Raw genomic sequence first — 72089 nt, forward strand, 5'->3', positions numbered from 1 at the left:
AGTTATTCTGAATGCAAATAGATTTGTTTTGATTCATTCTCATCAATGACAACATTCCAGAATGGAGTTATCACTCATCTGAGTCTGGTATCCGGGGCAATCTGGTTAGTGATTACATAATTGTCTCTTTCCTTGTAGAATATTGATTGCTGTATAGAACACATTGTATTGCTAAAATGCTTAAACTTAACTTAATAGCTACACTCACCGACACAGGATACATTTTTATCCCTCATACTGGCGCTGACCAAACCGGTCAGTTTCCCCTCACTATAGCTGCACTTCTGGCCAGATTTATAGTGACCTTCTCCCCTTTTAATGCTCATCCTTGAAAATTGCAAAAAGGTCTGTACTGGGCACCAAAGTCAACATACTTTATAACCAATTATCTAGGCTATGTAAAACAAAAAGATTGATCTAATGCTCTGCTTACTAGCTAACAAAAGTTTAGTCAGTGTCTTGCTTAGACAGAGAAAGGGGATGCAAGAAGTTCAGTGCTGGTGGACAGTAGCTGACAGTGTCGGCTAGGGGTGACGTGCAGGAGCTTCTTGCAGGAATTTGTAGTCTTGCTGAGGTCACGACAAGGTAAGCCTACACCAAACACATACTTCATTTGAAGCGTTTGTAAAAATCCTTGTACCAGAATGAAATAATAGCTAGTTTGAAAGCTATCTTCTCCTCCTAGCTACTAGCAAGATTTACTTGTTGTAACTAGTGTTAGGGTTGCGTCAATCGAATCTGGTATCAGGATAAGTATGACACTGAGTCATTGAATTGTAGACTATGTATTTTTTATTAGCTAAGCAATAAGTGGTAAATGCAATTTTCGTATATATGGGCTCTTTGTCACACCCTGCAGGGCAAACAGAGAACTGACTTGTTCCTGACAAAGATATAATAATATACTCTGACAGAAGTAGTTCCTGCTTCCGAGCCGGCCTGTCACAGAGTAGAGACTGGGCGTGGTTTAAACTCACCCAGCCTATCGTTGATTGTTGGCGCACAGGCTGGTCCCAGCCTCCTAGGCGCTTCAGCAGTCAGTCATTGTAGTTGTGTAGAATATCTCTGCGCTCACACACTCAATATAGTTCTCTCACACCTGGCTCCTGTTATCTAACAAAAGACCGTTTGTTCTCGCAACACTATGTTCTGAATGTGCCCCCACAACCCATTGCACAGTACCTGTCTTCATGTTATTCTGTATTTTTCCATCACGAGAAAGGCCCATGGTCCTGAAACTGTTAACAATGTCTCAAGTCAGCTATGTTGCATAACACATATACCCACACAAGCCAACAGCAAATAATATTCCATCACATATGATATGGTAACGGGCTATAGTGTATAACACAGAACCTCACACTAGCTAACTAGTTAGCTAGATACATTACGAAGGTTGCTGTGTTCTAAATTGGGAGTCATTTTACAGCTTGCACTGATGGTATTACATTTCTATAACTCAATAGTTCGATTACACACACAAACATGATTTTACCTGATACTAGTTTGTCGGGCGGAGATCTTGCTCAGCTGTGTATAGACAACCCCTATATACGTAAAAGGTGATTGGCAGACGTGATCAACAGAGATAGTACCATGGATAGTACACACATTTTTATGGATTTACAGTTTAGTAATCTGCGGCGTTTGCCCGCCCAGCTAGCGAACATAAACGTAAGTACAAACAATATGTAAAAACCAGCTCCTCCCTCGAAAGAGATCAATCATCTCGAAAAGTAGATAGCTTGCTGTAGCCCACCACCAACAAGAACAAGAAGAAAAGCAGATCAACTGTCACTATAACTGACTGAGCTGTCAATCACATTGTAATCTCTCTCCTCTCCCTCACTTTACCCCTCCCCCACACACACACCAAAAAATCCTATTGGTTTTCAAGTTTCATGCATAGGCCTTAACATGGCCGATACAATACCAGCAACTGGAAAAAGTGCACCTTTTCAAATGGTTCACCTATTTTGAATGCAGCTGTTCAATGAGTGAAACACACAGGTTTCACTCTTAGAAATGACCTAGAACCTAAAAGGGTTATTCGGATGTCCCAATAGGAGAACCCTTTGAAAAAACCTTTTTGGTTCCACGTAGAGCATTTTTGAATTCCATGTAGAACCCTTTACACAGAGGGTTCTACATGGAACCAAAAAGAGTTCTACCAGGAACCAAAAAGGGTTATCTTATGGGGACAGCAGAAGAACCCTTTTGGAACCCTTTTTTTCCAAGAGTGTATTATAGTTTTGAGACAGGCTAATATTATGGCCTCCAGTGCTAATAGACTGGAGCCTATTCTTCAGTGTTGTGCCAAGATTTGACAGAGTACAAATTGTATTGGTCACATACACATATTTAGCAGATGTTAGCTCCAACAGTACAGTAGTATCTAACAATTCACCACAATACACAAATCTAAAAGTAAAAGAATGGAATTAAGAAATATATAAATATTAGGACGAGCAATGTCAGAGTGCCATTGACTAAAATACAGTAGAATAGAATACAGTATATGGTTGATTTTGTAAATATGGGAACTTTGGGATGTTAAATGTTTTGGAAAATTAAACCTCTTGAAACTCCTTTTTTATCTATCTGAATATTTTCTTCACTCTGTCTGGAAACAAGATCTAATAGTGGCTGAGACCATACTATTTAAGTTTTATTTTATCGGTATCCCCAAATAACCGAGGAGAAATGTCATTACCACCAGTGCCACATCATAAAATTTGCTATTTTAATTGAAAAGGAAATTACAGAAATAGTGCCTATGGTACTTTATATAACATTTCACATGAACTGTATTTTTTCATGTTACTTATTTACTATTTGGAAGTTTTCTTAATTATATGCATTCATCATTGTCATGTCTAAATGTTCATATATGCCTTGATGATACTCAAACATGTATTTACATCAAAATCTTAATATTTTACATTACTTTAGAAATTATCTTATAAACAAGCATATAAGGTTCACATATGGGAAAATCATCAATATCAATTGTAATTTAATGCACCATTGCCTCAAAAATATGTACCGTGATGGTAATGACTTGTGGTAATGGAAGTGTGGTGGTTATTACATTTCATATAAAACATCTGACGAAAAATACCATTAAATACCTTCTTTAAAAAAAAATACCATTAAACATTTTCACAGTTGTACATGTTTAATTTGATTGAAGATATAGAACAGACCATTCGTTCGAATTCATCCCAAAGGAGTTCGATGGGGTTGAGGTCAGGGCTCTGTGCAGGCCAGTCGTTCTTCCACAGCTGCTCAACAAACCATTTCTGTATGGACCTCGCTTTGTGCACGGGGCATTGCCATGCTGAAACATTGAAGGGCCTTCCCTAAAACTGTTGCCACAAAGTTGGAAGCACAGAATCGTCTAGAATGTCATTGTCTGCAGTAGTGTTAAGATTTCCCTTCACTGGAACTGAAGGCCTAGCACAAACCATTAAAAACAGCCCCAGACCATTATTCCTCCTCCACCAAACTTTACAGTTGGCACTCTGCATTGGGGAAGGTAGCATTCTCCTGGCATCCACCAAACCCAGAGTCATCTGTCGGACTGCCAGATGTTGAAGCGTGATTCATCACTCCAGAGAAAGCGTTTCCACTGCTCCAGAGTCCAATGGTGGCTAGCTTTACACCACTCCAGCTTGGCATTGTGCATGGTGATCTTGTGCTTGTGTGCGGCTGCTCGGCCATGGACACCCATTTCATGAAGCTCCCGACGAAGTAACTTTGCTGACGTTGCTTCCAGAGGCTGTTTGGAACTCGGTAGTGAGTGTTCCAATGTAGGACAGACGATTTGTATGCGCTACACGCTTCAGCACTTGGTGGTTCCGTTCTGGGAGCTTGTGTGGCCTACCACTTCGAGGATGAGCCGTTGTTGCTCCTAGACGTTTCCACTTCACAATAACAGCACTTACAGTTGACCGGGGCAGCTCTAGCAGGGCAGAAATTTGACGAACTTACTTGTTGGAAAGGTGGCATCCTATGACGGTACATACGGTGTCCATATACTTTTGTATATAGTGTATGTCCTTGTCCTCTCCTTGGTTGATTTAGGGGGCATCTTATAGAAACATTTAATATAAATAACCGAAGTCAGTAATAACCATAGTAAGTCACATAAATAGACATCAAAATCACTCAATCAACCTAACATAATACAATATGTAATGGTCTTATTTAACAAATATGTGTTCAATTTCAACTTAACCATGATCATATATGTCATGTGTTTGTCTTTTCAGGGAAGTAAAAATGTATGACCTAATACATTTTGTCATTACCACTACATTCTGTCCTTACCATCACAGTTCATTATGTGGTGGTAATGAGGTGTGGTTGGAATGACATTTTTACAGTATTTGGTCATAAATAGCAGGGATTCTAGCATGCTAACCCCAGCTAGCATACAATGTATCCCAAATACACATAATTAGCCTATTTGGTAATGATGTACAATACAAATATCTTCTCAAGTCATATTTACCTTTATTTTTCTATCATTTCCTGGCATCAAAATTGGAATTCCCCTCCACTATTCATGTACATGGTAATCAAGTAAACAAACTTTAAAACGTCATATAAAGTCATATAATCATATAATGGTCGTGGTGGTAATGACACAATACTTAGAGACGACTGTATTTTGTGTAAAAAAAAGTATGAAATGGTTAATTCACATCTAATATGTATATAGTTTCCATTTATTTGGCTCTTTTTAAAGAGGTGTATTAAATATTTTTTTAATTATCAAGACTTTTGTAAGTGTAATACATAGAAGAATGTCAAAAGTCGGTGTGAGGCAGGACAAAAACAGTGAAGGTTTGTTATTTTAGTCTCTACTTAATGGATGTGGGGGAAAAAATCTAAATTAACATTTTATCTTACAAATCTAACCCTGAGACACAAAAAGGCCCGTATTTGCAAAATCACCCATATACATATATGACTTCCAAGGAAGATTTTATTATCATGAAGGAGTGTGCAGTTCAGTGTTAGCACTTTCTATAGCGGTTCCTTCTGTATTATATAAACAGAACTTCCATTTAAAACCCTTTCTTGCAGTCAAATGAGCAAATCGCCCTCTAGTGGCCTCATGGTTAGGATGTTATATTTAAGTCTTCTGTGATATAAAGTGTAATATTGGGATGAGAATTCCAAATTGAATATATTTCTACTCTATATCTGACATGGTACAGGTTTCTTGTTTTTAAACCCATAACCATGTGTAGGAGGTGTTTACTTTGGTTTCAAAGTAGATTTGTTTAAGACTATCAAGAGGCACTCTGTGACCCTGTGTAGCCAATGCAGTAAAAGGTTCAAGCCAAAGATTGTCGTGAACGGAAGATATTATTATCACTCCCTAACCTGACTGCCAAATAACTTCCTCTACCTGACTGGATGTAAATGGTTGCTTATTAGTCATATCCCTTTCAAATCCAATCAACATTAATTTATGAATGAGTGTGTGTACTGTAATGGACAGCACAGTGGAGTACCAGACACCCACTCACTACAGCACAAATCTGACAAATAACCTGCCCACATGGCAGTGGATGAATGGCCTTAAGTACTGTAATCACGAGGGTAGAGATGCTGTTAAGGCCTGGCTGCATAGGGCAGTCATGTGGAATAGATTTGGCTACTTAGGCCTTGCATAGGTATGGCTCAGGTGTAGCCAGCAAACAAACATTGCTTCATGACCATGATGATGAGAAACACTGCATCACATCTCTGCTGAACTTTCACTTTCTAAATGGTCCCTGCGGTGGAACAAACGCTTACGCAATGTCCTCGGGCACAGTATCACACAATGAACACCCGGTCTTTGACTGACAGACAGACCTGGGCCCTGGATTTTTTTTTAAATCAGCACTGATGACTGGGTATTTGATGTGAGGCTGTGCAGTTTTTTCATATGAAATACTTTATTTGATCCAAAGCATAGTAAATATTCAGAACATTCACTATAACAGGGAAAGCACTGGGTTAAAATAATACAGTGCAAGATCAGACTTCCTTAGATAATAAAAGAGTCCTCTTATATCATGCCATTTAGCTAAAGCGACTTACGTGCATATATGTTTTTAGTATGGGTGGTCCTGGGAATCAAACCCACTATCCTGGCTTTGCAAGAAAAATGCTCTACCAACTGACCTACAGAGGACCACAATATAATTACATAGACAACATATTTACATACAATGATATTCCACCATCTTATTATTACATTTAATCACTTTGTAACTTCCTGGTTGATCAATACGTTTTACAACTAAAATATTGTAGAAAATATACGGTATGCATTTCTTTCTTGGGATTCCCTGTCCCCTAACATTCTGATAACATACAATAACGATACCAGTATACACATACACTGAGTGTATAAAACATTAGGAACACCTGCTCTTTCCATGACATAGACTGACAAGGTGAACCCAGGTGAAAGCTATAATCCCGTTTTGATGTCACTTGTTAAATCCACTTCAATCAGTGTAGCTGAAGGGGAGAAGACAGGTTAAATAATGATTTTTAAGCCTTGAGACAATTGAGACATTGATTGCGTATGTGTGCCATTCAGAGGGTGAACTGCAACGCTGCTGGGTTTTTTTTCCAACATTTTCTTGTGTGTATCAAGAATGGTCCACCATCCAAATGACATCCAGCCAACTTGACACATCCCTGTGGAATGCTTTCAACACCTTGTAGAATTAAATGCCCCAATGAATTGAGGCTGTTCTGAAGGCAAAAGGGGGTGCAACTCAATATTAGGAAGGTGTTCCTAATGTTTTGTACAATCAATGTATAATTATTGTACACAAGTGAACACGTATGCATGTAATGTACCAGTATTTACTGTCCGATTCTTTTAAGCAAACGTTACGATTTTAAGTTGCGTGTAGAAATGTATCAGCTCCATTGTTTATGTTTTGTTAACTCTAACGGTATCTTACAGAGTGTGGCATAACACTTCTAGACTGTACTGTTTCAGTCCGGTCACTGCTCGACGAGCTCGTAGACTGTACTGTTTCAGTCCGGTCACTGCTCGACGAGCTCGTAGACTGAGAAAGTGCTCTCTTTCAGTTTGGGTTTGCCCGTGTTGAAGACGAGATAAACCCGACCACCTTTCAACAACTTGACCTCCGTAGCGAAGGTGATCTCAGGGCAGGTTCCGTTGTTGGTTTTGATCTTACGGCTGCTTTTGAGTTTCCAAAACAGGTAGACTTTCCCCTTCCCTTCTGCCATCGTCACCTGGCCATGGATGAAATAGATGGCGTCCTTTGGGGCGATGAAGATGTCATAGTCGTATTCGTCTGTTTCATCTTCTGACGGTTTGCCCTCTGAAGACAGAGGGAAGACAGTTACAGTTACCATCTGTGTATTGGATACGCAGTTGTTCTTGCCATAACCAGAGCCGTGAGTCTATTGCTGGGTCTACTCATTTCATTACACTGAGAGACAGTTAACATACACTTACAGTACATAAAGGACGTACAATGTACTACCGGAGATAGAGATTACTGTGTGATATGAAGACCATAGGAGAATAAACACAGAAGCATTAACCTTGAAGTATGAAGGTCTTGTTTAATTTCTCTGTGCAATTTGCTTGTCCAGTTCCCTAGAGAGAGAGAGATGAGAAATACAACTTTGCACACACACACACACTTACACACACACACACACGTACCTGTGTGGTTCTCTGGGTGTAGAACCCAATGCAGAACCCCACGAATAGAGCCATGATCACGAGCCCCATCACTGATACCAAGGCAACCACACACCTGAACCAGGGGTAGAGGGCTACTGGTGAGAGGGGCCCAGGAAGGAACACCTTGGTGTCTATATGTCTGTCTGCCTGTTTGTCCATCTGTAGGTTTACCTGACAGTCTACCAGTCTTTCCATTCTGATGTGTGCGAGTAGTGTGTCTACTTGTCTGACTGGCAGTCCTGACTGTGTTCCTTATCAATAGGAGGGAGCTCCTTTCTTCCCACCCACTGTTATAAGGCAGAGATCCTGAGTCCGGCCCCCAGTCAGCCAGCCAGCATGACACATTTCATACACTTCTCTTTGGCCCGCCTACAAACACTGCTCTACACACACTCTTGCCCTGCTCCTTTTTAATGGCACATGCACAAAGAGGAAGGAAACACTTTGTTACGGACAGCCAGGCCGCTGTGTGCGTGTGCATGTGTGAGCGTACTTGAGTTTGTTGCATGCAAGTGCACGTTGGTGTGTGTCTCAGACTGTTCCCAGTACCAAGGCCATTCCCATGCAGACATCAGTATGAGTCAGACTGCCAGGAACAGACCTCTATATCACTCATGTATTCTTCTAGTTACTGTTGTTAATATTGCAGCTCATCTTTACAACCCGTACAACACATACACACTATTTATTTTATTGATATCATAATAGGAGAGATGTCCCATTATCAGATCCAGCTGAGGTCTAGACCTTAGGGAATGATTGGTACCAAATACTATGCTCTTAGTCTTAGATATATTCAGGACTCATTTATTACAGACCACCTATTCTGAAACTAACTGCAACTCTCCGCTGACGTGTAAAGGGTTGAATCAAAAGCATACATAGACACACAGGCTGTGTTAAAGGTGCTACATACTAAAGCTAGCTACAGCTGGCCCAAAACAGAGCAGCACATCTTGCACTTTATTGTTCACATAGAGCTAATGTCAACTAAATGCATGTTGACCTTCCTGGCTCAAAGTAGAGGAGAGATTGTCTGCATCACTTCTTGTTTTTGTAAGAAATATGAATGTGTTTAAAACTAAAAACAGTCTATTCAATCAACTAACATACAGCTCTGAAACACATTCATATTCCACAAGACATGAAACCAGAAGTCTCTTCACAGTCCATATAGCCAAAATGAATTCAAAGCAACACACAGTAATATCTAGAGCCATGATAGCATGGAGCTCCCTGGAATCACAAATCACTCAAGCAAGCAACAAAAGCAGCAACATTTGCTTTAAAAAAATAAGTTAAACAGCACATCACAACATCTCTGACCTAAACAGCTTGTAGCATTTTCCTCCCAAGCACATCTGGTGTTTGGGTTCAAGTTAAAGATATGATGTGCCCTTGGCATGAGTATATCAGGGCCTACTTCAGAAAACAAGGCCTCAGTAGAGTAAGGACTCCATTTGATATGATACTCTGTTCAGCACACTGAATAACCAATGTAACAACCTCTCAGGATGTTTAAAGAACATTTGAGCAATGACATTAGGATATCAGGGCCTTTCCTCAGTTGGGCAAAGTATTATTGATGTATGGAATGTAAGGCTTCAGTGTATAAAGTGTGTATTCTTATTTTAAATGTACATATTTTTCTCATTGAGTTGATACCTAAGTATATACTGATATGTGTGAATGTGTGAATGTGGTGTAGGGGAATGAAGGTGGAAATGTAAGACAAGTTGCTGATGTGGAAACCATAAAGTAGAAACTTTAGAGGAAGGAAACTACACACCATTCAAGTGTGCTTCATTCATGTCTGTTGTCTTGCCTAGTTAAGTAAAGGTAAAAAATGTACGCTCATCACGGTGACAGAGGTGAAGGCCTCAGTGGGAACCAAGGACCTTGGGTAAACTCCCATCTGATTCTGGTTCATATTATAACCACTATCTGATTCATGGGGATGTTGTTCATTTTATGAGTAGGTCCATACCTCAGCTAGCCTGTCATGGGCGGTAGACTATTACACATTACACTATATCTCAACTAACCCGTTAAGGGCGATAGACTGTAACAAGGCTCAAGATTCAAGGCCTGGATGTTTCATGTTGCTGTTTACCTAATGAAACCCATGGCAAGTGGTAACTATATAACAAAAGGCCTACAAATGTAAGAGGTTACATCTTAGGAAACCCATTGCGAATCCCAGGAAACCCATTGCGGGTGGAAACTGTAAAAAGTAGAAACAAGGTTGCTTTATTCACTCAGTGGACTTCAGAGAAGTGTTAAGGACAACAATGGAACTACGTTTTCAAGATTTGTGTTAACCTTGATGATTTTCTTAAATAGTAGGTGGAGGCGTCACTGTCTGAAGTGCCCTTTTTTGTATCAAATAAATTCAATCAATATTGCATTTTCGTTTTTGTGTGTTGCACTTGCTTTCAGTAAGTCTATGAATCACATGATTATAAAGACATACATGTATGAAAGCGTGCATATGTGACACACACATATGTATGGTTATATTTTAATGTTATTTTAATTATTTTATGGAGCCATCCCTTGTATCATTTTTCTAGGCCTCCCAGGTATCTGCATTGAAAGTAATGTACATTGTCTTCAGAAAGTATTCACACCCCTTAACTTTTTCCACATGTTGTTGTGTTAGAGCCTGAATGGATTACATTTTGAGTTTGTGTCACTGGCCTACACACAATACCCCATAATGTCAAAGTGGAATTATGTTTTTAGAAATTTCCAAATTTCCAAATTAATTCATTTAATTAAAAGCTGAAATGTCTTTAGTCAATGTGGATAGAATAAGTAGTATATCTGAAGGATAGAATAGTATATGTACAGCAATAGTTGGCTAGGATGGCCTTGACTAGAATACAGTATATACATATTAAATGGGTAAAACAGTATGTAAACATTATTAAAGTGACCAGTGTTCCATTATTAAAGTGGAACTGACAGCATTTTAGCAAAATTAAATCTTATTAAAATCTGCTCATATACATCCCAGGAAGAACATGACACCTTAAAAAAAGAAAAAATTGACAAGAGAGATATGGTCATTCTCACGTTTTCATAAAATCATAGAATGTTTGGGAATGACGATATATTCCCACTCTATAACAACAGAGTGGGAAAGCAGCCATAAACCTGGACAATTGATAGGCACTGCCAGGGGCATAACTTTCACCAGGGACATGTCCCCCCCAGTTTTATCATTGCACTGTGATACAAAACGCAGCTCCGCTGTGCTTTAGGACCATGCAAACACTACAAAGCATGGCGTATAGGCTGGCGTATAGGACCAAAATGGGAGATATGAACAGAGGCAGCTGCTGTCTGTGTTATAATTTTCTATGTGTTGTAAAAGCAAGCAGAGCAGAAACTGGCCACTCTTTAGTTGACTGATCTAGCTGGCAAGGTAACTGTTTGACAGAAATCATTTTGTTTTATTTCCAGTGCTGAGCTAGTATTGTAACTGACATGTTACGGTAGCTAATGTTTCATCCCCTCTCAACTGAATTGAATGAACTATTAGCAGATAGTTAGCTAGCTAGTAGCTACCACAGCTAGTTTAGCTATATCTGTCAGGTAGCAGTTTCTAACAGCTGTTGTGTGTATGGAAATGTATTCTGGGCGTTGTTTTGTCCCATTTCAACAGAAGTAAATTTGATGATGTACCATTGTAGCATTAGCTAGCAGAGCTAGCCAAAAGTTGACTAACGTTAGCTAACTAGCTTTAGCTATTATGTTTGCCTCAATCACACTAGATCTGAATCAAACGATGAAACCAGCGGGCAAAAAATGTAAGACTGATATTCAGACTTTTTATTTATTATCAGTATAGCAATGTAACATTATTAATTTGTCAGTTTCCCTAGCTAATTCCCTACTTTTCACACGGCATACATAGTTCTACAGGCTTCACTGTCATGGTGCACAGTCAGTACACAACACTATGCTCATCATGTCTTAGGAGGATCAGATGGTGATGCAGGGTCAGACAGCCAGGGAAGACCAGTCTACAGAGCTCAGGTGATTTTGCAGTATATTATAACAATCAGGGAATGGATACAAAGTTCCATATTGAGTTGATGGGTACAGTAGGCTACAGTCTGGGATCTGGGAATAATGGTCATTTCAATTGTTGAACCATTATATTATCCATTAATAGAATCCATGTATAAATGTACACCAATGTAATTCTTTGTCATGCCTCATCTGAGCAGGATCAGATGGTGACAGGGGAGGGGTCTCATCAGGGTCAGGCAGCCAGGGAAGACCAGTCTGTGACAGAGCTGACCTGAATTTTTGCAGATACAACAATGTATTTTCCCTGTGCAGCAAACACTGGACAATCGAAAAGCTTCAAAGATTGAAACTATTTTAAGGCATTCTGAGAAATCTCTAAAGTTGATTTCCAAACAGTACCAAAGGTTGATAAAAGGCTTTTCCAGATGACACAAAACTAAAAAGTGAGGAAGACCTGGGAGATGCTATTGATGATGATGATGAATGGATACAGATATATTAGAGTGCCCAGTCATGTTCATATCATCTCAAACATAAATTACTGCAGTTTAAGACCGTTCTTTTAATGTACTATATGCCAGTGAAACTGAATATCATGCAATCAGAAATGTAACTATTCTGCTAGATGTGTTAAACACAAAAGGGGACGTATTTGCCTTTGTTATGGTCTTGTGAAGGCTGGCTGAATTCTGGAAAAGAGTATGTTCTTTTATCTCAGCATGTCTACAGATTCTCCTTTCCTGTCACGAATCCCACCGAAGATGGTGCCTCTTCCTGTTCAGGCGGCGCTCGGCGGTCGTCGTCGCCGGCCTACTAGCTGCCACGATCCCCTTTTCTGTTTCATTTAGTTTTGTCTGATTAGTTTCACCTGTTTCTTGTTTGGGTTTTGTTTTGGGCTATTTAAACCCGGTAGGCCCGCCGGCTTTTGTGCGGGCTTGTTTTTCTGTTCATGGTGTGTGGATTATTTGTGGATTACGTTTTTCCAAACAGTTTCGTCCTGTTTGTTGGACTGGGTCTTTATGCGCCCGTGTGTGTGGTGTGATCATCACTCTGTTCTTGGAAATAAAAATACAAATTTTGAACTACCCTGCTCTCTACGCCTGTCTCCTCCACCCACTACTCCTAGAAGCTGTTACACTTTCATGTTTTTGTTTGCATGGAAATGTTGATACTGGAGTCTTTTTTCAGAAGAAACTGTGTAACCTAGCATTTATAGCAGCTAAGAAATGCATTGCCAATAACTGAAAGGTTGGTTAGTAATGTCAAGTTGTGTGTCACTAGATTTGATTTATTACAAGATTAAGGGTATACTTTGAAACTTTCACAAGGTCTGGATGCCTATGGAATACAGTAAACAAAAGGAGTCTGTATTGAAAACATGCCCACGTCAGGGGAGATACTCATTTAGGCTAGCTGCTGGGCTGCTCAGTCCTGGCCTTGTGGATCTGCTGTACTGGTAGTTGATACTCTGGCCTTGGCGTAACACACCTGAAACCAATAATGAATGTTTCACTAAGAACCTAAAGCTCACTGGGGTGTGTTGGGTTGGGGCGCTGCAGGGCTGTGGACCCCTATGGACAGGACGGGGTAACCAAGCTATATTGTGTGCAAGTAAAAAGAGCTAAAATCAAATGTTATTTGTCACACACAAAAGCCCTTAAACAACAAAGTTAATAAAAAATAATTGTTAAGTAAAAAATAGATAAGCAGAAAATAGAAAATAAAAGTAACAAATAATTAAACAGCAGCAGTAAAATAACAACAGCGAGGCTATATACAGGAGATACTGGTACAGAGTCAATGTGGAGGCTATATACAGGAGGTACTGGTACAGAGTCAATGTGGAGGCTGTATACAGGAGGTACTGGTACAGAGTCAATGTGGAGGCTATATACAGGAGGTACTGGTACAGAGTCAATGTGGAGGCTATATACAGGAGATACTGGTACAGAGTCAATGTGGAGGCTATATACAGGAGGTACCGGTACAGAGTCAATGTGGAGGCTATATACAGGAGGTACTGGTACAGAGTCAATGTGGAGGCTATATACAGGAGGTACTGGTACAGAGTCAATGTGGAGGCTATATACAGGAGGTACTGGTACAGAGTCAATGTGGAGGCTATATACAGGAGGTACTGGTACAGAGTCAATGTGGAGGCTATATACAGGAGATACTGGTACAGAGTCAATGTGGAGGCTATATACAGGAGGTACTGGTACAGAGTCAATGTGGAGGCTATATACAGGAGGTACTGGTACAGAGTCAATGTGGAGGCTATATACAGGAGGTACTGGTACAGAGTCAATGTGGAGGCTATATACAGGTGGTACTGGTACAGAGTCAATGTGGAGGCTATATACAGGAGGTACTGGTACAGAGTCAATGTGGAGGCTATATACAGGAGGTACTGGTACAGAGTCAATGTGGAGGCTATATACAGGAGGTACTGGTACAGAGTCAATGTGGAGGCTATATACAGGAGGTACTGGTACAGAGTCAATGTGGAGGCTATATACAGGAGGTACTGGTACAGAGTCAATGTGGAGGCTATATACAGGAGGTACTGGTACAGAGTCAATGTGGAGGCTATATACAGGAGGTACTGGTACAGAGTCAATGTGGAGGCTATATACAGGAGGTACTGGTACAGAGTCAATGTGGAGGCTATATACAGGAGGTACTGGTACAGAGTCAATGTGGAGGCTATATACAGGAGGTACTGGTACAGAGTCAATGTGGAGGCTATATACAGGGGGTACTGGTACAGAGTCAATGTGGAGGCTATATACAGGAGGTACTGGTACAGAGTCAATTTGCGGGGGCACCAGGTTGGTCGAGGTACTTGAGGTTATAAACTCAGCAAAAAATGAAACGTCCCTTTTTCAGGACACTGTCTTTCAAAGATGATTCGTAAAAATCCAAATAACTTCACAGATCTTCATTGTAAAGGGTTTAAACACTGTTTCCCATGCTTGTTCAATGAACCAGAAACAATTAATGAACATGCACCTGTGGAACGGTCATTAAGACACTAACAGCTTACAGACGGTAGGCAATTAAGGTCACAGTTATGAAAACTTAGGACACTAAAGAGGCCTTTTGTTAGTCACGTCTGTGGAACTTGTTCAGTTTGTCTGTTTTTTTAATCTTGTTATGTTCATAGAAATATTTACACATGAAAACAAACGCAGTTGACAGTGAGAGGACGTTTCTTTTTTTTGCTGAGTTTATGTTCATGTAGGTAGAGAAAGTGACTATGCATAGATTATAAACTGACAGTAGCAGCAGCGTAAAAGAGCAGTCTGGGTATCCCTTTGATTAACTGTTCAGGAGTCTTAGGGCTAGAAGCTGTTAAGAAGCCTTTTGGACCTCGACTTGGCGCTCCGGTACTGTTTGCCGTGCGGTAGCAGAGAGAACAGTCTATGACTAGGGTGGCTGAAGTCTTTGCCAATTTTTAGGGCCTTCCTCTGAGACCACCTGGTATAAAGGTGCTGGATGGCAGGAAGCTTGGCCCCAGTGATGTACTGGGCCGTATGCACTAGCCTCTGTAGTGCCTTGCAGTCGGAGGCCGAGCAGTTACCATACCAGGCAGTGATGCAACCAGTCAGGCAGGATTAGAGGTCGAATGGCCGATTAATTAGGGCCGATTTCAAGTTTTCATAACAATCGGAAATAGGTCATTTTGGATGCCAATTTTTTTTTTTAAACCTTTACCTAATCTTTAATTAACTAGGCAAGTTAGTTAAGAACTCATTCTTATTTTCAATGACGGCCTAGAATTTTACCTTGTCAGCTCAGGGATTCAATCTTGCAACCTTACGGTTAATTAGTCCACCGCTCTAACCACCTGCCTCACAAGGAGCCTGCCTGTTACGCGAATGCAGTAAGAAGCCAAGGTAAGTTGCTAGCTAGCATTAAACTTAATCAGTCATAATCACTAGTTATAACTACACATGGTTGATGATATTACTAGTTAATCTAGCGTGTCCTGCATTGCATATAATCGATGCAGTGCGCATTCGTGAATAAGGACTGTCGTTGCGCCAACGTGTACCTAACCATAATCACCAATGCCTTTCTTAAAATCAATACACAGAAGTATATATTTTTAAACCTGCATATTTAGCTAAAAGAAATCCAGGTTAGCAGACAATATTAACCAGGTGAAATTGTGTCACTTCTCTTGCGTTCATTGCACGCAGAGTCAGGGTATATGCAACAGTTTGGGCCGCCTGGCTCATTGCGAACTAATTTGCCAGAATTTTACGTAATTATGACATAACATTGAAGGTTTTGCAACATAACAAGAATATTTAGACTGATGGATGCCACCCGTTAGATAAAATATGGAACGGTTGTCACGGCTGGCTAGGTGTGTAGAGAGGAATCAGGCGCAGAGAGCAGAGAGGTCCAGGGGAAAGATGCACTTTAATGCGGCACCAAAAGTAAATGCCCAAACATGCAGGGCGCAAAACACTGACCAACCCAAAACAACAGGTAACACGGTCCAGAGCACAATCGCCAACGACACAACGTGAACATCAAAATAATCCCGCAGAACCAAGGGGGCGGGTTCCACACGCTAAATAGGGAAGCAAATCAAAATAGGAACAGGTGTAACTAATGAGATAACTAACCGAAAAGAAAAAAAGAAGAAAAAGGGATCGGTGGCGGCTAGTAGGCCGGTGACGACAACTGCCGAGCACCACTCGAACAGGCGGGGGAGCCCACTTCGGCGGGAGTCGTGACAACGGTTCCGTATTTCACTGAAAAAATAAACGTCTTGTTTTCGAGATGATAGTTTCCGTATTCGACCATATTAATGACCTAAGGCTCGCAATTCTGTGTGTTATTATGTTATAATTAAGTCTATGATTTGATAGAGCAGTCTGACTGAGCGATGGTAGGCACCAGCAGACTCATTGGCATTCATTCAAACAGCACTTTCGTGCGTTTTGCCAGCAGCTCTTCGTTGTGCGTCAAGCATTGCGCTGTTATGACTTCAAGCCTATCAACTCCCAAGATTAGGCTGGTGTAACAATGTGATGTGAAATGGCTAGCTAGTTAGCTAGCGGGGTGCGCGCCAATAGCGTTTCAAACGTCACTCGCTCTGAGACTTGGAGTAGTTGTTCCGGCAGCTCTGCATGGGTAACGCTGCTTCGAGGGTGGCTATTGTCGTTGTGTTCCTGGTTCGAGCCCAGGTACGAGCGAGGAGAGGTACGGAAGCTATACTGTTACACTGGCAATACTAAAGTGCCTATAAGAACATCCAATAGTCAAAAGTATATGAAATACAAATGGTATAGAGAGAAATAGTCCTATAATAACTACAACCTAAAACTTCTTACCTGGGAATATTGAAGACTCATGTTAAAAGGAACCCCCAACTTCCATATGTTCTCATGTTCTGAGCAAGGAACTTAAACGTTAGCTTTCTTACATGGCACATATTGCACTTTTACTTTCTTCTCCGACACTTTGTCTTTGCATTATTTAAACCAATTTGAACATGTTTCATTATTTATTTGAGGTTAAATTGATTTTATTGATGTATTACATCAATAAAAAAATGTAATAAATAAATTAAAAATTAAAATGTAAAAACCATCCGATTAATCGTTATCGGCTTTTTTGGTCCTCCAATAATCGGTATCGGCGTTTAAAAATCATAATCGGTCGACCTCTAGTCAGGATGCTCTCGATGGTGCAGCTGTAGAACCTTTTGAGGATCTAGGGACCCATGCCAAATCTTTTCAGTCTCCTGAGTGGGAATAGGCTTTGTCATGCCCTCTTCACTACTGTCTTAGTGTGTTTGGACCATGAGTTCTTTGGTGATGTGGACACCAAGGAACTTGAAGCGCTCAACCTGCTCCACTACAGCCCCGTCGATTAGAATAGGGTCGTGCTCGGTCCTCCTTTTCCTGTAGTCCACAATCATCTCCCTTTGTCTTGATCACGCCATGCAGTCATGAGTTAACAGGAAGTACAGGAGGGGATTCCTGAGGGGCCCCTGTGTTGAGGATCAGCGTGGCAGATATGTTGTTACCTACCCTTACCACCTGGGGGCAGCCCGTCAGGAAGTCCAGGATCCAGTTGCAGAGGGAGGTGTTTAGTCCCAGGGTCCTTAGCTTATTTATAAGCTTTGAGGGCACTATGGTATTAAATGCTGAGCTGTAGTCAATGAATAGCATAGATGTTCCTTTAGTCCAGGTGAGAAAGGACAGTGTTGAGTGCAATAGAGATTGCATCCTCTGTGGATCTGTTGGGGCGGTATGCAAATTGGAGTGGGTCTAGGGTTTCTGGGATAATGGTGTTGATGTGAGCCATGACCAGCCTTTCAAGGCACTTCACGGCTACAGATGTGAGTGCTACGGGTCGGTAGTAATTTAGGCAGGTTACCTTAGTGTTCTTGGGCACAGGGACTATGGTGGGCTGCTTGAAAGATGTTGGTATTACAGATTGAAAATGTCCCGGAATGAAAGAATCCCGGAACATATTCCAGTCTGTGCTATTATTAGAGCTATGATATGAATTATATGGAGGGCGTACTGTTTCTGTGTAGATCTTTTTTATAAAACTTTTGTTTTCCAAACCTTTCTCATGTTGTGTGGCGAGAGAGTTGAGTTATTGACTAGACTGGTTGGTGGTTGGGCATGCAGGCTGCTTGGGCTGGCTTGGCGGTCTGGCAGGAATGTGATATAGAGGTTGTCTTAATAAAGACAATCAAAAGTATTTGTACTTTATTTGTAGGAGTTGTTCATTTGTTCAGGCTATTGGTTAAATTGCAACACAATATTGATTATTGAATTATCATTCATCTAGTTCAGTCTTATCAATCACTTAAACATATCTTACCTAGCTTGATGACTGGGTAATTTTGCGCACTTTATGTTGTTCTAAATAGAGACGGCTAGAAGGGCCATATTAGATTGTGTAGAAATGCAGGAAATTAGCTTTAGATGCCCCCCAAAATGGGAGGACCACCAGACCCCTCACCAAGTTATGTCCCTCCCATGCAAAGCGATTAACATGCATTGCTAACCAAATGACACCTGCAGCATCTCTAGCTGTAGCCAATGAAAAACGATATGAGGGGAAAGGTTTGGTCACTCACCCACTACTCCAATGACATGATAGGTAATGTTAGGCTCCGTGTTTTTAGCTTGCTGACTAAATAGCTAGTTACATAAATGGATATGCTAGCCCAGGGGTGTCAAACTCAATCAGCACACAGGCCATATAGAAAAAACAACGGATTCACGGATGAGACATAGCCTATTTGTTTGACAAAAAACGTGCAACTGAGACCCAAACCGGCCATTGTTTTATAAAACAATATTGCCCTTTATAATGTTAACTTATGCACATAGGATGCTATATATATATATATAGCATTTTAACATATTAAACCCTCCTGTTATGTTGTGGGTCAATTTGACCCATTTCCACTTTTGAGTTGTCTAAAATTCTAGTAAACCCATCTTTTTATCCATGAAATTTAGGGTCATGTACCTACCTTCAAAATGTGGACACACTGACGTGTTGTGGAATGTCTGTGTAGATTTTGTAGACAAACATGATGTTGTGGGTCATTTTGACCCGGAGGCTTTCATGTGTATAGATATTTGCACGGGTCCAAAATAAACAAATGTCTTTGATGTATTTTGTTTTGACTGGTTCTGGTTGCACTTTTATAATTATATTTGGGTGTAAATGACTTTCCCAAGTTTCTCCTTCTCAGTGCGAGAGCAGCAGATCTCTGACACAGACACTCAAAAATGAGCTCCAACAGATTTTCAGTCAATGAAGCCTTAGCAGAAATTCTGGACTGACAGTGAAATAGAAGAATAGGTTTCAGTGATAGAGGACAATGCTGTTGAGGATACAGGTTGTGAATTTTTAATTGGTAGAATTCAGAGGAGTCTGCCATACCATCCCTTCCATCAGATGAGAGAGCATGCAACAACCATCATCCAGAGAAGAGAGGACATGGAAGTCTAAAGATGGTCATATAGAATGGTCACCGTCATAACAATGAAGTCAAGGTAGACTGTCAGCTTCCAATGTAATCAAAATTGTTCCAGGGCCTACACGATTTGCTCTGCTCCGCTTGCTAAGACAGTACAACCAGCACCACTTGTGTAGAATGCAATAAATTAATCTGCAGAAAGCCCACACGTACATTGTATTCAACATGTGGAGAGAGACTGAAGGGATCATTTTGACCAATAGGGTCAAATCCCACCTAAGTGTTACTGTGAAATACAAAAAAAAATGCCTACTTGTAGAAACAGAAAATGCTTGTTTGTGAGAAAGGAAATTTGCTTAACAAATAGTTATTCAATGTAGAGTTTTTGAAATCAAATGTTCTTGCATTTCTTCTTTCTGAAAGGTCTGACAACAAAATAAAGTTTGGGCTGTTTTTACTTGGTTCTTTGACTGTCTTGCGTGTTTTTTAACTGTGCGGGTCAATCTCACCCATAACACATTGGATGTAAAAAAAATTCTGCAAAGCACAAGGGTTAAAACAAAAGAGATAAATAATATATCTGTCCAGCTTTTGCTGCTATGCTTGCAGATGTGGATAATATGCTGCAACCTTAACAAAAAAAGTATTTAATAACTCAAAATAACACAAACTTTGCTATAGGTTGTTGTAACATTTAAACTTAAAACATGTTGTTGTTGTTTTTTGCACCACATGCATCACCGGTGTGGTTGAATGCAGCATTGCTGTATAGTGCACTCAAAATGTATTGTAGTTGAGTAGCCAAGTTGAATTCACCGATGCGAAGACATCAGGCTGTAATTTCACAGAGTAGATGACTCAACTGTTGACTCATTTTGACTTGCTGGTGTGTCCAATTAGCCACGCTATGACTGACTTGTGAGTGTTGCTAGTTTGACTGCATTGACATTCTCAGCCTTATAGTGGTCTGTTTTTTTTTCCAAATATTGAGTTATTGAAACTGAAATGGTGCATCCCGAAAGGTTGGGGGAAGGAAACAATGCACCAGGCCATCTGATTCACAATCTGATAGCAATGTTGTTTGGACTACCAAGAAATGTATTGTCGAATTATAATAACCCTTCAGACCACAATAGAATTCTAGAATGCTGCTGTAGATAACTGAACATTTTCAAGAGAAAGCTCATTTTCTCACATTTTTTTTTTTAAAGACATGGCTCAAAAACATATGACAATTACAAATTAACTTAGTTTTAAAGAGCACAACCTCTTATTTAATATGACACCACATTCATGTCAATAGGAATAACACTAATTTTGTCTTCCATTGTGTAAAGACACTCACTATCAAAAAAAGATTAACACCACACAACAAAAAACCCTGGAGTATTTAAATTGTAGTTATTTGACTAAATTACTCACTCAATATGTACCAAGTATAATATACTTCTAAATATTGTTTACATATAAATAATTATCCAAAATGTGACCAGAGGACAATTTTCAGAAAGTGTTATAAAACCACACAAAGTAGGCTATTTGATTGTTACAGAAGTAAGAATTGTTGTCAATGTAAAAAGGCAACAAAAAAAACGATTCAGACTATTTAAAAATGTAGGTAACCTCTCTCATTAAGATTGAGTACAGACCAGGCCTGAAACAAAATGTAGGTAACCTCTCTCATTAAGATTGAGTACAGACCAGGCCTGAAACAAAATGTAGAAATAGTAGCCTACATTGACAACAATTCAGTAAATGCAACAAATATTAGATGGTCAGATAAAGAAAGAAGATATAAAACAACTGTTCAGAGACAAAATATTTTTAGGACAAATTCATATTTCACACTAGATGTCGACCAATTAATCGGAATGGATGATTAATTAGGGCTGATTCCAAGTTTTCATATCAATCGGTAATCTGCATTTTTGGACACCGATCATGGCCGATTACATTGCACTCCACGAGGAGACTGCGTGGCATGCTGACTACCTGTTATGCGAGTGCAGCAAGGAGCCAAGGTAAGGCGCTAGCTAGCATTAAACATATCTTATAAAAACAATCAATCTTAACAATCACTAGTTAACTACACACGGTTGATGATATTACTAGTTTATATAGCCTTTCCTGTTTTGCATATAATCGATGCGGTGCCTGTTAATTTATCATTGAATCATAGCCTACTTCGCCAAACGGTTATTTAACAAGCGCATTCGTGAAAAAAGCACTGTCGTTGCACCAATGTGTACCTAACCATAAACATCAACACCTTTCTTAAAATCAATACACAAGTATATATTTTTAAACCTGCATATTTAGTTAATATTTGCTGCTAACATTAATTTATTTCAACGAGGGAAATTGTGTCACTTCTCTTGCATTCTGTGCAACAGGCTATATGCAGCAGTTTAGGCCGTCTGGCTCGTTGTGAACTGTGTGATGACCAACTTCGCCAAACGGGGGATGACTTAACAAAAGCGCATTTGCGTAAAAAGCACAATCGTGGCACGAATGTACCTAACCATAAACATCAATGCCTTTCTTAAAATCAATACAATATTTTTTAAACCTGCATATTTAGTTAAAATAAATCCAGGTTAGCAGGCAATATTAAACTAGGGAAATTGTGTCGCAGAGTCAGGGCATATGCAACAGTTTGGGCAGCCTGGCACGTTGCGAACTAATTTCCAGAATTGTACGTAATTATGACATAACATTGTAGGTTGTGCAATGTAACAGGAATATTTAGACTTATGGATGCCACCCGTTAGATAAAATACATAACACAGTTCCGCATTTCACTGAAAGAATAAACGTTTTGTTTTCGAAATTATAGTTTCCGGATTTGACCATATTAATGACCTAAGGCTCGTATTTCTGTGTGTTATTATGTTATAATTAAGTCTATGATTTGATATTTGATAGAGCAGTCTGACTGAGCGGTGGTAGGCAGCGGCAGGCTCGTGCATTTGCCAGCAGCTCTTCCCTGTGCTTCAAGCATTGAGCTGTTTATGACTTCCAAGCCTATCAACTCCCGAGATTAGCTGGTTAGCGGGGTGCGCGCTAATAGCGTTTTAATCGGTGACATCACTCGCTCTGAGACCTTGGAGTAGTTGTTCCCCTAGCTCTGTAAGGGCCGCGGCTTTTGTGGAGCGATGGGTAACGATGCTTCGAGGGTGGCTGTTGTCGATGTGTTCCTGGTACGAGCCCAGGTAGGGGAGAACAGAGGGACGGAAGCTATACTGTTACATTGGCAATACTAAAGTGCCTATAAGAACATCCAGTAGTCAAAGGTATGTGAAATACAAATCGTATAGAGAGAAATATTCCTATAATAACTATAACCTAAAACTTCTTACCTGGGAATATTGAAGACTCATGTTAAAAGGAACCACCAACTTTCATATGTTCTCATGTTCTGAGCAAGGAACTTAAAAGTTTGCTTTTTTACATGGCACATATTGCACTTTTACTTTCTTCTTCAACACTTTGTTTCTGCATTATTTAAACCAAATTGAACATGTTTCATTATTTATTTGAGGCTAAATTGATTTTATTGATGTATTATATTAAGTTAAAATAAAAGTGTTCATTCAGTATAGTTGTAATTGTCATTATTACAAATAAATAAATACATTTAATTTTTTTATGTTTTAAAAAGTAGTTTTTTTTTAAATATCTTTTTAGATTGGCAAATTAATCGGTATCGGATTTTTTTTGGTCCTCCTATAAAATCGGTATCGGCGTTGAAAAATCAGAATTGGTCGACCTCTATTTCACACTGTCACTTTAGTATTTGTATTTAGCCTACAACATGTCATGGAACTTCTGGAAGCATGGCCCTATCCTGCAATGTGGCACAGAACACGTAGAGCTCCCAAAGGAGGTTTCTACACATCTCCCACTCTTTGCCATGTGTCCACTCCAGATGCACACCACCCACCCTCTCTTGCGTCCTTCAAACTTCACCTGATTTCAAATGAGTTACAACTTGGTCCACACACCCTGGTGCAACACTCTTGGCTCCCCTCACAATGTGTGCATTTATGATGACAATGTTGAGCATCCCCCAAAACACATACTTCCACAATTTTCTGCCTGTGCGTCCCACATTGTAATAGTTCCTCAGTTGGTCAAGATGGTCGACCCTGCCCATTTTCTTCTTGTAATCCATCACAAGCTCTGGAACATATATTAGTTCCTACCACTTTTAAAAACAACTCCAAAACCACTGCCACTGTCACTTTCAGGCTCAGGCTGTGTTATACAAGGGTTAATGGTGAGAGTTTGGAGAACACACTCCATGGAAATGTACGCGCCCCTCTGGGGTGAGCTCTCCCTCTTCCCTTCCCTCTTCCTCTGCTTCAGCCTCTCCCTCTGTTTCCTCCTCTTCTCTCCACTCCTCTTTCCCCTCCACTCCCACTTCCCCCTCCTCTTCCTCCACATCTCTATCCCTCCAGTCATCTCTAACTCCTCTTCCTCCCTGCCTTTTGCTGCTTATCCCTGACTCTTTTTTAAATATTTTTTATATTATATTTATATATTTTTTAACAACAAATCAATACAGGAAGTACATGTGTGAACACAAGTATATATAAATAATATACAAAGGACAATTGGGCTAGGGGGTACAACATCACATTACACAAGGACCTAAAGGGACATACATAAACTTATTATTCTAACAGCTTTTTTGTTAGTAGAGTATTTAATTGTCTTAAAAAACAGTTCAATTTCTTTTTGTAAGATAAGAAAATGTGGTGTTTTGTTTGTACATTTACATTTGTGTATATGAAATTTGGCCAAAAGAATAATGAAATTAATTACATACAAATGTTTCAGCTTATTTCTATTGTAGGTAAAGAATCCAAACAGTACATCTCTCCACAATAGTGTAAAATCTTCAGAAATGTGTTCAATTATAAACCTACTGATGTCTTGCCACAGTTTTCTTACATGAATACAATGCCAAACAAGATGCAACACAGTTTCTGGGTGGTCATTACAAAAGGAGCAATATGAGTTGATGTTTTCCTTAAACTTCTTCATATAGTGGTTGGCAGGATAATATTTATGAATGATTTTAAAGGAAACTTCCTTAATTTTGTTAACAAGTAGGTATGTGTGTGGCAACATCCAAACTTTTTTCCAACAGATATTATCAATAAATCCATTCCAATAAGGCATGACATAAGGTATAGATACAACATCCTGCTGAAACAAGGACTGTATCGCTCTGTTGTTGAATGGACCAAAAGAGAAACAAATCTTTCCTACCAATGAGTCAACAGGGTCAATAGAAGGTAGGCTCTGAGGGTCAGGTCTTGACACGTTCCTGAATAATAAAGCAACGCCTGAGGGAATGGCATCTAAAACAATTACAAAATCTTTAGGTGTTACAGTGACCTTGTAAAGTGATAATAATTCCTTATAACTGAGTAAAAGATCCTCTGCATTTACCAGTTGGCTCACCAATAGGATATTATTTCGGAACCAATATTCAAAAAACAAATAAGTATTTTTATACAATATCTCCCATATTAGGATTTTGCAGATTTACAGATTGTGGAGTGCAACCTTACAGTTATCTAGTCCAATGCTCTAACCACCTGCCTCTCGTTGCACTCCACAAGGAGACTGACTGCCTGTTACGCAAAGGCATTAGAAGCCAAGGTAAGTTGCTAGCTAGCATTAAACTTATCTTATAAAAAACAATCAATCATAATCACTAGTTATAACTACACATGGTTGATGATATTACTAGTTTATCTAGCGTGTCCTGCGTTGCATATAATCGATGCAACAGTGGGGGATGATTTAACAAAAGCGCATTTGCGATCGTTACCTACCCATAAACACCAATGCCTTTCTTAAAATCAATACACAGAAGTATATATATATTTTTAAACCTGCATATTTAGCTAAAATAAATCCAGGTTAGCAGGTAATATTAACCAGGTGAAATTGTGTCAGGGAGTCAGGGTATGTGCAACAGTTTGGGCAGCCTGGCTCATTGCGAACTAATTTGCCAGAATTTTACGTAATTATGACATAACATTGAAGGTTGTGCAATGTAACAAGAATATTTATACTTAGGGATGCCACCCGTTAGATAAAATACCGAACGGTTCCGTATTTCACTGAAATAATAAACGTTTTGTTTGCGAAATTACAGTTTCCGGATTCGACCATATTAATGATCAAAGGCTCATATTTCTGTGTGTTATGTTATAATTAAGTCTATGATTTGATAGAGCAGTCTGACTGAGCGATGGTAGACAGCAGCAGGCTCGTAAGCATTCATTCAAACAGCACTTTCGTGCGTTTTGCCAGCAGCTCTTCATAAGCACAGCGCTGTTATGACTTCAAGCCTATCAGCCTAATGGCTGGTGTAACCGATGTGAAATGGCTAGCTCGTTAGCGGGGTGCGCGCTAATAGCGTTTCAAACGTCACTCGCTCTGAGACTTGGAGTAGTTATTCCCCTTATCAACTCCCGAGATTAGGCTGGTGTAACCGATGTGAAATGGCTAGCTGGTCAGCGGGGTGCGCGCTAATAGCGTTTTAATCGGTGACGTAACTCACTCTGAGACCTTGAAGTAGTTGTTCCCCTTGCTCTGCAAGGGCTGCGTTTTTTGTTGAGCGATGGGTAACGCTGCTTCGAGTGTGGCTGTTGTCGATATGTTCCTGGTTCGAGCCCAGGTAGGTGCGAGGAGAGGGACGGAAGCTATACTGTTACACTGGCAATACTAAAGTGCCTATAAGAACATTCAATAGTCAAAGGTATATGAAATACAAATGGTATAGAGAGAATGAGTCCTATAAATACTATATTAACTACAACCTAAAACCTCTTACCTTGGAATATTGAAGTCTCATGTTAAAAGGAACCACCAACTTTCATATGTTCTCATGTTCTGAGCAAGGAACTCAAACGTTAGCTTTTTTACATGGCACATATTGCACTTTTACTTCTCCAACACTTTGTTTTCGCATTATTTAAACCAAATTGAACATGTTTCATTATTTATTTGAGGCTAAATTGATTTGTATTGATGTATTATATTAAGTTCAAATAAGTGTTCATTCAGTATTGTTGTAATTGTCATTATTACAAATGTAAAAATAAAATAAAAAACGGCCGATTAATCGGTATCGGCTATGTTTGGTCCTCCAATAATCGGTATCGGTGTTAAAAAATCTTACTCGGTCGACCTCTATTCCATATATAATATATGCGTGGAGAAAAATTATGCTTATAAATTAAGGACCATGACAAGAAAACCTGCCGATGAAAAGCAGAAAGCTTCACTGGAACTTTGTCAATATTATAATTGCAAACCAACATGAAGTTAAGGCCACCAAAAGTAGAGAAGACATGATGAGGAATAAAATTCCACATAGAAGTGAGTCTTCTTAGGAATTGTTTTATCCAATTGATCTTAAAAGTATTATTTAAGGTAGTAAAGTCCAGAAAATTCAGCCCACCATTCTCATAAGTGTTCATTACAACAGTTTTCCTAATGTAGTGGGTACGGTTTCTCTACAGAAAGTTGAAAAGCATCTGGTCTATCTCCTTGCTTATTTTACTGTCAAGATCTAAAGATAGAGCGCTATATGCTAGTCTAGAGATACCTTCAGCCTTGGTTATTAGGACTCTTCCTTTTAAAGATAGCCCGGACTCTCCACATCACTTCCTTTGCTTTCACTGACCTAGAGGAACAGAGGGAGAAGAGCAACACATAGGATACAAATATGGTCAGGAAAATAATCTCTCACACAGAGGGACACGGTGTGTGAGACTCGCTCTCACTCTTTATTTTTCTCAACCACAAAAAAAAACTTTCCATAATAAATTGTATGATAAAGTTCCACGGCTCCCATTCCACACACAAGCTCTCTCTCCTCCAATCAACTATTGCTTTCTTGCATAACAGGCTGAACTACAGAGTTCACCAATGTTAGCTGATTAGTTACGAAGCTGGGACAGTTTCCAAATGAATTGCATCTGCAGAAACAGGAAAAAACTATCGACTTGTTTCCAGGCTATGTAAACAAATATCCACCTCATAATATGAGCTCCACTGCACGGGCATCTGCTACCCTAACACGACAGCTAAGCTGTCAAATAATAGGAATACGAGGCAATGTATGGACTATGAATATCTGCACCTAGCAAACATCACAAACCATAACCAACAGATAAACACAAATGATTCAAGCCTTCACGTCGGTGGCTAGTTAGCTGGATATCTGTATGGCTAGCTAGTGAAAGTGACAGCAGCGGTTGACACTTCGTGAGCGCAGCCCAAATTTACCGCTACACGCATTTTCCTGCCTGGCAGACTAACGTTAATTAACTAGCTAGCTGTAGCAAGCAGCTTGCTTGGGTCGTTTCCATTTGAATTACATCGGTAGAAACAAAAACAACCAACTAGTTAGCTGACTATATACACAACTAAACACTGCAACTATTTCCATGAGACAGAGAGCAATTATTCGAGCTCCACCGCTGATGTCCTCGCCTGTACCAACCACGTTATTATGACATTACAGGATTTGCTCATCCGAGAGCTATTCCCCAAGTTTCACAGCATCAAACATCAACAACACCAAACATTTATCTGCTTTTTACTTATTTCACTCACCTCGACATCATCGCTTTTTAAACGATTCGGTCGTTTCCGAATCTACATCACCAACCAACGTAGATACAGCCTCTTTCACAGTGAAAAGCCTTGTTTGGTGTTGGCGCGGTCATTTTGAGTAATGAAGAAAAAAACATTGAAAAGTAAAATGACAGCACATCCTGTTTCCGGTTGATGACAACAGCCACGCGGATACGACAAGCAAATTCATTTTGCGATATTGACAGATATTATTGTTAGAAAAACAAGGCAGTTCGCGGCCACTATTGGAATTTAAAGAAATGCCGTCCATGGCCGCTACGGGTTCTAAAGAGTTATTCATCATACATTAAACTGCATCCATCTATTCTGCCAACAATGCCTTACTTTACAGCATGGATTTTTTTGTTGTCAAATATAACCTATTTTTCAAACCTTTTATAAAGTTGGGTTTGAAGCATAAACTGTGAATTTCATATATATTATGATTGTCTGTTTGTTTCATATCTGCAAAGTAGTTAAAACGCTGTCAGTTCCACTTTAAAGTGACCAGTGTTCCATGTCTATTTAAACTCAGCAAAAATTAAACGTCCTCTCACCCTCAACTATGTTTATTTTCAGCAAACTTAACATGTGTAAATATTTGTGCTATAAGTGCTGTGTTCCTGAGTGGTCCAGCCTCAGTCAGTGACAAGGATTGAATATTACTGTCTGTCAATGACTCCTTACCAAATTTACTGAGCTTGAGCAATTTTGACAAAAACAATGGATAAATGTTGCCCTAAGAGTTGTGCAAAGTTGGTAGAATCTTCTTCAAAATGATTCCCAGCTATAATGGCTGCCAAAGTCGCTTCCATCAAGTATTAACTGATACTAATTGATAAAGACCATTTTTATAGTTTCTGTTAATTAGTATAAAATGTTACTTAGACAATGTGGAGTAGGTTGTGTAGATCACTAGGGGATCCCCCCTTTGAGATGTTATTTTATGACAGCTAAATGTGAACACTTGTCCATTCTCCCTCTGAGTGGCACACATACACAATCCATGTCTCAATTGTCTTATTAAAGTGGATTTAACAAGTGACATCAATAAGGGATCATATTTTTCACCTGGTTAGTCTATGTCTTGGAAAGACCAGGTGTTCTTAATATTTTGTATACTCAGTGTATGACGCGGAGGAGCTGTGAGGTGGTAGATAAACGTTGACTTGACTAGAGTTGGGGACATGAGTGGGCTTTATGAATACCACAATCCATGTTTGATTTTGCCTGGGAAACTGGTATCAGTCATGGTAGGCATTCATTGCGGTTAGAAAGGTAGGCCATGGAATGCCATTTGGGTCTTTATGTGTCAAAAAGGATACAGATCAAGTAACACTATTTAACGTGTCAAATAAGCTTGTTGACCAAATGCTTGTGGAAGGTGCCAAGATGGCGGCTTGAACAGATGCTTTTTTACCAAGCTCCGTACCAAAATTCAGAAAGATTGTGGAGAAAAAAAAAAAGTTTACAGTCATTACTATTTTTATTTGTTCAAGATATAAGACCTTTCCTGTGACTTGAATGATAATTGGATAATTTATTTCGGCATGTCCATGCAAAGAAAATTAGCCGTTCTATTGCTAATCAACAAGAGAGAAACGTGCTTATAGACAACTGCCATAACTACGCTTGGCCTATGGATAATATCATGCTTTCGAATGCTCTTGAAGATGACGATGACGAATTCCCCTCTTTACCGGTTACTCCGTGCAAACCTCCACCCTCCAAAAAACCCAACATGAACTCTGACATCGTGGCTACCCTCTCCTTACTCATCATCTCCAGGTGTGACGCCATTGAGAAAATGGTAAGCGCGAACACCATGGTTATCGAAGGCTTGAAAAAGACTGTGGAGTTTGCATGTGGTGAAATTAAGGATGTGAAAACGAGAGTGGCAAAAGTTGAAAAAAATGTGGAAAGGGTGGAAAAGAATAACAATGTCTACCATAGACGTCTCATTGATCTGGAACAATACACAAGAAAATGGAACCTGAGACTCTACGGCTTGCCAGAGGTGGACAATGAAGATGTGCGAGGAGAGGCTATCCGTATCTGCCAAGAAGTTTTGCCTGCAGAGAAGAACAAAGTTGGTGATACCATCGACGTTGTGCATCGCCTCGGCAAGAAGCAACAGCAAAGCGATTCAAGACCTAGGGGTATCATCCTCCTATTCACTACCAGATTCTACAGGGATGCTGTCTGGAAAGCTGCTAAGAAGAACGCCTTCCTTCAGAGCCATGGTATGCGTTTTGCCGAGCATCTCAGCCCGGAAGACATAGAAAGAAGAAACAAGTTGTGGCCAACGATCAAGATAGCACGAAATGAGGGGAAGGCTGCTTACTTCGTTGGAGGACAAGGCTTCATCAACGGTTCAGAAATCCATATTCCTCCCTAAAATCTCACCAGAAGGAACAGGTTGATGGTTTCAGCCATGGTATTCTCATTTTCCTTATGTTGTTTCCCTAACAAGCATCAGGTGACTATTTTTCAGGAAAACTCAGGTACCTCAATTTATTAGTTTGTTCTTGTATGACCAGAAGACCTATTTTGTTTACAAACTTACGAAGAAGACTGAAAGCTGTATTTATGTTTTATGTATTCAGTAACTAAGATACGGTTTTAAAGGGCATACAGGTCTGCTCTGACTTTACACGGTTATTGCTCTATTTAGTTATTAATACTTATTTCCAAAAAAGGTCTTAGGAACGTTTATATGTTAAAAAAAAAAAATTCAATTATTTTATGATCAGTTTTCATGTACTTAAAATAGTACATGAAAATAGTTTATTTAAATTATTATTTGTTGTTTTATTTCTCAGAATAGTTCCTGATTACACTAAAGAGGGTTTTTAGTCTCTCTTACTACAATAACCCTTGGTTTGGTATTGAACATAATTTCCAGTTGAGTTGAATTTCAAAGCCAGATAACGTCTAGCTCAAAGGTTATGGAATAAGCTATTTTCACTTTAAATTGACTTAAATGGTGCAGATCTCGGTTCCTGTCACGCCCTGGTCTTAGTATTTTGTGTTTTCTATATTTATTTGGTCAGGCCAGGGTGTGACATGGGTTTATTTTGTGTTGTGTTTATGTATGGGTTTTTTTCGTAGGTTTTGGGATTGTGGCTTAGTGGGGTGTTCTAGCAAAGTCTATGGTTGCCTGAGGCGGTTCTCAATCAGAGGCAGGTGATTCTCGTTGTCTCTGATCGGGAACCATATTTAGGCAGCCATATTCTTTGAGTGTTTCGTGGGTGATTGTTCCTGTCTTTGTGTTAGTTGTCACCAGATAGGCTCAGTCACTTTGGTTTTTCTTTTTTCATTGTTTTGGAGGAGAAGAGAACGAGCGCCATTCTCCTTGCGGAGATGGTGCTAAATCCATCAACACGGTCGGTCCCTGGGATTGGGCTGGCCAACACGATTCGGTTTGCTTGGAAGGAAAAGGAGTTGGAGCCTTTAGGACGGGAAACTTTTGGAAGGATAATATTGTTGGGGATTCTGAAGCTGACGGTGAAGGACGTGTTTTGTTTCCAAGGCAACTCGTTGGAGGGAGCATACGACGTGGCACTATATACAGAGGAGAAACACGATGATATCCTGAGAAGGGCAAGAGCAGTGGGAGGTGAGAGGCCGATGAGCCACTATGAAATAACAAGCCTGGCGAAGAACAACTTTAGGGTTGTAACTGTCAACATTTACAACCCATACGTTAAGGCCGAAGAGGTGAGGGCCTTTCTGGGGAGATACATGGATAACGTCTCCTCAGCAAGGCACCTCAAAGACTCCCTTGGGTTTTGGAATGGGAGGAGAGGCTTCCAGGCCCTCCTCAGGGAGGACCCAAAGGGACATGGTGGCTACCTCCATCCTCCTGCTATGTTCTCCCTAGGGGCTGACAGGGGGACGTTGTTTTATGCACGTCAGCCCCCATTTTGCAGGCGCTGTATGGCCTACGGCCACATATTCGCTTCGTGCAGCACAAGAAAATTCAGATTTTGTGGATCTGAGGAACACGAGGCGAGGGATTGTGACAAGCCTAGGGCGTGCCACGGGTGTGGCTCGTCAGCACACCTGTGGCGGGGGTGCCCGGCTCGTCAGAGGTCATATGCGTCTGCGGCTGGGGGGGGAGCAGGAGCGGGGGATGGGGGAAGAAGAGGAGGGGAAGGAAGCGCGCCTCATGACCAGAGTACAGGTCCAGAGGGGAAGGCCGCAAGGAAGGAGGAGGAGCAAGAAGCGGCGGATGGAAGAGAGAAGGAAACAGAAAGCGACAGCACACCAGAAAGGTTAATTGAACTCGAGTACGAGGCAGGCAACCTCGGCGGGTCGTTTGACTGGGAGAGATCCGCTACCCTAAAGGCACAGCTCAGGGAGTTGCAGGAGCGGAAGGCTCGAGCTTTCCTGGAGCGTGCGCATAGTGGCTTTCTAGAACACAATGAGACTTGTTCTGCTATGTTCTTTAAGTCGGTTAGGGCCAGACAGAGTAGGAAGGTAATGCATGGCGTTAGGGAAGAAAATGGTAGTATAGTTAGAGAACCAGAGGATATGGTCAGGGTGACAACTGATCATTTCCAAGGTTTATTTAAGGAAAGGGAAATAGATGTAGAGCAGGGAAATGTGTTTTTAGAACACTTGTCCAGGCGGTTGCCGGAGGCCCAGATTTCACTAGAAGAGGTTGAGAGCGCTCTTAGGAGGATGGGAAAAGGGAAGGTGCCTGGGATGGATGGGCTGCCAGCTGAGTTTTATCTCAAGTTTTGGGGTATACTTGGACTAGTGGTCCTCGAAGTCTTGAAGGTCATCCTTGAGACGGGGGTCCCGGGGGGGATCAATGGCTGTTGGTGTGCTGTCACTTTTATAGGGGGAAGTAACAGACCTTGGCAACTGGCGGCCGTTGACCATGCTGTGCGTAGATTACAAGCTACTTGCAAAGGTTTTAGCAGACCGGTTGCGCACAGCCCTTCCCTACATCGCCCATGAGGATCAAAATGCGGGGTAGAGGGCCGCTCTATTAGATGGAACCTACAGTTAATCAGGGACTCCATCGCTTGGGTTGAAGATAGAGGACTGCCTTTAATGGTAGCAGCGCTAGATCAGGCGAAAGCCTTTGATCGCGTGAATAGATCCTTTTTATTCAGAGTGTTAGGTCGATTAGGATTTGGGGAGAAGTTCATAGGATGGATTCGTACATTATATGTCGGAGCGGGGTGCCGAGTTAGTGTAAATAGTCACTTGGGTGACGTTTTTGACCTCTCGTCTGGGGTCAGGCAGGGGTGCCCACTCTCGGCTCTCCTCTTCGTTCTGTACATGGAGCCTCTGGGGGCTGCCATTAGGGCAGACACAGGGGTGGAAGGCTTGTTGATCCCTGGAAGTGGTGGGCTGCGTGTTAAGATGACGCAGTACGCCGACGACACTTCCTTGCTGCTGTGCAAGGACTCGTGCCTGACAAGGTCCCTTGCCATCTTTGGGGATTTCACCCGAGCGTCGGGAGCAGTTCTGAACCATGCAAAGTCTTCCGTCAAGTTTTTCGGAAGATGGCGCGGTAGAACGGATGTGCCTGGGGGGTTATCTCTCTGTGAGGGGGCCCTGAGGATTCTCGGGGTCCATTTTGAGACCTCCGGTTCAGCGACGCTAAACTGGAACATGCATATCGCAGTGGTAAAGAGGAAGCTAGCAATGTGGAAGGCTAGGTATTTGTCTTTTATGGGCAAGTCCTGGTCCTAAAGGTGGATGTGTTGCCGTCTCTTTTGTATTTGGCGTACATCTACCCATTGCCGGCTTGTCTGAGGAGGCCTCTAGTGAGGTTTGTGTTTCAGTTCATGTGGAGTGGCAGGTGCGAGTGGGTCGCCAGGGCACGCATGCTCTTTCCCATCGGGGAGGGAGGTAGGGGGGTACCACATTTCCCCCTCAAGCTGGACGCAATTTTTGTTTCTTTCTTATTAACGGAGCTTGCTCATCCAGTGATACACCCGTCCGGTTACCTCCTGTACAAGGAGGTCAGAAAGGCAGGGAGTCCGGCGCCTGTAGTGGGCATCTCGGAAGTGGTCTGGGAGGGAGTGCAGGCGCGGGGTCTGGACAACAGGCTCAAGGACCTGAATTGGTTGAGCCTCCATAAGTGCTTGCCGGTACGTTCCATCATGTACCGGTATAGTTTGGTGCAATCCCCCACCTGTCCAAGATCCACTTGTGGCAGGGAGGAGACTGTGCGCCATGTCTTTTGGGACTGTGCCTTTGCCGGAGTAGTATGGGCTAGGGCACGGGTGTTGTTAGGTTTGGTAAGGGGGGATTTTGTATTGACGTGGGCCAGGTTAGAGAGAGGTGTAGGGAGAGCGAGAGGGACGGATAGGGACAGGTTTCTGCTCTGGCTTCTCATGAGTCTCTTTAAACGGGGGCTGTGGGAAGCCAGGCAGAACATGGTGAAGACAGGGAGAGATTGGGGGGTGGAAGGGATAGTGAGGAGGGTGGAAGGAGATTTGAGGGGGAGGATAAAGAGGGAGGAGAGGAAGTGGGGGCAGCATGCTGCTCGGGAGAGGTGGAAAGGGGGTTTAGGGCTGGGTGTCATTTAGATTTGTAAGGGGATAGATTAGGGACGGGGAGATAGGGAAAGGTAGTTTGTAGGGTGACGGGGAGGGAAGATGCTCCCCTGAGATTTTGTTTGGGGTTTTTGTTTAGTTAAATTAGTTAAATTTAAATACCATTATTTGAGTATGTATGAAAATTATGAGTTGTAAAGAATGAATGGTATTGAAGATAAGAAATTATTTTTTATAATTATTTTCTTTTTTAAATAGGCTGTATAGGTTTTCACGTTCCGTTTCTTGTTTTTGTATTGTCGTGTTTATTTTCGTCATTAAACATGTATCATATTAACCACGCTGCATTTTGGTCCGACTCTCTTTCGACGGAAGAAAACCGTAACAGAATCACCCACCACACCAGGACCAAGCAGCGTGGTGACAGGCAGCAGCAGCGAAAAGAAGAATGGACATGGGAGCACGTTATGGACAGCAAGAGTATGGACTATACTACTTGGGAGGAGATAGACAGGTGGGCGGTCGACCCAGAGAGAGTGCCAGAGCCCGCCTAGGATTCGCTGGAGCAGTGCGAGGAGGGCTATAGGAGAATGGAGTCGAAGAGAAAAGAACGGTGGCGCAGAAGGAAGCCCGAGAGTCAGCCCCAAACATTTCTTGGGGGGGGGGGGGTTCAAACCTAAGCCAACTCCCCCTGTTTATCGTGAGGAGCAGCGATCCCAGGACTTCTGGACGTGGGAGGAGATATTGGACGGAAAATGACCCTAGACACAGCCTGGAGAATATCGCCGCCCCAAAGAAGAACTGGAGGCAAGGAAAGCGGAAAGGCAATGGTATGAAGAGGCAGCACGGCGACGCGGATGGAAGCCCGAGAGTCAGCCCCAAAAATGTTTTGGGGGGGGCTCAGGGAGAGTGTGGCAGAGTCAGGGTTCAAACCTGAGCCAACTCCCCCTGTTTATCGTGAGGAGCAGCGATCCCAGGACTTCTGGACGTGGGAGGAGATATTGGACGGAAAATGACCCTAGACACAGCCTGGAGAATATCGCCGCCCCAAAGAAGAACTGGAGGCGGGGAAAGCGGAAAGGCAATGGTATGAAGAGGCAGCACGGCGACGCGGATGGAAGCCCGAGAGTCAGCCCCAAAAATGTTTTGGGGGGGGGCTCAGGGAGAGTGTGGCAGAGTCAGGGTTCAAACCTGAGCCAACTCCCCCTGTTTATCGTGAGGAGCAGCGATCCCAGGACTTCTGGACGTGGGAGGAGATATTGGACGGAAAATGACCCTAGACACAGCCTGGAGAATATCGCCGCCCCAAAGAAGAACTGGAGGCGGGGAAAGCGGGAAGGCAATGGTATGAAGAGGCAGCACGGCGACGCGGATGGAAGCCCGAGAGTCAGCCCCAAAAATGTTTTGGGGGGGGGCTCAGGGAGAGTGTGGCAGAGTCAGGGTTCAGACCTGAGCCAACTCCCCCTGTTTATCGTGAGGAGCCAAGGAGGAGACCAGAACCAGAGCCGGTGTTGGAGGTGAGTGAAGCAGAGACTGTGAAGGAGTTAATGGGGAAAGTGGAGGAGAGAGTTATGAGGGAGTTGCTAGGTTGGTGCTTTAGATATGATATTCGCCCGACGGAGCGTGTCGGGGATTTGATGGCACCTGGGTCAGCGCTCCATACTCGTCCTGAGGTGCGTGTTAGTCGGCTGGTGAAGAGTGTGCCAGCCTCACGCACTAGGCCTCCTGTGTACCTACCTAGCCTTGCACGTCCTGTGCCAGTCCTGCTCTCAGGCTCTCCAGTACACCTTCACGGTCTGGTCCATCCTTTGCCACCTTCACACACCAGTCCTCCGGTGGCAGCTCCTCGCACCAGGCTTCCTGTGCGTGTCCTCGGCCCAGTACCACCAGTGCCAGCACCACGCACCAGGCCTTCAGTGCGCCTCGCCTGTTTAGCGCTGCCAGAGCCTTTCTCCTCTCCAGCGCTGCCGGAGTCTCCCGCCTGTCTAGCGCTATCAGAGCCTTCCTCCTCTCCAGCGCTGCCGGAGTCTCCCGCCTGTTTAGCGCTGCCAGAGCCTTCCTTCTCTCCAGCGCTGCCGGAGTCTCCTGCCTGTTCAAGGCAGCCAGAGCTTCCAGTCTGCATGGAGCAGCCAGAGCTTCCAGTCTACATGGAGCAGCCAGAGCTGCTAGTCTGCATGGAGCAGCCAGAGCTGCCAGTCTGCATGGAGCAGCCAGAGCTGCCAGTCTGCATGGAGCAGCCAGAGCTGCCAGTCTGCATGGAGCAGCCAGAGCTGCCTGTCTGCATGGAGCAGCCAGAGCAGCTAGAGCCGCCAGTCAGCCAGGATCTTCCAGATCCGCCAGTCAGCCAGGATCCGCCAGTCAGCCAGGATCTTCCAGATCCGCCATTCAGCCAGGATCCACCATTCAGCCAGGATCCACCAGTCAGCCAGGATCCGCCAGTCAGCCATGATCTTCCAGATCTGCCAGTCAGCCAGGATCCACCAGTCAGCCAGGATCTTCCAGATCCGCCAGTCAGCCAGGATCCGCCAGTCAGCCATGATCTTCCAGATCCGCCACTCAGCCAGGATCCGCCAGTCAGCCAGGATCTGCCAGAACCACCAGCTAGCCAGGATCCGCCAGTCAGCCAGGATCTGCCAGAACCACCAGCTAGCCAGGATCTGCCAGAGCCTACTACCTGCCTGAGTTTCCTCTCAGTACTGGGCTTCCTCTCGGTACTAGGCATCCTCTCAGTGCTGAGCTTCCCCTCAGTGCTGAGCTTCCCCTCAGTGCTGAGCTTCCCCTCAGTCCCGAGCTTCCCCTCAGTCCCGAGCTTCCCCTCAGTCCCGAGCTTCCCCTCAGTCCCGAGCTTCTACCTCAGTCCCGAGCTGCCCCTCAGTCCAGTGGGTTCCTTGGTGAGGGTTATTAGGCCAAGGTCGGCGGCGAGGGTCGCCAATCAAAGGACGCGTTACAGGGGGACTAAGACTTGGTTGGAGTGGGGTCCACGTCCCGAGCCGGAGCTGCCACCGTGGACAGACGCCCCCCCCGGACCCTCCCCTATGGGTTTTAGTGTGCGGTCGGGAGTCCGCACCTTGGGGGGGGGGGTTCTGTCACGCCCTGGTCTTAGTATTTTGTGTTTTCTATATTTATTTGGTCAGGCCAGGGTGTGACATGGGTTTATTTTGTGTTGTGTTTATGTATGGGGGTTTTTCGTAGGTTTTGGGATTGTGGTTTAGTGGGGTGTTCTAGCAAAGTCTATGGTTGCCTGAGGCGGTTCTCAATCAGAGGAAGGTGATTCTCGTTGTCTCTGATCGGGAACCATATTTAGGCAGCCATATTCTTTGAGTGTTTCGTGGGTGATTGTTCCTGTCTCTGTGTTATTGTCACCAGATAGGCTGTATAGGTTTTCATGGTCCGTTTCTTGTTTTTGTATTGTCGTGTTTTTTTCGTCATTAAACATGTATCGTATTAACCACACTGCATTTTGGTCCGACTCTCTTTCGACGGAGGAAAACCGTAACAGTTCCTTATCGTTTACGTTCACTGCTCCTATGTCTTTGACTCATCCTACTACAGTTTATACTTTAATATAATCTTTGTTGTTTTGTCTTTGTCTATAGTATCTCTTAATGCTAAGGGGTTACGAAACAATGTGAAGCGCAAGGCCTTATTTTTATTTGCTAAAGAATTTCGAACAGATTTTTGCTTTTTTCAAGAGTCTCACTCAATTTTGGCTGATGCCAACTTCTGGAGGCCACAGTGGGGCAACGATATTTGGCTCTCCCATGGATCTGAACGCTCCGCTGGTGTCACTACAATGAAAAATACCTTTGGTGGTAATATTCTACACTCAGAATGTGACCCCTTTGGTCACTTTATTTGTCTTGTGATCAGTTACAATGACATTACGCTCATTACTGTAAACTTCTACGGGTACAACACCAAACATGAGAATGATGAGTTGCTTGAATCTATAGAGAAACATATACTTCATTGGTTATCTAAATTTCCCAATTCGTTATTATTGATAGGAGGGGACTTTAACATTACAATAGATAACTCAACTGATAGATGGCCCCCAGATAGGCCAACCAATCAGAATTTGGGTTTAATACTTTTTATGGAAAAGTTTGATCTTAATGATATATGGAGAGAGAGGTTTCCGGCCGAAAGATCATTCACTTGGAGTAACAAAACAGGCTCCAGATAATCCAGAATAGATTTTTGGCTTATATCCAAATGTATTGATAGTGAGTGTGTTACTACAAATATTTGTACTACTCCCCTCACAGACCATAGGGCTATTTACATTGATATCAAAATATTTACCCCTGATAAGAAACTTGACAGAGCATCCTACTGGAAGCTAAATAGCTCATTATTAAATGATGATATAGTTTAATTTGAGGTTAAAGATCTGCTCTCACACTTTTGGGAAAGGGCTTGTGAAGAAAAATCTTATTGCAAGAACTGGGATCTCTTTAAATTTGAGGTGTCCAAATACCTTAGAAAATATGGTAGTAATCTTGCTAAGACCAGAAGAGCTGAGGAGGAAAAGGTGATCAAGTCTATCTTTATATCTTGACAGTAAAATAAGCAAGGAGATAGACCAGATGCTTTTCAACTTTCTGTGGAGAAACGTACCCATTACATTAGGAAAACTGTTGTAATGAACACTTATGAGAATGGTGGACTGAATTTTCTGGACTTTACTACCTTAAATAATACTTTTAAGATCAATTGGATAAAACATTTCCTAAGAAGACCCACTTCTATGTGGAATTTTATTCCTCATCATGTCTTCTCTACTTTTGGTGGCCTTAACTTCATGTTGCTTTGCAATTATAATATTGAGAAAGTTCCAGTGAAACTGTCACGGTCGTCCTCCTCTTCATCTGAAGGTGAGAAGGATCGGAGGACCAAAATGCGGCGTGATATGTGTTCATCATGAATTTTAATAAAGAAAACACTGAAACACTATACAAAAACAGTAAACAAAATAACAACCGTGAAGCTAATGCGAGCTGCGCTGAAACAAGCCATCAACATAGACAATCACCCACAAACAAACAGTGCAACCCAGGCTACCTAAGTATGATTCTCAATCAGAGACAACTAATGACACCTGCCTCTGATTGAGAACCATACTAGGCCGAAACATAGAAATCCCAAATCATAGAAAATCAAACATAGACTGCCCACCCAACTCACGCCCTGACCATACTAAATAAATACAAAACAAAGGAAATAAAGGTCTGAACGTGACAATTTGGTGTGTATCTTTTCTGACACGCCAAGACCCAAACAGCGTTCCATAGCAGGCCAGTAACCAGAGGGTTGCTGGTTCGAATCTCATGTTCAGAATGAAAAATCTGTCCGAATGTATTTTATCCCAGGTGCCACCTACTTCCATTGTGCCATAAAAATGTTGCAACTACAGTGCTCCAGGCTGATGATGTGCTGCTTCTAGCCTGTTGTGTGTGTGTATACACTGTAGAACAATTCCCATCATTTTTCAGTTACTGTACCACAAACTGAATTTAGCTTTGCCCGGAGTACCCCTGATGTACCCCCTCATGTGCATCTTACCAGTAGGCCTATGGTCTCATGAGTCTTCTCAAGTACCCTCTGTGGATAGGCCAAGTACCCACAGGGGTCCTAGTACCCATGGTTAGGAACCACTACTGTAGAACACAGCTGAGATATCAGTTAAACAGAGGTTTCATCTTCTCATTTTATTTATGAAACAAAAAGAGTACAAAGGGTTTCTAATGGAAAAAGGAGAAGTGCATAAAGGTCACAACAGCAGCAACAGAAACAGTAGTGAAAACCAGCCGAATCAAAACCAATAAAAACATTTGTTACTTTCACTTTCAGAGCAGTCATATGTAATACATCTCTGTACACTGATACAATGATGTCAAAACCAAGCGAGAGGGAGAAAGAGAGAGAGCGCGAGAGAGAAAGATGAAAGTAAATAGTAAGGCAAGAGTGATACTAAACTAACAGTTCCAGTCAGTGATCAGGGACAGGAAATACAGTACTCTGATGTGACACACATTTTAAAGATGTACAAGACTTCTTATTCTCAAAATGTACAATATGACAATAACGATAAACAAATAGAAGAAACATCAGTATATAGATTTCAATCACTTATACTTTTAACCACATACTACACAGAAACAATGATTTATTGGCATTAAATACAATGGCTTATTACCATAAAAGTTGCATTAAAACCGAAAGCTCATGCACCTTATTATCAACTATGTGATCTACTATGAAGACCAATGGAATCATTTTCATGAAAGTTAATTACATGACAGTTGATATCATATCCAAAAATAATTTGTATTTCTACATTCATCATCATTCCCTGAATATCATCTTTATAAAAATGCTGTTCTTGTGCAAGCCTGTGTGTGTGTGTGTGTGTGTGTGTGTGTGTGTGTGTGTGTGTGTGTGTGTGTGTGTGTGTGTGTGTGTGTGTGTGTGTGTGTGCATGCATGCGCGCATGTGTGTTGTCCCCAGCCCCTCAGTGCTGACATTGTGTCCCCAGCAGGTAGTGCAGTCCCAGAGTCAGCTTCTTCACCATCAAGTTGTTCTTGACTTTCGAGGTGAAGTGTAGAGTGGCGATCTCCCCCTTCCTGAGGTACACTGTCTGGTGGAGGAGAGAATCCCTACAGTCCTCTTCTCTGGCCTGCAGGCTGAAGCTGGCCAGCTCCCGACTCCCCTCCCTCAGCTCCAGGGTCCCGTTGCCTAACTGTCCATCCAGACCCTCACTGCACACCTCCATGTACAGCATGTAAGGACCAGTACACCTGATCTGAATCCCAGTATCGCCGCTGAGATTCATTGTATGGTTAACGTACCTCTTAAAACTGACTGGCGTATTGTCTGGGATGTCTGCAGAGACTGGGAGGGGAGGAAATGAGGGTGGATAGGGATAACCTCCTGCATCACTTTCATGTTATAACATATTCTTCACCTGCTACATTTCAGTTGAATGCATTGTTGTACAACTGACTTAGGTATCCCCCTTCCCCTTTCCTAGCCTTATAATTTATTATTACACTGTTGTAACACCTACTGTTAAAAATGTGTGAATAACAGGATGTTTGTTATGAGGCCTAGTGTAACAAGATAGAGTATTACGAACAGGGGATAACTCACCTGTAACAGGGTCAAAGTGGATGTAGATCTCACTCTCCTCCGGCCTCTCAGACACCTGGCACAGCAGAACACACACCGTCAGAGAACACACAACACACGCATGTTTATGGTCTGTGCTCTGTGGTTGTCCGTCCTGCTTTCCTGTTATTAGTATATAGTGAGTCAGTGTGTCAGTAAGGGACATCCTCTGTCTCCCTGATAACCCGTCAGAAAGGTTACAGAGCACTGGGGAGTCCTGTGGTCTGTATGGGGGCTGCCCCTACACACTGATCTAAGGTCAGCTTATGGTTAGGATGGGGATGGGTAAGACGATCCTAGATCTGAGCGTATTCAAGTGCCAATGCATTTGTTAAATTTAAACATTTGTTACATTTAAATAAAGGTTATTATTATTATATATATATTTTTTAATACATTGGTTGGTTGCTCTCAATAAAGAGTTTTTATGGCAACCCTTCCAAACAGCCTATTGACATGGAGGTGGCATCGAATTGTAGATATGAAGACTTGGTGACCGCAACGTGCGTCCAAGTTCTGTAATTCTCCAACTGTGGCCCGTGGACTTTTCTTTGCCTCCCGAACCGTCTTCCTCACTGTGTGTGGGGACAAGATAGACCTGCGTCTAATACCAGGCAAGTTTACCACTGTTCTAGTTTTAAACGTCTTAATGGTTGCCCTAATTGTGGTAAGTGGTGTATATTTATTTTTTCAAAGCTTTTTTTTTTACCCATTGCCTGTTTTATGAAAGTCAACAACCATGTGTCTTTTTTCATTTGTGAGCTCTTTGGATGGATGACAAAGGGATTTTACATGTGTGTTACCTCATTTGTATACTCCAGTGAAACAGAAAGGCCACAATACAGTTCCTTAAACTGAGATTAACTATTAATGCAGACTTCATTTTGTTTGATTTTATTTTCAAGAATCGTAGGGATGCCAATCATTTTGACACCTATCTTTTTTTAAATTATAATTGTTAAACAAAATATCTTTCTCTGAGCAATTGTATTAGTATAAAATAATATAATTTTAATCCCAATTTGTTTGAATACAATATTGCTCAGTATTTGCATTACTTATTTTATACTTTTTTGCTCATCTTTACCAAGGGTGCCAATAATTTTGGAGGTGACTGTATATGAACACTGACAGATAGGGTGATATGATTAACTTGCTATGCTTGGTTGTTTATGATTAGTTTGTGTGCATTGCTGTGGTATGGTTTATGATGACATCTAGTGGTTTAGGACTAGTCAATTCCCCCGAACTTGTAAAGTAAATAGGCTTATCAATAGTGCGTTTATTTGTTGGTGATGTAAGAAGTGTTTTCTATTTTCTCATTGTGTCAAAACATTCAATTGCAGGTCAATTGCAGGGGGTACGCATTAGCATTTACCCTGTATACGTGATGAATACACTTTGATTTGATTTTAGATCTGTGTGTGCAGAATTCTCTGGCTCTTTTTGGTTATAAAAAAAAAGAGATAAGCATGCATGGATAAAATCAGTCTTCTTGTAGCTACTCACACGTTGATGCTCAAGCCAGAAGCAATAGAAGCTTACAGCCAAACAAACTGCCACAAGCGCGTTCTGAACAGACAGGACCACCGCCAGCCTCCAGCTTCTCCGGAGAGGATGCGCCCGAACAGTGACGTACTCCATCTCCGTCTCCACGTGAACTTCTCCATCCATTACTGGTTTGTACAATGTCTTGACACACTGTCCAATATTAAGCTTCTTTGTATCTGTCTTTCCCAGTCTAAACTATTATATTACATGGCATTTTATAGCAAATGATTATTCTACATACAGTAATCATCGCGCGCTTGTGAGAATGCTCAGTGGCATCTCGGCTCTGTGTTTTAATAAATCGGCAAGTGGGTATGAGAGGAGTGACTGAAAACATCCCACTCATCCTAAGAAAATTAAAAAAACACAAACCCTTCTATTGTTTCATGTTTTCAGTTTCTAAAATAGGATTGTTGACTGGTGACATTTGTTAGTTTCAGCTCCTAACTGGCAAGATCCGGTAGCCACGCATACATCGCTCTCTATTGGTGCAAACAGGCTAGCATAGGTAGTGTGAGATATCAAACGCCAACCCATTAGGGGCTGGAAATTGTAGTGAGCTTCGATTGGTCAATAGCAAAGCGATGTTACGGAATTTTTGCATAATATATTCAGCTTTCCCCAACTTTGGTCCGACCCTTTTCACGTCCCTTGTCTTGCTCGCCCAACGGTCTCTCCGCCCACATCGCTTCTGTCATAAAAAATTAATGGGCATCCGTTTCATCGCCCGAAGCCCAGCGTGTTTATTTGTATAACTGATACTCACAGTTATCAGGAAAGCGGATGGTGGGTAAATATGACCTGTAATATGTTATATGTATATTATATGAAGGTAAACAATGTCAGAACATGACCAGACATGTATCTCTCGGTGGTTTGTCTGATGAAAACCTTGACTAAGATCAGGTCTCGATAAGGAAATCTGAAAGTGCCTTTCACACTCATCTCTTTTTCTCTCTTCCCTTATCTCACCTTTTTTTTCTCCCCTCGCCTCGCCTCTCTCTACCTCTACTCCCTATCTCTTCATTTCACAATATCTTTCTCTCCACTAACCTTCTTCCTCTGTCTTTCTCACATCTCTCTCCTCAGCCCAGCCACATACTCATGGTGATGTGACTGTGAAAAGCCACAGAGCTAGAGTGGGACTACTGGAATCCGGTCAGTTTCAAAGGTCACTAGGTAACTGCCAACATAAAGGAAACACTTAAAGTGGAAATGACAGTATTTTAACTACTTTGCAGATATGAAAAACAGAAAATCATAATATTAGTACAAAAATATCACATTCCCAGTTTATGCTACAAAACCAACTTTATAAGTACACTAAGGCATTGTGGGTAGAATAGATGGATGCATGATTAATACAATTCACCAATGCATTTCTTGGTAGTCCCAACAATATTGCTATCAGGTTGTAAATCACAGCTGGCCTGGTACATTGTTTGCTGCCTCCTGAACTGTTTCAATTGCTCAATATTCTGGACAAAAATGGACGAATGTAACTAAGGCTGGGAATGTCAACACAATCAAACTATACTCGCATATTCACTCTGGCTATCTACTCTGATTTCCGAGCACTTTTGTCTGAGTGTGCCAAAGTGCAGAATAACTGATGAATTTACGAACTCACAACACCTGCTGAATATGACTGTTGTCAGTAATAGACACGAAAGCTCTAGATAATCAACCTAACCAGCTCTGCTAGTGTGAGTAAAATGGTCAGAGTGAGGTGTTCTCTCATTTGTGTCTGGAAGTAGCTAGCTAGCAAGCTAGACAACTTTAGCCAGTGAGCTTGGGTGCTTGGTTGGGACAAGCATGCATTGGCAGGCAAGCTGCAGAAGGACGAGTAAGCTACAATTCCACGTCGTTTATCAATGCAATTGTGACTGCCAACTAGCTGAAAAAGTTTGAGAGGGTTTATCTAATGTTCCTTCGTTAGATTTTAGCTGATCTTGGCTATGGCACATCGGTCTGTGTAGACTCCGGTCTTGGACGAGACAAGTGTTTTTATTAGGTTTTATTTATTGCAGTGCCTATTAATTGTCCAAATGCACGGCTGATTTCCCACTCTATATTGTTAGAATATGTATTTACCAAACATTCTAAGAATTTATGAAAATGTTTAATTACCATATCTAAGTGCTTGCTTGTGAGAAAATATTTTTAAACGGGTCCTATTATTCCTTGGGGTGTATATGAACAGATTCTTTATAAGATTTCATGTTGCTAAAATGCTGTCAGTTCCATTTTAAGTAAATTAGGGATACAAAGTATATTGAAAGCAGGGGCTTCCACACAGGTGTGGTTCCTGAGTTATTTAAGCAATTAACATTCCATCATTATAAGGTCATGTAGGCTATAAAAATGTACAGTTGACCATTATTTTGACTACTATGGCTAGAAGAAGAGATCTCAGTGACTTTGAAAGAGGGGTCTCAAAGGAGGTTAGGGGTTTTAAAGTGACAATCAGCAGTAGAAACAATAACAAAGCCCCTGTTTCAGTAAAACAAGCGTGTATTTTGGTTCTGATGGGGTACGACAGTTGAACTAAGTTCACGAGGCATTTCTAAGTTATATTCTTCAAGAATCAATGGGTACATATCAATAATGTAGTCCAAAAAAGTGTGTGTGTGTGTGTGTGTGTGTGTGTGTGTGTGTGTGTGTGTGTGTGTGTGTGTGTGTGTGTGTGTGTGTGTGTGTGTGTGTGTGTGTGTGTGTGTGTGTGTGTGTGTGTGTGTGTGCGTGTGTGTGTGTGTGCGTGCGTGCGTCCCAGATCTCAACCCAATTCAACATATGGAGATTCTGGACAATTTCTCATGGAAGTATGGTAGCTCATCCCTCCGCTAGAGTTCCAGACACTTGTAGAATCTATGCCAAGGTGCATGGAAGCTGTTCTGGCAGCTCATGGTGGCCCAACGCCCTATTAAGATACTATGTTGGTGTTTCCTTTATTTTGGCAGTTACCTGTAATGTCACAGTACCTGTCAAAACCACAGACAGTTTCTCTCTCTCTCTCTCTGAAAACTCCATATCTCAGAATCAATAAGATGTGAGCCTAAATTAGTAAATAACCGTCTAAAATCGTTGTGTTTGTTTCCGTTGAGCTGTTATGGAGTAAACTGTACCAGGGTACAGGAGAATCTTTTACATTTTTATTATCAAAGCAGTTAGTTTCAGTGAAATGTGAAATGAGTGGGATGGCAGATGAGGGAAGAGATAAGGCTCTGGGCATCTTCTCTACAGGGGAATTCCAGACATTGCAGAAAAACTGTACTGACCTATGGATGATTATTGAGAAAGCACAGCTAGAAGGATGCCCAGCAGACATTACCCTGTTGGCCCCATGTGATTATTCGGTGGCCAAGGTGGGCACGGGCTAGCCCACTCCGAGCCTACACCAGCCCGACACAGGTCAGCCTACACCAACCCACACAGGCTAGCCCACACCAAGCCCACATCAGCCCAACACTGGCCAGCCTACACCAGCCCAACACAGGCCAGCCCACAGCAAGCCCACATCAGCCCAACACAGGCCAGCCTACACCAGCCCAACACAGGCCAGCCCACAGCAAGCCCACATCAGCCCAACACTGGCCAGCCTACATCAGCCCAACACAGGCCAGCCCACATCAGCCCAACACAGGCCAGCCTACACTAGCCCAACACAGGCCAGCCCACAGCAAGCCCACATCAGCCCAACACAGGCCAGCCTACACCAGCCCAACACAGGCCAGCCCACAGCAAGCCCACATCAGCCCAACACAGGCCAGGCTACACCAGTTTAACACATGTTAGCCCACACCAAGCCTACATCAGCCCAACACGGGCTAGTCTACACAAGCCCACCACAGGCTAACCCACAACAAGCCCACATCAGCCCAACACAGGCCAGGCTACACCAGTTTAACACATGTTAGCCCACACCAAGCCTACATCAGCCCAACACGGGCTAGTCTACACAAGCCCAGCACAGGCTAACCCACAACAAGCCCACACCAGCCCAACACAGGCCAGCCCACATCAAGTCCAATACGGGCAAGACCACACCACCCTCATGAAAAAGTACTATGGAATTAATACACAAAACCTATTTGTGCAGTAGTGACTATGTAGAGACATGTAGGAATTATGTACTGAATGTTTAGTTTATGCACTACTCAAGATACACAAGTACACTCTAAACCCATTGTGCTGCCATTACTCAAAACTTTTTAGCACACCCATTGCACTTAATCAAATCAAATTGTATTGCGCCGAATACAACAGGTGTAGTAGACCTTACTGTGAAATGCTTACTTACAAGTCCTTAACCAACAATGCTGTTCAAGAAATAGAGTTAAGAAACTATTTACTAAATAAACAAAAGTAAAAAATAAAATAAAAAGTAACACAATAAAATAACAATAACGAGGCTATATACAGGGGGTACCAGTACTGAGTCAATGTGCGGGGGTACAGGTTAGTCAAGGTATTTTGTACATGTAGGTAGGGGTAAAGTGACTATGCATAGATAATATACAGTGTAAACAGTGTAAAAATAAAGAGGGGTGTCAATGTAAACAGTCCGTGTGGCCATTTTAACAGTTGTTCAGCAGTCTTATGGCTTTGGGGTAGAAGCTGTTAAGGAGCCTTTTGGACCTAGACTTGGCACTCCGGTAACGCTTGCCGTGTGGTAGCATAGAGAACAGTCTATGACTTGGGTTGCAGTTTTACTTTAATGTAGTGGCGAACCATGACTGTAGGACCTAGGCCTTCAGAGGGACAAAAAATCTTCCAATAAGTTGTATCAAGCAAAACAATTATAGAAAATAACAGAAAACATAGCATCACTTAATGCACCCAACATTATATATCTTCTGTAGTCGCACCATTCTAGTTCTAGTGAAGGAGAAGAGATACTTTTTGATAACATTATGAATTAATCAAACAGGCCTGGCCACGCTTCGGGCTGCCGCACACACAGAGACAGAAGTGGCACGGACACAACATGACACACAGCATAAAATAATGCACTGTTTACACAACTTATGGTAGCCAGCACCACTATCACACTATCACCAATAGCAGCAACAACAGTGTCACATCAAAGGTGACAGGCTCATGGTCCTGAGAAGGTGGAGAGGATTTGCAGGTTGGGTCATTTTGACCCGCCACTGTTTGAACCAACTTTTATTTTTTTTTTAAATATTTGTTGGATCATTTGTGAGAAGGAGGCAGTGAGTCTTTCTTTAACAGCAGTGAAAACAATCACCTCCATGATATTATTCAACTTGAAATTTGATGACCTGTCCTAGACTGACCCCAATATTACAAAAGTGAAATGTTGCCTTTATTCATGTATCCATGTAAGCTGTACGAAACAAAATAATATTGTCATCGGTACATGTCCGTACATGTCCAGATATGTGGTCTTCCCCAAGGGGCTGAAGCCATGACTGTGCATTTCACTGCTGAACAGGTTCTAGAACAGATATTTTCAAATGTCCAGCAAGACTACTCAATCTGAAGAGAAGTGGAGGATGAATCAGAAGATGCAGATGGGGAGGAATACGACCCAGAACATGATGCATCATCTTCAGAAGAAGAAGAAATTCCTCAAGCTGAAAGAGAGACTTTAATGTCAAAAACAGCCAAATCAAATGGTCCTCAGTAGCAATTCACAAACAGGGAAGGATGGCAGAGCATAAGGTCATGGAGATGACCCCAGGACCCACAACATATGCCGTTTCTTATGCCCATGACATCGCCTCAACATTCTACCTGTTCATCACACCAGCAATAGAAAAAATCATCCTGGACATGACAAATCTGGAGGGTTTTTGAAAATATGGAGACAGCTGGAAAGGGATGGATGAGACTGACCTGCATGCCTACACAAGGCCGCTAATCTTAGCAGGTGTATAAAGGTCCCGAGGTGAGGCTGCAGCTAGTCTATGGGATGCAGAGAGTGGAATAGCGATTTTCAGTGCCACTATGCCACTCAAGTTCTTTCACACTTACTCAAGACTGCTACGATTGGATGACTTGAGTCAAGACCTACAAGACGTGCGACAGACAAACTGGCAGCCATAAGAGAGGTCTGGGACAAGTGGGTGGAGCGGCTGTCATACGTCTACAACCAATGGCCTGACGTAACAGTGGATGAGCAATTGGTTCCATTCAGAGGTAGTGTATATATAATAAAAGTGATTTTCACTACTGACTTCTGTGACTGTTTCTATGACACCGATACTAATAATTACCAATGATGCTAATCTCTTCTTGCCAAAGGTTGTTGTCCTTTCCGGCAGTATATGCCCAGCATGCCAACAAAATATGGGATCAAGTCATGGGTGGCCTGTGGCGCAAAATCCAGCTACGCTACCCCGGGAAGTGGTGGCCCAGAGAAGAACCAGGGGATGCGTGTTGTGCTTGATATGACAGAGGGATTGAGGGGTCACAATGTCACGTGCCAATTTCTTCACCTCTTATGAACTCGGACGGCAGCTCCTGAAGAGGAACGTCACCATGGTTGGCACAGTTCGAAAGAACAAGTCTGAGCTCCCACCTGCACTGCTTGCACCAAAGGAAAGAGAGGTATTCTCATCAAGGTTTGCCTTCACGCCCACCACCACTCTAGTTTCAAACCTCCCAAAGAAAAACAAGAATGTGTTACTTCTGAGTATAGGTGGACCGATTCATCGGAATGGCCGATTAATTAGGGCTGATTTCAAGTTTTCATAACAATCCGATTAAAAAATAAATTATGTATACCTTTATTTAACTAGGCAAGTCAGTTAAGAACAAAGTTTCTTATTTTCTATGACGGCCTAGGAACGGTGGGTTAACTGCCTTGTTCAGGGGCAGAATGACAGATTTTCACCTTGTCAGCTCGGGGGATCCAATCGTGCAACCTTACAGTTAACTAGTCCAACGCTCTAACCACCTGCCTCTCATTGCACTCCACGAGGAGCCTGCCTGTTACTTGAATGCAGTAGAAGTCAAGGTAAGTTGCTAGCTAGTATTAAACTTATCTTATAAAAAACAATCAATCAATCATAATCACTAGTTGACTACACATGGTTGATGATATTACTAGTTTATCTAGCGTGTCCTGCGTTGCATATAATCGATGCAATGCGGGGGGATGATTTAACAAAAGCGCATTTGCGAAAAAAACACAATTGTTGGAAGACTGTACCTAACCATAAACATCAATGCCTTTCTTAAAATCAATACACAGAAGTATATATTTTCAGACCTGCATATTTAGCTAAAATAAATCCAGGTTAGCAGGCAATATTAACCAGGTGAAATTGTGTCACATCAGGCTCGTAAGCATTCATTCAAACAGCACTTCCGTGTGTTTTGCCAGCAGCTCTTCGCAAGCACAGCGCTGTTTATGACTTCAAGCCTATCAGCCTAATGGCTGGTGTAACTGATGTGAAATGGCTAGCTAGTTAGCGGGGTGCGCGATAATAGAGTTTCAAATGTCACTCGCTCTGAGACTTGGAGTAGTTATTCCCCTTGCTCTGCAAAGGCCGCGGCTTTTGTGGAGCGATGGGTAACGCTGCTTCGAGTGTGGCTGTTGTCGATGTGTTCCTTGTTCGAGCCCAGGTAGGGGCGAGGAGAGGGACGGAAGCTATACTGTTACACTGGCAATACTATAGTGCTTATAAGAACATCCAATAGTCAAAATAAAAATACAAATGGTATAGAGAGAAATAGTCCTATAAATACTATATCAACTACAACCTAAAACCTCTTACCTTGGAATATTGAAGTCTCATGTTAAAAGTGCTTCTACACCTGCATTGCTTGCTGTTTGGGGTTTTAGGCTGGGTTTCTGTACAGCACTTTGAGATATCAGCTGATGTACGAAGGGCTATATAAATAAATTTGATTTGATTTGATTTGAAAAGGAACCACCAACTTTCATATGCTCTCCTGTTCTGAGCAAGGAACTCAAACGTTAGCTTTTATTACATGGCACATATTGCACTTTTACTTCTCCAACACTTTGTTTTTGCATTATTTAAACCAAATTGAACATGTTTCATTATTTATTTGGGGCTAAATGGATTTTTATTGATGTATTATATTAAGTTAAAATAAGTGTTCATTCAGTATTGTTGTAATTGTCATTATTGCAAATAAATAGAAAAATGTCAAATGAAAAAAAAAATTGTCCGACTAATCGGTATCAGCTTTTTTTGGTCCTCCAATAATCGGTATTGGCGTTGAAAATCATAATCGGTCGACCTCTACTTCGGTCGACATCTACTTCTGCACACAGAGGCTGAAATGAGCTATCACGAAGACAGGATGCCAGCCATCATCCGAGACTACAACTGCAACAAAGAAGGTGTGGACAACCTAGATAAGGTGATTGGAATGTACAGCTGCAGAAGGATGACTGCCCACTGGCCCCTGGTCATCTTCCACAACATCATTGATGTTTCTTCCTACAATGCCTTTGTGATATGGAGAGAGATCAACCCTAGCTGGATGCCTCGTAAGCGGAACAAGAGGAGGGTGTTCCTGGAGCAGCTGGGAATTACACTTGTAACTCCATTCATCGAAAGAAGCACAGAAGCATCTGCAGCAGTTGTGAAAGCTGTTCAGAGGGCTAGATCTCGTGATCAACCTGAGGAGCTAGCTGCCCTAGCCACTGCCCCAGCTGGGGCAAGTAAGAGGAAGAGGTGTCAGATCTGCCCACCAAAGAAGGACTGTAAAACACATACTGTGCTGCAGGTGTAAGAAATATATCTGCAAAGACTGTGCACATGCATACTGTCCCACATGTGCTAATTAGGGGTTTAGTGAAGGCGGGACAGTTTGACCCGGAGGACACGGGGTGTATACAGAATCTGAGGACAACGGGAGGGTTAAAGCACATTTTCTTCCAATTATATACATTTAGCCATGTGTAATGTTTATTCATGTGATATTTGAGTGACAAAATTACAACAAAATCTATGAGCTAAAAAACGTTAGCTGACATGGGCTAGTTGATCTGGACATTTCTGAAGTTATAAATAGCTCTCTAAGGTATGCAATGACTAAAATGACAAGAGGAACTGATGATACACTACCCAATTTTGAAATTGTACCCTGTGCATTCTACTATTACAACTTTCAAGAGTAAAGTCCACCCCCTACTGACCCCTCGCTCCACCCTCCCCAGTTTGGGTAAAACGTATCTAAACCAATCATGTAAATGCAGAGCTATACAGAGCACTCTGCATTGTTACAAAATTTGTGAGGCACATGGCGATGCGGTACATAGCTCAATTTGGCCTCTGCATGCCTCCAGAGGCTCTGCAATTGCGTCACAGCCTCCGACCACAAATCAGATTAAGCATAAATTGGCTTTAAGGCGGTATCGTCTGGTATGGCATACTGGCAAAATAAATAGTGGGGTTACGCTGTACGGGTAAAACATGAGCCTATCACAATAATCAATATTTTTTTTTAAAGAAAACTGTAGGCTATTGCACCATTACTTATCATTACCGTATGTCAGAGGCATAACATTTTTTGCAAATGAACTTGAAAACGCGTGGTAGGCCTATAGGCTGCTCCAAAAAGTGGTTTAATGAGAACACTGACATTTTGCCAAGGCAGAGATGAGCGGCAGACACCAAGACGCGGGCAGACAGCAGTGGAGGCATTCATTCTGGCCTAATGACAATCGCCAAATGTCATTACACTTTTTGTTGTTTTGTGTAACGGATCTCTCTTTCCATTCACTACTGTTTGGAGGCTGGAAATATATTGCAAGTGGATGAACATGCGCGTGTAGCCTATTATAGGTGCCCTTTGAAGTGATTGTTTGACAATCAGATGAAAACATCATGACTCCCCCCTCCCCACACAAAAGCCGTATTACAACATGTGTGTTGTCATAATTGCATTGTTTGCTCTATAACCTGCTCATTCATAAAGGCAGAGACAATAAGACTGAGTGGCAGAATAAATTCAACCACACCTTTGTTTTATCACAAAACTGGATAGCAACCTCTGTCCATTGAAGTCCACAAAGCATATTGCATGTACAGTAACAGACAGTTGACCTACAGCATGGTCAAGCAAGTTAATGTTTAAGACATTTTCAGACCACTTAACAACTATTGATTTAGAACCACAGAGTGTTACCGCAAGTCGCAAAGAAAACAGAAGCTGCCTCCACTATTCCAGCACATTTTCAACTTCAACATTTCAGCATCATCAAATCACCCCTGTTTAGTCTAATACAGTGACAACTAAAAGATACCAAAAACAAGTTAGTCCAACCAACGTAAGCAAAATATGATGTGACTGTCCATGGTTCTGATTTCTGTGTGCATGTTTGTGTGTGTGTGTGTGTGTGTGTGTGTGTGTACGCGTGCACGTTTGTGCAAGTAGAAAAGCATGATGGCTCACCCTACTTGTAGCGAAACGCCAATGCCATCCTCCTCTCTTTCATGTTGACGAAACGGTCTGTCACTCTGTCATACAAAACACACTTTTATTTTTTGTTGTCCTAGCCTACCTGGCTAAAATGCTTACTCGCTAGCCTAACTTCCATTCACGGGCAACTTTAGCTAGTTAACATTAGCCTACTACATCTAGCTACATATTGAACGTCCATCCTCTCAGACCAGGGGCACAACAATGTATGAATTAATGGTTGGATCAGAATAAGCATTATAATCATTGGTCAGTACGGAGAATTGAGTAAAACCCAAATCCCCCCCAAAAAAGTCAAAATCCCTATCTCTATCCATGGCTAATTTGGGAACGGGACAATTTTAGCTTGGACAATTTTAGCTTGCTAGCCACCAGAGGACAACAACACAATGAGATGCAACAATTCAAGTGTTTCTTTCAGTGATGTATGCTTTCAATGGGATTTGATAGGAGTGAAGCCAAATCCAAGCTGGCATCCCTTGACACGTTCTTTTGATGTGCCAGGACCATTCACAGTTCATTTTTTAATACTTTTTTGTCAAGGGAGGCCAGATGCTCGCTGGCTTCCCGTGTCTTCAACGCTATGGGTGGAAACAATGTCATACTTGTTTCAATCAGACAGCATCAGATAGATGTTCTCTCTACGTGTAGGCTGAGTGGCGCTGTTTCGCTCTGATGCTTTCTCCTGTGAGATACATTCAGCCTCTTGCGAATTGAAGGAAAATTATGAAACACAGAAGACGAAAGAGAAATAATTGTACGTTGTTTTTATTGGTAGATTTTTTGGGGAAGCCTGGCTTCCCTTGGCATCCATGAATATATCAGTGCACATATACATGCACATATCAAAGCTAAAGGCTAAAGTTGAATCTAGACGTGGTTTCCTCTATCGTAATCGGTCCTCTTTCACCCCAGTTGCCAAAATAACCCTGATTTAGATGACCATACTAACCATGCTAGATTATGGAGACGTAATTTATAGATCGGCAGGTAAGGGTGCTCTCGAGTGGCTAGATGTTCTTTACCATTCAGCCATCAGATTTGCCACCAATACTCCTTACTGGACACATCACTGCACTCTGTACTCCTCTGTAAACTGGTCATCTCTGTATACCCGTCACAAGACCCACTGGTTGATGCTTATTTATTAAACCCTCTTAGGCCTCACTCCCCCCTATCTGAGATACCTACTGCAGCCCTCAGTCAAATTTTGTTAAAGGTCCCCAAAGCACACACATTGCTGGGTTGCTGGTCTTTTCAGTTCGCTGCAGCTAGCGACTGGAACGAGCTGCAACAAACACTCAAACTGGAGACTCATTCAAATACTCAATCATGGACACTCTTACTGACTGTTGTGGCTGCTTTGCATGATGTATTGAGGTGAGACAATTTTTTTGTCTCACCTAGGGCGACTGACCAAGGACCTGTTATGTGCATACATTTTTTTGATGCAAGCTCCTGCACTCATAGGAGGGCCCATACCTGGAAGAAATTACATCTACTTTATGCATTTAGGTTAGTATTGTGGAGTAACTACAATGTTGTTGATCCATCCTCAATTTTCTCATAATACAGCAATTAAACTCTGTAACTGTTTTAAAGTCACCGTGGGCTTCATGGTGAAATCCCTGAGCGTTTTCATTCCTCTCCGGCAACTGAGTTAGGAAGGACGCCTGTATCTTTGTAGTGACTGGGTGTATTGATACACCATCCAAAGTGTAATTAATAACTTCACTATGGTCAAAGGGATATTCAATGTCTGCATAATCATTTTATTAACCACCTACCAATAGGTGTCCTTCTTTGCGAGGTGTTGGATAACCTCCCGGGTCTTTGTAGTTGAATCTGTGTTTAGAAATTCACTGCTCGACTGAGGGACTTTACAGATAATTGTGTGTGTTGTGTATGGAGATTAGGTAGTCATTCAAAAATCATGTTAAACACTGTTATTTCACATGCAACTTATTATGTGACTTGTTAAGCAAATGTTTACTCGTGGACTGATTTAGGTTTACCATGACAAAGGGGTTGAATACTTAGACATTTGATTTTTAATTAATTTGTAAACATTTCTAAAAACATAATTCCGCTGACATTATGGGGCATTGAAGCTGGTGTTTGGAGGATATATTTGCCAGCTTCTGGGGCATTATCACTTACATATTAAATATTGAATCGCCTCTCTACTGAAGTGAATGAACTACTAGCAGCTAGTTTAATTAGCTAGCTAGCTAGCTAGTAGCTACCACAGCCAGTTCAGCTCTATCTAGTCTCTCGCTATCTGTCATTTAGCAGTATCTAACAGCTCTTGTGTGTATGGAAATGTTTTGTAGCCTTTGTTTGTCCTATAAAAATGATGATGTGCCATTGTACCACTGCTGGAGCCAGCCAAAAGTTGGCTAACGTTGGTGAGCTATCTAAGTTGATTTCCAAACTGTATCAAGGGTTGATACATGCTTTTCCCGATGACACAAAACATAGCTATATTGTGTGCAAAAAGAGCTCTAAAGTACTATTAGGCCTATGATATTAATTATATTGTTGTACTGTTTCTGTGTGTTAATGTGTAGGTGTATGTGTATGTGTGTTTTATTAAACTGTTGTTTTTCAAACCCTTCCCTTGACACGTAAAAAAAGATGGGAAGGAAGTTGTTGGGGAGAAAGTTGAGTTATTGACCAGACACAGATTAAATGTCCTCCTGGACTAAATGTAGTTTTAGTTGAAGTACAAGTTCCAATTCCCATGTTGAGAAAAAAACACACACGTATGCCGCACATCCACACGTATGCACACAAACACACGCACGTGCACACACACACGCACGTGCACACACACACACACACATTTTTACATACAGGCCACCTTATAATATCCAAAGCTGGCTGCAGTTCCTTATCTGACAGGCAGATGATGCCATCGGCTGAGGGACTGAGGAAACACTGCATTTCATCAGAGAAATTGTTTCCTGCCTTCTGCATAAACAGCTCGGACAGGACTGGGTAGATGAAGGAAATGCAGTGGCCACTAGATGTAGCTATAGCAGATTTATACCCGTTTTCTCAGATCCTTGAGTAAATGAGGTCCGTAGTTGTGCATTGATGTCAATGGCAGACTTGCATGAATGACAGTGTGTATGTCAATGGTAGCCTGACATATTTAAACGTATTCACGTATAAAGTAAAGTGAATTCTGCAGACTTGTGTTATCTCCCAGAGTTTATGCCTAGGCTTTAGCTCAGAGAGCTACTGTACCATGATCTTTAGGCGTGCAGACAACCTGAATTTCTTTACCTGGTTGGTCACATCTACGGCTAGCTTGGTCCCAGATCTCTTTGTGCGATCATGTCAACTCTTTGCCATGTCAAGGAGTGGCATGATGGCAGAGACAGACGGGTACCCAGGCTAATATACAGTGGGGTTCAGGTATTGATTCCTGCATATGTAATGTGTACTGTGTGTAACGTGTATGTTAATGTAATAATACGAGTTGCATTGGATGAATGTCTGCTCGACAAGCTGGTTGATACCACAGTGAACCTGTGGTTCATCTACCCAGGTTTAAATGTGAGGCGGCAGGTAGCCTAGTGGTTAGAGCATTGAGCCAGTAACCGTAAATGTTGCTAGATTGAATCCCCAAGCTGACAAGGTAAAAATATGTCATTCTGCCCCTGAACAAGGCAGTTAAGCCACTGTTCCTAGGCTGTCATTGTAAATAAGAATTTGTTCTTAGCTGACTTGCCTAGTTAAATAAAGTTTTAAAAAAAATGAAATGTTGACATTCAGGTAGAATGTGTGGGTAGTATGGTAACACGGTCTCTGCCTCCCTTACAGCTGATGTTAGAGTACCGTATGAGCCTCAAATCAAATCAAATCAAATTGTATTTGTCACATACACATGGTTAGCAGATGTTAATGCGAGTGTAGCGAAATGCTTGTGCTTCTAGTTCCGACAATGCAGTAATAACCAACAAGTAATCTAGCTAACAATTCCAAAACTACTACCTTATAGACACAAGTGTAAGGGGATAAAGAATATGTACATAAAGATATATGAGTGAGTGATGGTACAGAGCGGCATAGGCAAGATACAGTAGATGATATTGAGATGGTATTGTGCAGTATATACATATGAGATGAGTATGTAAACAAAGTGGCATAGTTAAAGTGGCTAGTGATACATGTATTACATAAAGATGCAGTAGATGATATAGAGTACAGTATATACATATACATATGAGATGAATAATGTAGGGTATGTAAACATTATATTAGGTAGCATTGTTTAAAGTGGCTAGTGATATATTTGACATCATTTCCCATCAATTCCCATTATTAAAGTGGCTGGAGATGAGTCAGTGTGTTGGCAGCAGCCACTCAATGTTAGTGGTGGCTGTTTAACAGTCTGATGGCCTTGAGATAGAAGCTGTTTTTCAATCTCTCGGTCCCAGCTTTGATGCACCTGCACTGACCTCGCCTTCTGGATGATAGCGGGGTGAACAGGCAGTGGCTCGGGTGGTTGTTGTCCTTGATGATCTTTATGGCCTTCCTGTGACATCGGGTGGTGTAGGTGTCCTGGAGGGCAGGTAGTTTGCCCCCGGTGATGCGTTGTGCAGACCTCACTACCCTCTGGAGAGCCTTACGGTTGTGGGCGGAGCAGTTGCCGTACCAGGCGGTGATACAGCCCGACAGGATGCTCTCGATTGTGCATCTGTAGAAGTTTGTGAGTGCTTTTGGTGACAAGCCAAATTTCTTCAGCCTCCTGAGGTTGAAGAGGCGCTGCTGCGCCTTCTTCACGATGCTGTCTGTGTGGGTGGACCAATTCAGTTTGTCTGTGATGTGTACTCCGAGGAACTTAAAACTTACTACCCTCTCCACTACTGTTCCATCAATGTGGATAGGGGGGTGTTCCCTCTGCTGTTTCCTGAAGTCCACAATCATCTCCTTAGTTTTGTTGACGTTGAGTGTGAGGTTATTTTCCTGACACCACACTCCGAGGGCCCTCACCTCCTCCCTGTAGGCCGTCTCGTCGTTGTTGGTAATCAAGCCTACCACTGTTGTGTCGTCCGCAAACTTGATGATTGAGTTGGAGGCGTGCGTGGCCACGCAGTCGTGGGTGAACAGGGAGTACAGGAGAGGGCTCAGAACGCACCCTTGTGGGTGTTGAGTTTTGAGGATCAGCGGGGTGGAAATGTTGTTGCCTACCCTCACCACCTGGGGGCGGCCCGTCAGGAAGTCCAGTACCCAGTTGCACAGGGCGGGGTCGAGACCCAGGGTCTCGAGCTTGATGACGAGCTTGGAGGGCACTATGGTGTTAAATGCCGAGCTGTAGTCGATGAACAGCATTCTCACATGGGTATTCCTCTTGTCCAGATGGGTTAGGGCAGTGTGCAGTGTGGTTGAGATTGCATTGTCTGTGGACCTATTTGGGAGGTAAGCAAATTGGAGTGGGTCTAGGGTGTCAGGTAGGGTGGAGGTGATATGGTCCTTGACTAGTCTCTCAAAGCACTTCATGATGACGGAAGTGAGTGCTACGGGGCGGTAGTCGTTTAGCTCAGTTACCTTAGCTTTCTTGGGAACAGGAACAATGGTGGCCCTCTTGAAGCATGTGGGAACAACAGACTGGGATAGGGATTGATTGAATATGTCCGTAAACACACCAGCCAGCTGGTCTGCGCATGCTCTGAGGGCGCGGCTGGGGATGCCGTCTGGGCCTGCAGCCTTGCGAGGGTTGACACGTTTAAATGTTTTCCTCACGTCGGCTGCAGTGAAGGAGAGTCCACATGTTTTAGTTGCGGGCCATGTCAGTGGCACTGTATTGTCCTCAAAGCGGGCAAAACAGTTATTTAGTCTGCCTGGGAGCAAGACATCCTGGTCCGTGACTGGGCTGGTTTTCTTTTTGTAATCCGTGATTGACTGTAGACCCTGCCACATACCTCTTGTGTCTGAGCCGTTAAATTGAGATTCTACTTTGTCTCTATACTGACGCTTAGCTTGTTTGATTGCCTTGCGGAGGGAATAGTTACACTGTTTGTATTCGGTCATGTTTCCGGTCACCTTGCCCTGATTAAAAGCAGTGGTTCGGGCTTTCAGTTTCACACGAATGCTGCCATCAATCCACGGTTTCTGTTTTGGGAATGTTTTAATCGTTGCTATGGGAACGACATCTTCAACGCACGTTCTAATGAACTCGCTCACCGAATCAGCGTATTCGTCAATGTTGTTGTCTGACGCAATACGAAACATATCCCAGTCCACGTGAAGGAAGCAGTCTTAGAGTGTGGAATCAGATTGGTCGGACCAGCGTTGAACAGACCTCAGCGCGGGAGCTTCTTGTTTTAGTTTCTGTCTGTAGGCAGGGATCAACAAAATGGAGTCGTGGTCAGCTTTTCCGAAAGGAGGGCGGGGCAGGGCCTTATATGCGTCGCGGAAGTTAGAATAGCAGTGATCCAAGGTTTTTCCAGCCCTGGTTGCGCAATCGATATGCTGATAAAATTTAGGGAGTCTTGTTTTCAGATTAGCCTTGTTAAAATCCCCAGTTACAATGGATGCAGCCTCCAGATAAATGGATTCCAGTTTGCAAAGAGTCAAATAAAGTTCGTTCAGAGCCATCGATGTGTCTGCTTTGGGGGGAATATATACGGCTGTGATTATAATCAAAGAGAATTCCCTTGGTAGATAATGCGGTCGACATTTGATTGTGAGGAATTCTAAATCAGGTGAACAGAAGGACTTGAGTACCTGTATGTTATTAGGATCACACCACGTCACGTTAACCATGAAGCATACGCCCCCGCCCCTCTTCTGTGGTTAGGGTAAGGGCTAAGAAATACAATAATTGGTAGCACTGGTGCTCCCAAATAAAAAGTTAAGAGCACCACATGAAATGTAGGAGCACCAAAAATATTTTTTGAAAATGTATTTAGATACAGCCTATATTGGACATATTTCAATTCTAGCTGTTTTTGAAGTAATTTGTGGAATATTAGGATTCTGTGTTGAGATGCATTGTACACTGTCTCTTTAAAAACGTCAGGTTTGTGATGATGACATGCAAGGGATATGTCATTCATTCATTACTATGATTATTGATCTCCTGAAGAATAGGTTTGATATGGGTGGAGGAGGTGAAACCACTCAGAGTGGTGCTCTGATTTGGCTGCAGTTAATCCCTTCTCCTTTCTTTCGGTGCCTCCAAAAGTTTGGATATAGTGGTGAAGTGAGCAGGTTGTTAGCTTGCTAGCCAATGATGTAAAATGACTGAACAAAGTGTAAACAAATGGTTAACAAAGCACAAGTACTTTTAGGACAGCCCATGTCATGGTTTATGAATGTAAAATGTTTATTAACGTAAAATGTTGAGCAGTTAATATGGGTCAGATCTTTTGACTTGGTTGTGCTAGAAGCAACCCGTTTTCACTGAAGTAATGGTGCAACTATGACGCTAACAAATTTGAGCTGGCTTTTTTCTCTAGGGAACTCGGAAACAAAGGTACAGGGAAGCCTTATCATTATAACAATTATTATCTGGGCAATTTTTTCCTAGTCGCACAGTGCTCCCAAAATAAAACTCCTGGTCACACAGCTAAATATATTGTTTCATATGCGACCAAACCTAACCTTGACCTTATCCCTAAATGTTTCATGAGCTGAAATTAAAGGTCCCAAAAATGTTCCATTTGCACAAAAAGCATATTTCTCACAAAGGTTGTGCACAAATTTGTTTACATCCCTGTTAGTGAGCATTTCTACTTTGCCAATATAATCCATCCACCTGACAGGTGTGGCATATCAAGAAGCTTGATCATTACACAGCATATCATTACAGAGGTGCACCTTGTGCTGGGGGACAATAAAAGGCCACTCTAAAATGTGCAGTTTTGTCACACAACACAATGCCTCAGATGTCTCACGTTTTGCACGCTGACTGCAGGAATGTCCATAAGAGCTGTTGCCAGATAATTGAGTATTAATTTCTCTACCATAAGCCGCCTCCACTGTAGTTTTTGAGAATTTGGCAGTGCGTCCAAATGGCCTCAAAATGGCAGACCACGTGTTACCATGCCAGCCCAGGACCTCCACATCCGGCCTTTTCACCTACGGGATCGTCTGAGACCAGCCAACCAGACAGCTGATAAAACTGAGTTTGCTCAACCAAAGAATTTCTGTACAAACTGCCAGAAACTATCTCAGGGAAGCTTATCTTCGTGCTTGTTGTCCTCACCAGGGTCTTGACCTGACTGTAGGTTGGCGTCGTTACCAACTTCGATGGCCACTGGCACGCTGGAGAAGTGTGCTCTTCACGAATGAATCCCGGTTTCAACTGTACCGGGAAGATGGGCGAGCGATTTGCTGATGTCAACATTGTGAACAGAGGTGGGGTTATGGTATGGGCAAGCATAAAATACGGACAACAAACACAATTGCATTTTATCAATGGCAATTTGAATGCACGGAGATACCATGACACCTGAGATATCGGAGGCCCATTGTTGTGCTATTCATCCGCCACAATGACCTTCAGCATGTTAATGCATGGCCCCATGTCACAAGGATCTACAGTATCTGTACACAATTCCTGGAAGCTGAAAATGTCCCAGATCTTCCATGGCCTGCATACTCACCAAACATGTCACCCATTCAGCATGTTTGGGATGCTCTGGATCGACTTGTACGACAGTGTGTTCCAGTTCCCGCCAATATCCAGCAACTTCGCACAGCTATTGAAGAGGAGTTGGACAAAATTCCACAGGCCACAATCAACAGTCTGATCAACTCTATGGGAAGGAGATTTGCCGCACCGCATGTGGCAAATGATGGTCACACCAGATACTGAATGGTTTTCTGATCCACGCCCCTACCTTTTTGAAAGGTATCTGTGACCAATGGATGTATATCTGTATTCCCAGTCATGTGAAATCCTTAGATTAGGGCCTAATCCATTTATTTAAATTGACTGATTTCCTTACATGAACTGTAACAAAGTAAAATATTTGAAATTGTTGCGTGTTGTGTTTATATTTTTATTCGGTGTATAATTTATCAGTCTTATCAGTCAATGTAACAGTTTAAAAGGCCTATTCTAATGTAAAATAGGTTATTATACCATAATTCTCCAATCTATTTTTGGAAGATAAAAATAAAAAAAGAATACAAGAAAACAAGTTGCGGACTACCATTGCAACTGCAGTGAGATGGAGGCAGATGCAGTACTGCAAAATTTTACATCTGCCTCTCCTGCACTTCACTGCACTGCATCGCACCACATTCAAACACACACACACACACACACACACACACACACACACACACACACACTGTGTAAAGACACTGAAGGCACAGGCGAGGGGACACGGCAGTGTCAGAGCGTTAAGCCAGACCTCAGAGAAGAACAGAGCGTACTTCTGATGCTGCTCTAACTTCCTGTGTGACTTTCACAGGGGATGGAATGTGAGATAGGAGGGGGGGGGGTCTAGGTGGGCCTGTCTGTCTGTCGTTTTGTCTGGCCCTGATGCAGATTCAATGCCTCGGCACACAACTAAACCAGTAGGGTGTATTCGTGGATGCCATGGGAAGCCAGGCTTCCCCAATAAATTGACAGAGAAAAAAAGAAAATAATTAATCTTTTGTCTCTCTGTGTTTTATAATTTTCCTTCAATGCACAAGAGGCAAAATTTATTTCAATGGAGAAAGCATCCGAGCGAGCGAAACAGCACCCCTCTGTCTCTGTACGTGTAGCCCTTCTATCTGAATCTGTCTGGTCAAAAAGAGTATGACATTGTTGCCGCCCGTTGCATTGAACGCAAGGGAAGCCAGCGAGCATTTGGCCTCCCTTGATATAAAACATTTATAATATAGAAGCCGAACAGCGTTGAGCTAAACTGAGTGAACTCAACTGTGAATGGTCCTGGCGCACCAAAAAAGTGTCAAGGGAAGGGTGTTTTGATTTGGCATCACTCCTGTCAAATTGCATTGAGAGCATACATCATTGACAGAAACAATGTGAATTGTTGCATCTCGTTGTGTTGTTGTCCTCCTGTGGTTAGCAAGCTAGCTAAAATGATCCCTTTCCTAAATTAGCCATGGATGGAGATTGGGATTTGGACTTGTGGTTTTACTCAATTCTCCATACTGGCCAATGATTATAACAGCAATTCTGATCCATCCATCAACCATCAATTCATACGTTGTGCCCCTGGCCTGAGAGGATGGAAGTTCAATATGTAGCTAGATGTAGAAGGCTAATGTTAACTAGCTAATGTTGCCCATGAAAGAAGGTTAGACGAGCGAGCAAACATTTTAGCCTAGTAGCCTAGGACAACAACAAATAAAGGCGTGTACTGCATGACAGAGTTTCAACAACATGAATGAGAGGAGGATGGCATTGGCGTTTCTATAGTAGGGTGAGTCAAAATGTTTTTTCTACTTGCACAAACGCTCACGCAAACAGAAATCAGAACCAGGGACAGCCACATCATATTTAGCTTACATTGATTGACTAAAACGTTTTTTTGGTATCTTTCAGTTGTCACTGTATTACAGCCATGGCCAAAAGTTTTGAGAATGACACACATATTAATTTCCACCAAGTTTGCTGCTTCAGTGTCTTTAGATATTTTTGTCAGATGTTAATATGTAATACTGAAGTATAATTACAAGCATTTCACAAGTGTCAGAGGCTTTTATTGATAATTGTATGAAGTTAATGCAAAGAGTCAATTTTTGCAGTGTTGACCCTTTTTTTTCAAGACCTCTGCAATCCACCCTGGCATGCTGTCAACTAACTTCTGGGCCACATCCTGACTGATGGCATCCCATTCTTGCATAATCAATGCTTGGAGTTTGTCAAAATTTGTGGGTTTTTGTTTGTCCACCCGCCTCTTGAGGATTGACCACAAGTTCTCAATGGGATTAAGGTCTGGGGAGTTTCTAGGCCATGGACCCAAAATATTGATGTTTTGTTCCCCGAGCCACTTAGTTATGTAACGGTTTTCGTCCTCCTCTTCTGAGGAGGAGTAGGAAGGATCGGACCAATACGCAGCGTGGTAAGTGTTCGTCCTATTTTATATCAAAACTGAACACTACACAAACTGAAAACGAAACAGTTCTGTGTGGAAAACAGACACAGAAAACAATCACCTACAACCAAAATGGGGAAAACAGGCTACCAAAGTATGATTCTCAATCAGAGACAACGATCGACAGCTGCCTCTGAATGAGAACCATACCAGGCCAAACACAGAAATATAACATAGAAAAAAGAACATAGACTACCCACCCCAACTCACGCCCTGACCAAATTAACACAAAGACATAATAAAGGAACTAAGGTTAGAATGTGACAAGTTATCATTTTTGCCTTATGGCAAGGTGCTCCACCATGCTGGAAAAGGCATTGTTCATCACCAAACTGTTCCTGGATGGTTGGGAGAAGTTGCTCTCAGAGGATGTGTTGGTACCATTCTTTATTTATGGCTGTGTTCTTAGGCAAAATTGTGATTGAGTCCACTCCCTTGGCTGAGAAGCAATCCCACACATAAATGGTCTCAGAATGCTTTACTGTTGGCATGACACAGGACTGATGGTAGCGCTCACCTTGTCTTTTCTGGACAAGCTTTTTTATGGATGCCCCAAACAATCGGAAAGGGGATTCATCAGAGAAAATGACTTTACCCCAGTCCTCAGCAGTCCAATCCCTTTACCCTTTTCAGAATATCTGTCCCTGACGTTTTTCCTGGAGAGAAGTGGCTTCTTTACTGCCCTTCTTGACACCAGGCCATCCTCCAAAAGTCCTCGCCTCACTGTGTGTGCAAATGCACTCACACCTGCCTGCTGCCATTCCTGAGCAAGCTCTCTACTGGTGGTGCCCGATCCCGCAGCTGAATTAACTTTAGGAGACGGCCCTGGCACTTGCTGGACTTTCTTGGGCGCTCTGAAGCCTTCTTCACCACAATTGAACCGCTCTCCTTGAAGTTCTTGATGATCCGATAAATGGTTGATTTAGGTGCAATCTTACTGGCAGCAAAATCCTTTCCTGTGAAGTCCTTCTTGTGCAAAGCAATGATGACGGCACATGTTTCCTTGCAGGTAACCATGGTTGACAGAGGAAGAACAATGATTCCAAGCACCACCCACCTTTTGAAGCTTCCAGTCTGTTATTTGAACTCAATCAGCATGGCAGAGTGATCTCCAGCCTTGCCCTCGTCAACACTCACACCTGTGTTAACGAGAGAATCACTGACATGATGTCAGCTGCTCCTTTTGTGGCAGGGCTGAAATGCAGTGGAATAGTTTTTTTGGGGGGGATTCAGTTAATTTGCATGGCAAATAGCGACTTTGCAATTAATTGCAATTAATCTGATCACTCTTCATAACATTCTGGAGTATATGCAAATTGCCATCATACAAACTGAGGCAGCAGACTTTGTGAAAATTAATATTTGACTGTAGACTAAGGATATGTAATTTGATGTTGAAATGTTGAAGTTGAAATGGTGCTGGAATAGTGGAGGCAGCTCCTGTTTTCTTTGTGACTTGCGGTAACTCTCCGTGGATCTAAATCAATAGTTAAGTGGTACGAAAATGTCTTAAACATTAACTTCCTTGACCATGCTCTAGTTCATGTAAGTGTTTGTTACATGCAATATGCTTTGTGTACTTCACTGGACAGAGGTTGCTCTCCGGTTTTATGATGTAACAAATGTGTGGTTGAATTTATTCTGCCACTGTCTTATTGTTTCATCCTTTAGGCCTATGTACTGTATCACGGTCATAAGGTGAACTAACCGGTCATAGAGCAATTATCATAACATAAAGGTTGTAATATGTCCTTTTTACCCACACACCGCTAATGAACTAAACTCTCTCTCAGTTCACACTCAGATACTGTTGTGTATTTTGGGCTGCGTTTACACTGGTAGTCCAATTCTCTTGCACTGATTTTGAAGTCGCAGGCAGCGCTATCTCATCAAGAGACCACAGGCAACCATAAGCTTGAAACATGTCTCCTACTGTCACGCCCTGGTAGAAGTATTTTGTGTTTATATTCATGTATTGGGTCAGGCCAGGGTGTGGCACGGGTTTTTGTATGTGGTGTGTATATATTGGGATTGTAGCTAGTGGGGTGATCTAGCAAAGTCTATGGCTGTCTGGAGTGGTTCTCAATCAGAGGCAGGTGTTTATCGTTGTCTCTGATTGGGAACCATATTTAGGCAGCCATATTCTTTGAGTTTGTCGTGGGTGATTGTCCTTAGTGTCCTTGTTCCTGTCTTTGTTAGTTTTCACAAGTATAGGCTGTTTTGGTTTTGTTCATTTACGTTCTTTGTTTTGTAGTGTTTGTATTAATTCGTGTTTACGTTCGTTCATTAAACATGGATCGCAATCTACACGCTGCATTTTGGTCCGACTCTCCTTCACACCTAGAAAACCGTTACAGAATCACCCAACACAAACGGACCAAGCAGCGTGTCAACAGGCAGGAGCAGCCCAAAGAGGAGATGCGCAATAAGGATTTCTGGACATGGGAGGAAATCCTCGACGGGAGAGGACCCTGGGCTAAACCAGGGGAGTGTAGCCGCCCAAAGGTGCAGCAGGAAAAGAGGCAACAGGAGCAGCCCAAAGAGGAGGACAGTATGGACTATACTTCTTGGGAGGAGATAGACAGGTGGGCGGTCGACCCAGGGAGAGTGCCGGAGCCCGCCTGGGATTCGATGGAGCAGTGCGCGGAAGGTTATCGGAGAATGGAGTTGGCGAAGCAAGCTCGGCAGCGCGGACGGAAGCCCGAGAGTCAGCCCCAAAATTGTCTTGGGGCGGGGGGGGGGGGGGGGGGGGGCTCACAGGGAGTATGGCTATGCCAGGTAGGAGACCTGCGCAAACTCCCTGTGCTTACCGGGGGGCTAGAGAGACCGGGCAGGCACCGTGTTATGCAGTGGTGCGCACGGTGTCCCCAGTGCGGGTGCATAGCCCGGTGCGGTATATTCCAGCTCCGCGTATCGGCCGGGCTAGATTGAGCGTCGAGCCAAATGCCATGAAGCCGGCTCTACGCATCTAGAGCTCCAGTGCGCCTGCACGGTCCGGTCTATCCAGTACCACCTCCACACCCCAGCCCTCCGGTAGCAGCTCCCCGCACCAGGCTTCCTGTGCGTGTCCTCGGTTCAGTACCACCAGTGCCAGCACCACGCATCAGGCCTACAGTGCGCCTCGCCTCTCCAGCGCTGCTGGAGCCTTTCTCCTCTCCTGCGCTGCCAGATTCTCCCGTCTGTTCAGCGCAGCCAGAGCCTTCCTCCTCTACAGCGCTGCTGGAGTCTCCCGCCTGTTCAGCGCAGCCAGAGCTGCCAGCCTGCATGGAGCAGCCAGAGCTGTCAGTCTGCATGAAGCAGCCAGAGCTGTCAGTCTGCATGAAGCAGCCAGAGCTGCCAGCCTGCATGGAGCAGCCAGAGCTGTCGGTCTGCATGGAGCAGCCAGAGCTGCCAGTCTACATGGAGCAGCCAGAGCTGCCAGTCTGCATGGAGCAGCCAGAGCTGTCAGTCTGCATGAAGCAGCCAGAGCTGCCAGTCTGCAAGGAGCTGCCAGTCTGCAAGGAGCTGCCAGTCTGCAAGGAGCTGTCAGTCTGCAAGGAGCTGTCAGTCTGTAAGGAGCTGCCAGTCTGCAAGGAGCTGCCAGTCTGCAAGGAGCTGCCAGTCTGCACGGAGCCGCCAGAGCTGCCAGTCTGTAAGAAGCCGCCAGAGCTGTCAGCCTACATGGAGCAGCCAGAGCCGCCAGTCAGCGTGGAGCAGCCAGAGCCGCCAGTCAGCATGGAGCAGCCAGATCTTTCAGTCTGCCAGGATCCGCCAGTCAGCCAGACTCTTCCAGATCCGCCAGTCAGCCAGACTCTTCCAGATCCGCCAGTCAGCCAGACTCTTCCAGATCCGCCAGTCAGCCAGACTCTTCCAGATCCGCCAGTCAGCCAGACTCTTCCAGATCCGCCAGTCAGCCAGACTCTTCCAGATCCGCCAGTCAGCCAGACTCTTCCAGATCCGCCAGTCAGCCAGACTCTTCCAGATCTGCCAGTCAACCAGACTCTTCCAGATCTGCCAGTCAGCCGGGATCTGCCAGAACTGCCAGTCGTACAGGATCTGCCAGTCGGCCAGGATCTGCCAGTCGGCCAGGATCTGCCAGTCGGCCAGGATCCGCCAGTCGGCCAGGATCCGCCAGTCAGCCAGGATCTGCCAGTCAGCCAGGATCTGCCAGTCGGCCAGGATCTGCTGAAACCACCAGCCAGCCAGGATCTGGTAGATTTATCTACCTGCCTGAGCTTCCTCCCACTCCCGAGCTTCCTCTCACTCCCGAGCTTCCTCTCACTCCCGAGCTTCCTCTCACTCCCGAGCTTCCTCTCACTCCCGAGCTTCCTCTCACTCCCGAGCTTCCTCTCACTCCCGAGCTTCCCCTCAGTCCCGAGCTGTCCTTCAGTCCCGAGCTGTCCTTCAGTCCCGATCTGCTCCTCAGTCCAGTGGGGTTCTGGGTGAGGACTACTAGGCCATGGTCGGCGGCGAGGGTGGACTATCCAGAGACGCGAGGAGAGGGGACTAAGACATTGACTGAGTGGGGTCCACGTCCCGCGCCGGAGCCGCCACCATGGACAGACGCCCACCCGGACCCTCCCTATTGTTTTGAGGTGCGTTCGGGAGTTCGCACCTTAGGGGGGGGGGGGTTCTGTCACGCCCTGGTAGAAGTATTTTGTGTTTATATTCATGTATTGGGTCAGGCCAGGGTGTGGCATGGGTTTTTGTCTGGAGTGGTTCTCAATCAGAGGCAGGTGTTTATTGTTGTCTCTGATTGGGAACCATATTTAGGCAGCCATATTCTTTGAGTTTGTCGTGGGTGATTGTCCTTAGTGTCCTTGTTCCTGTCTTTGTTAGTTTTCACAAGTATAGGCTGTTTCGGTTTTCGTTTCGTTCATTTACGTTCTTTGTTTTGTAGTGTTTGTATTAATTCGTGTTTACGTTCGTTCATTAAACATGGATCGCAATCTACACGCTGCATTTTGGTCCGACTCTCCTTCCCACCTAGAAAACCGTTACACCTACATTCACACCCTGGCTCAACCCTAACCCTAGCTATAACCTTAACCCTAAACTCATGTCAACACCCTGGCTCAATGCTCACCCTATACTCTTAGAAAAAGTGCTATCTAGAACCTAAAAGGGTTCTTCAGCTGTCCCCATAGGAGAACACTTTGAAGAACCCTTTTGGGTTCCATGTAGAACCCTTTCCACAGAGGGTTTTACATGGAACCCCAAATGGTTCTACCTGAAACCAAAACGGGTTTTTACCTGGAAACAAAAAGGGGGACAGCTAAAGAACCCTTTTATCTAAGAGTGTAGCCATAATCTTAACCTCATGTCCACAACCCAGCTCAATGCAAAAAAACACATTAAAAGAACACTGAGTCCTTTTTGCAAGCACGGACACTCACGACATTCAAACAGACATCTGACAAAGACCTCAAAGTCCGAACTCTTTAAAATACTTATTTATTACAATAGAACGTTGTATACCCGTTGACATTATATTAAATCCCAAACATGCATATTATTTCTCTGCGTTCTAATGAACATACATTCAGACCTGCTGCTGGGATCATCAGTGTCAGATTTTTTTATCAGAATAAATACTAAATACCACTTTCCTCACAAGCATATTAGTGTTAAGGTTCTAGGATTGAAATATCAGTTGAGACCCACTGCACTTCTAACATCACAAATAAATATATGAATGCTCATTGCACTGCCATTACTGTTCTGGCAAAATATAATGGTCATTGGCCAGAAAATAGACATGAAACAGATCTCCTCTTGTTCTCTAGATCTTGTGGAGTCCAAAGAAGTTGGCATGATGAGCGTGGCTGAGCATGGCTGGATGGGAGACATTCACATACAGCCAGTCCTGCTTTTCAAGCTTCAGTGTGGATCCCAGGTAACTCCCCGAGGTCCAGACATGCCCATGAGAGCCCAGGTTGCAGTAGCCCTCCCTGTGCCCCTCCATTAGGGTGAGAGACTTGCGATTCCCTGGCCTTCTTACAAACACAGAGTGAACCAAGGCATCTGTAGGGGTGCAGTGATTGGTTTCAAACTGCACCCGGGAGTAGATGTGGTAGAGCCCAGTCTCGTTGACTTGCAGACCACCATCCCGATAGACCACGCCCCCCTCTGTGAAGGCCCGCCCCGCCTTTGGCTCCCAACGCAAGGTATTCTGTGAAACATGCTTCTCAATCCGGCCTGAGGGAGACAAAAGGAGACAGCAGGGAGAATGGCGTTAGAGATGACACTCCACTGGGCCTACATCAGGAGTGCATGCTTAATTCAATTAATCAAGGTCCTGATGTGCAGCTGATTACTAGAATCAGGTATGTCAGAGCAGGGCTGGAGCAAAAGCCTACACCAAAATAAAGTAATTAAACTTTTGATTTGAACTGCTCTCAGCCAGAGCAGGCCCTAGCCTTTTGGGAGCCCTAAGCAACATTTTCATGGTGGAGAGAAAAAAGTTTTAGAGTTCCTTCAATTATATACATTTTGCCATGAGTTGGAGATTTTGCAGTTTCAGTTTCAACTAAGTGAATTTAGCCATGGGGCGGAGAGACAATTTTGCAGTTTTACAGCCAATTTCCTGCAATTCTACTCATTTAGCCATAGGATGGAGATACATTTTTTTATCATGTTAATATGATATCTGAGTGAGAGTGACTAACAAAATCAATGGGGGCCCCCTAGAGGTCAGGGCCCCTGGGCATGTGCCCTTCGTGCCTGGTCGGTAATTCGATCAGGATAGCTGGCTAGACCAACTTACCAATACATTCTAAAAAAATAGGCTGACATGGGCTAATTTAGTGACTGACATAAAATAAAAACTGCTGATGCACAACCAAATTTAGAAATTGCACCTTGTGTATTCTACTATTCTAACTCACAACTGTAATTTGAGACCCACATTTTTATTTATTTTTGGTCTGTGGCCCCCTAGT

General features: G+C 42.8%; 2 protein-coding genes and 1 pseudogene across 4 annotated transcripts in view; 1 reads left to right on the top strand and 2 right to left on the bottom strand.

The window, feature by feature from the left end:
• Nucleotides 1-5918: 5918 nt before the first annotated feature.
• Nucleotides 5919-28604, bottom strand: LOC109897983 (uncharacterized). 3 transcript variants are annotated; one of them, XR_002256299.2, is made up of 4 exons: nucleotides 28401-28604; nucleotides 27388-27465; nucleotides 7597-7651; nucleotides 5919-7370 (listed from the first exon to the last, which is right to left on the bottom strand). XR_002256299.2 is itself a non-coding variant. In XM_020492689.2 (3 exons), the coding sequence occupies exons 1-3, from the start codon at nucleotides 7934-7936 to the stop codon at nucleotides 7069-7071; spliced, it is 573 nt and encodes a 190-aa protein (XP_020348278.1). In that variant the 5' UTR covers nucleotides 7937-11667; the 3' UTR covers nucleotides 5919-7068. The 3 variants fall into 3 exon arrangements, 1 of the variants encoding a protein (XP_020348278.1); XR_002256300.2 differs by lacking the exon at nucleotides 7597-7651 and having other exon boundaries at nucleotides 28401-28596; XM_020492689.2 differs by lacking the exons at nucleotides 27388-27465; nucleotides 28401-28604 and adding an exon at nucleotides 7721-11667.
• Nucleotides 28605-48395: 19791 nt separating this feature from the next.
• On the top strand, nucleotides 48396-52402 carry LOC116375944 (uncharacterized; annotated as a pseudogene).
• Nucleotides 52403-70585: 18183 nt separating this feature from the next.
• The window catches only part of LOC109897503 (tumor necrosis factor ligand superfamily member 6-like), a 3014-nt gene continuing 1510 nt past the window's right edge, over nucleotides 70586-72089 (bottom strand). The window contains exon 3 of the mRNA XM_020492001.2: nucleotides 70586-71346. Within this exon, the coding sequence (XP_020347590.1) occupies nucleotides 70931-71346 (416 nt within the window). The 3' untranslated portion in view covers nucleotides 70586-70930. The remainder of the gene's footprint in view (nucleotides 71347-72089) is intronic.

This window comes from Oncorhynchus kisutch, linkage group LG10 (assembly GCF_002021735.2).
Source record: "Oncorhynchus kisutch isolate 150728-3 linkage group LG10, Okis_V2, whole genome shotgun sequence".
In the NCBI taxonomy this organism is placed as follows: Eukaryota; Metazoa; Chordata; class Actinopteri; order Salmoniformes; family Salmonidae; genus Oncorhynchus; species Oncorhynchus kisutch.

Bases quoted from the DNA above. Each gene is read 5' to 3' on its own strand.
- LOC109897983 (XM_020492689.2), bottom strand. From the start codon at position 7,936: ATGGAAAGACTGGTAGACTGTCAGGTAAACCTACAGATGGACAAACAG. The intron at 7,652-7,720 runs GTACGTGTGTGT...CTCTCTCTCTAG, and splicing joins ACACCCAGAGAACCACACAG to GGAACTGGACAAGCAAATTG. The intron at 7,371-7,596 runs GTTAATGCTTCT...CTCTGTCTTCAG, and splicing joins CAAGACCTTCATACTTCAAG to AGGGCAAACCGTCAGAAGAT.